The sequence below is a fragment of the Euprymna scolopes genome, chromosome 46, assembly GCF_053919585.1.
Source record: "Euprymna scolopes isolate OS-2025 chromosome 46, ASM5391958v1, whole genome shotgun sequence".
NCBI lineage: Eukaryota > Metazoa > Mollusca > Cephalopoda > Sepiida > Sepiolidae > Euprymna > Euprymna scolopes.
The window spans coordinates 9,302,116-9,374,204 of NC_136527.1; positions in this window are offsets into that span (position 1 = coordinate 9,302,116).

Below are 72,089 nucleotides of genomic sequence, written 5' to 3' on the forward strand. Positions count from 1 at the left end.
AAAAAGATAAAACCAAACTACAAATATTAGATAATAATATAAATAAACAACAAACTAAAACCCGCAAACGTAAGAATAGACACAAGGAGATCCTATGGTTCAACCCCCCGTATTCCAAAAACCTAGAAACAAACATAGCTAGAGAATTTTTTAAAATATTAGATAAGAACTTTAAAGCCCCCCATAGATATAATAAGATTTTCAATAAGAACACAATTAAAGTCTCTTACTCTACTATGCCTAACCTTCATCAGAAAATAATTAGCTCTAATAATAATAAAATTAATAAACTACAAAATGCAACTATACAAAATACATCGGACTGTAACTGTAGAAGAAAAAATAAATGTCCCCTACAAGGCTCATGTAAAATTAAAAATGTTATCTATAGCTGCACAGTATCAAAAACTCCAAATATACAAGAACCTATCAACAGCCATAACTCAACTACCGAATTAAATAATAACACCAACTTAAATCAATCTACCGATCAATTATTAACCAACCCACCACATTATAATCCAACAATAGACCTAACGGAAAATAATCATAATAATCAAGAGGTAATATATATTGGTTCCACATCTGGCCCAATAAAACATAGAATTTCAACGCACAAACATTCTTTTAAAAATAACTCTCTATCAAACCAAACTACTCTATCCAACTATATTTGGCAACTAAAAAATAGCAATATTTCTTTCAACTTAAAATGGCAAATAATTGAGACTTGCAAATCATATAAACCAGGAGATAAATTTTGTACATTATGTACAAAAGAAACCGTAAAAATTTTAAAATATGAAGATATAAAAAGCACAACCAAACTAGTAAATTCAAGACACGAGCTTCTATCGTGTAATCATAAACGTTGGTTTAAATTTAATAAATATAAACCACCTTAAATCATTAAAAATTACTCATTAGTAAAAATAGATTTTTTTTTTTTTTTTTTTTTTTTTTTTTAATAAATTAAGTTAAACCAATTACCGCCCTTAGACTCGTAAATCAAATAATAAATAAAGCCATGACAATTATCTCCCCTTAAAAACTTGCAAAAAAAAAAAAAAAAAAAAAAAAAAAAAAAAACTCTCTCTCTATAGATATTAACTGTGGCGTCTCTAAATCAAAATACGCTAACGGAAACAATTTACTGCACGAGCGTCGCCCTTTTAAAATTCATCATTCAATAAAATAAAAAGCTATAGCAAACATCTAAATGACTACTTTAAATACAGTTCCTGATTTCAAAAAAATGAAAACCAAAAGGTAATTATATATATATATATATTTTTAAATCAAATTTATTATGTAAATTCAAAAATATATATATTTTTTCTACTCATTTCTATCTCTAACCTATACCAATTTCCTTATTAATTTTCTTATAAATTTTATATCCAAACCTTTTACTTCAATTTTTCAGATTCATCTGCCTTACTTTTAATGCTAGGTTTATTTTTGGTGTCTTTTCAATTCAATAGAAATCCTCCTAAATTTGCTGATGAGGAGACCGTGCTTACCAAAAAAACTATGTATAATTATTCTACGTGACTTCATGTATACCACAAATAAAAAGCACGGATTTCCGAAACGATCGTACAGATAATTGACTTTGTTGTTGTTCCTTCTTGTGAAACTGATTTTTAATTTAATTAAGTTTTGATTTTTAAATTTTAAAAATTTTAAAACTTTTAAATTATAAATCACATTACTTAATATTGAATTAGCTCTAGGACATTTAACTATCGAGCTTATTATATATCTAAATTACAACGAGCATTTCCTGTATTTTAATTAAACTAGTAATTTCACTATTACATTGAAATACACTTAGCTCTTTAGACTATTATTCTAATCTCCTTTAAATTATCAGCTCCCTATAACAGGTTGAGTTTATATACGTAATTGTAGATATGTTTCATAAGAAGGACATACAATTATCAACTAAATGCATCCCCATACCCCCTAAAGACACCTTTATAACCAGCTTAATTACAAGTATAAATACATTTATAAGGAACTTGAGATGGAAAGCCTACCATTTTGATAATTACCAAAGTGAAACCACAGAACCAATACACCACCAACCTGGAGAAATAAAAGAAACCATCCTCAGACAAGACAATGAAGAAAGAAAAGCAGCGAAATACTACAGACTAAAAACATACAAAAACCCTAAGAGAAACATAGACACTGAAAATTTTGAAAATGACTTAATCAACCTGATTAAAAATATTAAGTTTAAGAAAAATAAAAAATATATCACTCCAACACTTAAAAAAATAAATAAATTTTCAAAATCTATTTCTACAAGCCACCAAAATAAACTCATAGTACCGGCAGATAAAACTGGAAATTTCTACACAATGGACTATATACAATATAAAAATCTAATATATAAAGAACTTAATAAAAATTATAAAACTACTAATAAATCAGCACTAAATAAAATAAATAATGATGCAAAAAACATTTTAACTAAACTTAAAATAGATAAATACACAGAAATAACAGTACCAGGTACCCCGAGATTTACTTTAAAAGACCACAAACACAGCTTCAATATCAACCCTACTATTAGACTCATTTGCCCCTCGAAATCAGATATAGGACTGGTTAGTAAAAACATATTAGATAGAATTATCCCCAAAATTAAATCCATAATAAAATACCCACTATGGCAATCTTCAAACCAAGTAATCGACTGGTTTTCTAATATTCAAAATAAAAATAATATTAAATTTCTTTCTTTTGACATTGAATCATATTACCAATCTATATCACCTATCCTACTTAATAAATCTCTATTAATGGCACGAAAATTAACTAATATAACTCAAGACGAAACTAAACTAATACTTATAGCTAGACAGTCTTTAATAACATTTGATAATAAATATTGGACCAGGAAAAATACCCCTAACCACTTCAACATTTTAATGGGATCGACGGACTCGACTCAGGTCACTGATCTAGTTGGCCTTTTCCTTTTAAATGAAATACATTGTATACTCCATAAACAATTCAAACTTGAAGGAGGGCTATATAGAGATGATGCACTTTTCATAACGAATTCTACTAATAAAAATTATGAAAATGCAATTAAAGCTCTACATAAATTATTTAAAAATTATGGACTTAGTATAAAAATCGACCCTAATAAAAAAATTGTTAATTTCTTAGACATAACCTTAAATCTTGAAAATTCTACCTTTGAACCATACCATAAACCTAACCAATCACTTCTATATGTCCACAATCAATCAAACCACCCTAAATCAATATTAAAATCAATAGTTCCCAATATCGCTCTAAGAATTTCTAGACTGTCTTCTACTAAATCAATATTTACCAAAAATGAAAAATACTATAATGAAGCCCTTAAAAACTCTGGATATAATTCACAAATTAAATTCATAAATGAAAATGATAGAAACATAAACTGCATTAAAAATAAACCTATTAAGAGCGTAATAACATATAATATGGCAATGTCTTCCCGTATACGAGTTAAGAAAAATAACCAGGAGACAAAAAAAGATAAAACCAAACTACAAATATTAGATAATAATATAAATAAACAACAAACTAAAACCCGCAAACGTAAGAATAGACACAAGGAGATCCTATGGTTCAACCCCCCGTATTCCAAAAACCTAGAAACAAACATAGCTAGAGAATTTTTTAAAATATTAGATAAGAACTTTAAAGCCCCCCATAGATATAATAAGATTTTCAATAAGAACACAATTAAAGTCTCTTACTCTACTATGCCTAACCTTCATCAGAAAATAATTAGCTCTAATAATAATAAAATTAATAAACTACAAAATGCAACTATACAAAATACATCGGACTGTAACTGTAGAAGAAAAAATAAATGTCCCCTACAAGGCTCATGTAAAATTAAAAATGTTATCTATAGCTGCACAGTATCAAAAACTCCAAATATACAAGAACCTATCAACAGCCATAACTCAACTACCGAATTAAATAATAACACCAACTTAAATCAATCTACCGATCAATTATTAACCAACCCACCACATTATAATCCAACAATAGACCTAACGGAAAATAATCATAATAATCAAGAGGTAATATATATTGGTTCCACATCTGGCCCAATAAAACATAGAATTTCAACGCACAAACATTCTTTTAAAAATAACTCTCTATCAAACCAAACTACTCTATCCAACTATATTTGGCAACTAAAAAATAGCAATATTTCTTTCAACTTAAAATGGCAAATAATTGAGACTTGCAAATCATATAAACCAGGAGATAAATTTTGTACATTATGTACAAAAGAAACCGTAAAAATTTTAAAATATGAAGATATAAAAAGCACAACCAAACTAGTAAATTCAAGACACGAGCTTCTATCGTGTAATCATAAACGTTGGTTTAAATTTAATAAATATAAACCACCTTAAATCATTAAAAATTACTCATTAGTAAAAATAGATTTTTTTTTTTTTTTTTTTTTTTTTTTTTTTTAATAAATTAAGTTAAACCAATTACCGCCCTTAGACTCGTAAATCAAATAATAAATAAAGCCATGACAATTATCTCCCCTTAAAAACTTGCAAAAAAAAAAAAAAAAAAAAAAAAAAAAAAAAAAAAAACTCTCTCTCTATAGATATTAACTGTGGCGTCTCTAAATCAAAATACGCTAACGGAAACAATTTACTGCACGAGCGTCGCCCTTTTAAAATTCATCATTCAATAAAATAAAAAGCTATAGCAAACATCTAAATGACTACTTTAAATACAGTTCCTGATTTCAAAAAAATGAAAACCAAAAGGTAATTATATATATATATATATTTTTAAATCAAATTTATTATGTAAATTCAAAAATATATATATTTTTTCTACTCATTTCTATCTCTAACCTATACCAATTTCCTTATTAATTTTCTTATAAATTTTATATCCAAACCTTTTACTTCAATTTTTCAGATTCATCTGCCTTACTTTTAATGCTAGGTTTATTTTTGGTGTCTTTTCAATTCAATAGAAATCCTCCTAAATTTGCTGATGAGGAGACCGTGCTTACCAAAAAAACTATGTATAATTATTCTACGTGACTTCATGTATACCACAAATAAAAAGCACGGATTTCCGAAACGATCGTACAGATAATTGACTTTGTTGTTGTTCCTTCTTGTGAAACTGATTTTTAATTTAATTAAGTTTTGATTTTTAAATTTAAAAAATTTTAAAACTTTTAAATTATAAATCACATTACTTAATATTGAATTAGCTCTAGGACATTTAACTATCGAGCTTATTATATATCTAAATTACAATGAGCATTTCCTGTATTTTAATTAAACTAGTAATTTCACTATTACATTGAAATACACTTAGCTCTTTAGACTATTATTCTAATCTCCTTTAAATTATATATATATATATATATATACTAGCATGGGTGCCGGGCGTTGCCCGGGTGTTTAGAGGTGTATGCTGAGCAAAAAAAAAGGGGGGGTAATTTTTTAAACTTTGACCCCTATTATGACCCCTGAAAATTTATTGTTTTGGCCTCAAATCAAGTTATTACGTTAGATCCATGTCCACGGAACCTATATCTAAAATTTCAAGGGTGTAGACCCAAAATTGTCGGAGGAGTTTGGTAGAGTTCTTAAAGGTCAAATCGTTGAAATTTGACCACTTAACAGCCAAATTTCTGGCTGACACCCGTCACATCTATTTTCCCAAATCTCAGTACCCGGTATTTCAAATTTCGAGTCTATAGACTAAAAATTGACAGAGTTATTGCGTAGGGAAATGTACACAGACAGACAGACACACAGACACACAGACAGACAGACAGACAGACACGTTCACTTTTATAGATATATAAATTGTCCAATTTCTACTATACACTCTTTAGTTCTTATCCTCAAGTGGACTCTTGACCTTGATAAGTTGTGATGCCTATGTAAAAATATGTATATATATATATGTGTGTGTGTGTGTGTGTGTGTGTGTGTGTGTGTTTGTTTGTATAGTAAGATTTGAAAATACATATGGCAAATAAACTACGCAGAACTCTCCGAGTTTCATCCTCGTGAGAATTGGTCAGGCAATTGCGGAAATTTTTGCACAGTTAAATTTACATGTATATTTTCAAAATTTACTATATAGCTCTGCTTAAGTATCAAGCACTGTCGAAGCAAATATTGAAAAAAAAATCACATAAACGTTTATGTATATATATATATATATATATATATATATATATAAACGTTTATGTGATATTTTTTTCAATATTTGCTTGTTGACAACGTAAAATTATATAACATGAGAATAATATTAAAAAATTAAAAATTCTTGAAGCGTCATATATCAGAACCCTTCAACCCACTATAAATGATATCGCATTCGAGAAAAACAGTAACGTTCTAAAATGTCTTGCGTAGTTCGTAATGGGCGGACGTTTTTAACAGTAGCTAATTTGCATATTCTTTTAAACATTCATTTTAATTCCCTATTAGATTTATTTCGTTTCCTAGAAGTACATCCACTGAAACAACCAAAAAAGTGCTCAATGATTTAACAAAGCATATTATATTAAATTCATTTATGCAAAAAACGGCTACATATGTGCATACAAGTTTTGTATCCTGAGCATATTTTTCAAGCGATACCATTGGCCTAATGACGTGATTTCTCTGTAACGGAATATAATAGTGATATGTATGCACATATGTAGCCGTTTGTTTGTGCCTTCGGACCGCGATCAAAGTGTAGTATCTGTTCCGGCAGATACTGAAAGCTATGACTAGCTATGACTAGCTATGACTAGCAAAGACCAGATGTGGGGGCAACTCCACATGCCTGACCATTAACCAGCTCCCATTTCCCACCTCTCGGGAGCTGGTCCCCTTTTTCCCTTCCCCCTCCCTTCACTCCTCACATTAAAAATCGGCCTTGTGCCTAATTTGCTCGGTGGGGGAGCAAATAAACACCATCTGTTCCGGCAGATACTGCACTTAAGATAATTTGTACCAGTCAATGGAGGGGAAACCCTCTATACTGGGACAATTATTATTTTTGGTAACCAGAGTGACCCCTTTTAGGGGAGCTGGTTTTTACCTCACATTAAAAACGGCCCTGTGCCTAATTTGCTCAGTGGGGGAGCAAATAAATACCATCTGTTCCGGCAGATACTGCAAGCTATGACTAGCTATGACTAGCAAAGACCAGATGTGGGGGCAACCCCACATGCCTGACCTTTAACCAGCTCCCATTTCCCACCTCTCGGGAGCTGTTCCCCTTTTCCCTTCCCCCTCCCTTCACCCCTCACATTAAAAATTGGCCTTGTGCCTAATTTGCTCGGTGGGGGAGCAAATAAATACCATCTGTTCCGGCAGATACTGCAAGCAAAGACCCTATGTGGGGGCAACCCTTCATACCAATTGTCACTATCCAGCTCCCCTACTCCCCGGGGAGTTGGTCCACATTTCCCCTTCACTCCTCACTTTAAAAATCGGCCTTGTGCCTAATTTGCTCAGTGGGGGAGCAAATAAATACCTCAAAGTGTAGTATCTGTTCCGGCAGATACTGCAAGCAAAGACCCTATGTTGGGTCAACCCCACATATAAGACCTTGGTCAATGTAGGGGCAACCCTTCATACCAATTGTCACTATCCAGCTCCCCTACTCCCCGGGGAGTTGGTCCACATTTCCCCTTCACTCCTCACTTTAAAAATCGGCCTTGTGCCTAATTTGCTCAGTGGGGGAGCAAATAAATACCTCAAAGTGTAGTATCTGTTCCGGCAGATGCTGCACTTAAGATAATTTGTATCAGTCAATGGAGGCGAAACCCTCTATACTGGGACAAATATTATTTTTGGTAACCAGAGTGCCCCCCTTTTTCCTACTTTTAGGGCAGCTGTTTTTTACCCCACATTAAAAACGGCCTTGTGCCTAATTTGATTTGGTGGGGAAGCAGATAAATACAATAAATTCAACGGAGACACTTTGCTTCATGAGTCTTTTCTTTTTTTAGCCGTTCTTTATTCGTGCGTTTGTGTGTCTTTAACTTTTTAATCTTACTTTTCTCATTATCGAGTATTATCTACTTTATTTATATACATTCTAATTTCTTGGTTATCACTTAAGACATTCATAGCAAGCACTTATCTTCGTATAACAAGAGAAATAGCTTATTGTACTTCTGCATTGTGCCTGGCCTCCAAAGGACCTTTTATAAACAAACAGGCCGTCCAATGGCCCCTGGCACAGTAAAATCTCGGGATACGACTTTCATCCGTTCGGTGCTGGTGAAATCGCCGTATGGCAGAGCCCAGCAAATTTTATGCACTACATATTAAACATTAATAGTAAAACACAGGACAGTATATAATGCACACCTATATAATAAAATCACATTATACATAACACCGTAAGGCGGGGCAAATGGTCGGAAAAACATCGTAATCTAAAAAACGTATACAGCGGATCAACGTATCCTGGGGACACGTATCCCGGTGTCGACGTATCACGGGGTTTCCCCGTATATAGAACGCACAATCGTTTTTATAGACAGATATCATTGCGATAAAATTTGTTACTGTGCCCATATTCTTTTCCATTGCTGTTGAAGCTTTGGCATTTTGTTTTAACCTATATTCGTGTATATATATATATTTTTACATCTTATCATAACGTTTACAAAAGATTTTTATAAAAAAGTGTGTGCATATGCACATATTTATTGCTGTTTGTGCAAAGGTTTTGTATGGATTTAATGAGCGTAAATTATGATGACACGTGACCGAATTACTTAATAATTGTCCGTACATCATTTATCATTTTTCATTAGATTGTAAATATACACAAATTAACATCTTAAATTCGATAGTATATATTGACCGAATCCCAATCAGCAAGTTCGTGGGCACCGTTAACAAAGACCGTCCAATAGGAACTACGCAAGAAATTTTAGAACGTTACTGCTTTTCTTGAATTATTCATAGTGGATGGAAGGGTTCTAATATATGACGCTTCAAGAATTTGTAATTTTTTAATATTATTTTCATGTTGTATAATTTTTATGTTTTCTAAGATTTATACACTACATTAGTTTGTTCCAACGTTTTTATAGCAGGTGAGGAGTTGTTTCTAACCACAAGGTTTGGTGTTCTAAACTTATTGTAGTAGATAATAAATTTAATTTTAGAATTATTGTGAAAAGGCGTCAAGTATCTACGTATGATATTTTTAGTTGCGTTTTCTTCGATTCTGAAGTTCAGTGTCATTTGGTTTTGATAAAATGTATTAATAGGGTGCAGTGTTGGCTAATATTATTAGCGTTTTCAAGGGATTGTAGTATTCGTTTTATTGTACATCGACAATGCAATTAGGAAAATGATTGTTGATGAGTATCTGTTATATACACACACACACACACACATATATATATATATATATATAAACAGATACTCATCATCTATATATAATGTTTTTTTTATTTCAATTAGAAATGCTTATTGTGGACGATATCATTTTTGCGCGATTTAATAAATTTTTTATTATACCTATTTTGTATAAATAAATTATATATATATATATATTTAGATTTGTTGTTTTTTTTTTCAAGCGATACATACGGTTAATATTGGCTCCGCCTCGAAGCTCATTTTTTAATTTACTTAGAAAGTCGCCCTTTTTAATTTGTTTGAACGTATATAACATTTTTATTTATTTATTATTTTTAAAACAGTAATCTACGTACACGCGTGTTTCGAGGTCGTTACCTCTCGCCAGCGTAGTTCAACTGTTTCTAGGGATCGAACCTCAGACCATGTTTACCACAGTCTGGTGCCTTAACCGTTTGGCCACAAACCCTAGATGTTTACTGTTACTACTGTTTATTTTTATCGCTTATAAATTTAGATTTGTTATTGTTTGGACGTATATAACATTTTTATTTGTTTATTATTTATATATATATAAATATAAATAAATATATATATATATATATATATATATATATATATATAGTTTGCTTGAATTTCCGCTCCATCATGTAGCATGCTTTTAATCGATCTGTCACGTCTACCATTTGAAAAGGGATTTTTTTTCCGAAATTAATAATGGATATTATCGCAGACATAACAAGTAAGATATTTGTATTTAATACAACACCGACTATATCTCATTCCTTGCATTGTGATAGCCTTCTAATTCTCTACTATATATATATATAAATATATATATATATATATATATATATATAATTCATTTATTTATTTGTTGATTTTCATAAACAATTATTTATTTATTTTAACCATTTGGGAAATTTTAAATTGAGACGGCCCCTGGAGTGAATGTGGTATTATAGTGATTGCTAATTCTAGTTAAGAGAAATATATACGTTTTTTTTGTGACATTTCCCCACATTTTTAAATAGCCTTATACCTCATTTGTTTAAAATCTAAATTTTAAATATTTTCTGCAAATAAATATTTCAAGATGTAGTATCTGTTCCCTGGAGCATCAGCACTAGGAAGGTGACGATGGTCAAGTGGTTAATGACACCGGCTGGTAACCTGGGTGTGCCAAGTTCGAATCCAGTTCATTCCACATGCACGTAAGTATCCGGTATTCTTCTATAAAGAATTCTCAATAGAAAGATATCAGGGATACGAATGCCAACAAATGATGCTAAAAACAAACAAACAAACAAACAAACATGATCACCATTTGACGCCGGACGTTTCAAAATTCAAAATACCGTAATGGTTGGTTGTTTATGTTTTACGGCATATCAACCCTTTTCGAGTTATTTAATGCTGAATCCAGTGATTTTGAAGAAAATATTTTTAATAGAAATTTTTTTTGTTTTTTTTTTCAAGTCAGTTTCTATTTAACCCATAGTTGGAACCCTAACAGGTACTACCACTCCGGGTCAGAGTGGACCTTGGAGCAATGGCAATTAAAGGGTGGCTCTACTCTCTCCAAAGCCAGCAAGCTGAGGCCTCACCATCGGATATAGTTTAAGGGCATATCCAGGACCCCCCCCCAAAAAAAATGCAGTAAGACAAACAAACAAACAAACAAACAAACAAATAAACAAACAACCACTCTCCCACAGAAGAGACGTTGCGAGCCTATCCTTGTTTTATCATTATTTCCATGGCAGGTGCTCGTCTGAACTCTATTCTCTGGTCCCCCTCGCCAATCTTTCACGAAAAACACCCGTCTAGCTGAATCTACTGTGAAAAATTTCCCCCACTCTTTATCTGTGCCTAAATCAAAACGTGGATTCCATGAACAAAGCTTCTTTCTTAGAATTGCACGCCTGTGGAACTCTGTTCTGTCTGCCTGCTTCCCACCTGACTACAACTTGGATGTCTTCAAGTCCAACGTGAACAACTTCCTAATGAACCGCCCCCTTAAGTAAACACTTCATCAAATCTCCACACTAACGTAATGTACTTGCAATAACCCTTATCCCTGAGTGGTTTCCGTCCCTTGATAAGTGGTGACCACCGTGTAAAAAAAAAAAAAAAGAAGTTGCCGCTTACATTACAAGTGGATTAACACATCTTACTTTTTAATATCTCTGAAAGCACGGCCAAATTGTTTTTTTGGCAACCTACACGTGTCCCTTACACCTCAATAAAAGCGGATGATTTATAATTATGGCATATGCTCTTTTTTTCCCTGGCAAAATGTCTATACTTTTTTTTTTTTTTTGCTTAATCACTTTATCTATATCTATCTCCACTGTGTGTTCATATGTGTGTTTAAAAGTTTCTTTCCTCATAGGTTCCGAAACAGCTGAGCCTATCTTTTGCAAATTTCAAACAAAGCTACGGCAACATATCAAAGGCTGTAAATGACAAAGTTCTCTCTGATTCTCTCTCCTCTGATCTCGAGCGCGTGGTTCAGTGGGGGAAGATGTGGCTGATTACCTTTAATGCATCCAAAACCAAACTCCTATCCTTACATCATCAACGCTCTGATACCCATCTGGCATCAATTGTGACGGATGGCTCTCGTCTGGGTGAGGCCCCGTGTTTTGACAAGCTTCTGGGTTTGACCTTTACTCCTGATCTGAAATGGAACACGTACATCAAGTCTGTTGCCAAGGTCGCTGGAAAGATGATGGGATCCTTCTACCGCTCCAGAAGATATCTCACTACTGATGCAATTCTCTATCTATATAAAAGCCAAGTACGTCCAAAGATGGAATACTGCTGCCATATCTGGGCAGGAGTTGCTAAAAACAGCCTATCCTGCCTTGACAGAGTACAAAACAGACTTCGTGGCTTAGTGGAGGGATGCCCTTTTCTCTACCCTGCAATCTCTCTCCCACAGAAGAGACGTTGCGAGCCTATCCTTGTTTTATCGTTATTTCCATGGCAGGTGCTCGTCTGAACTCCAATCTCTGGTCCCCCCTCGCCAATCTTTCACGAAAAATACCCGTCTAGCTGAATCCACTGTGAAAAATTTCCCCAACTCTATATCTGTGCCTAAATCAAAACATGGATTCCATGAACAAAGCTTCTTTCTTAGAACTGCACGCCTGTGGAACTCTGTTCCGTCTGCCTGCTTCCCACCGGACTACAACTTGGATGTCTTCAAGTCCAATGTTAACAAATTCCTAATGAACTGCCCCCTTAAGTAAACACTTCATTTAATCTCCACACTAACGTAATGTACTTGCAATAACCCTTATCCCTGAGTGGCTTCCGGGCCTTGATAAGTGGTGATCACTGTGTAAAAAAAAAGAAAAAAAAATGTATTCATATTTGATTTTCACAACGTCTCCATCGATGTAACCTCCAACCTTCTTCAGGTGTATCTTGTCAAATTCGGGAATGTTTCTGTCGAACTTGGGAATTCGGACACAATTTTGAGCGGAACCTTTTATTTACTTCCACGGGGGTAGCGCCCCTATCGATGGGGCATTAGAATACGCCGACTGCCCCCCTGAGGAGGGTAAAAGTCCTTCAATGGGGGTCCTGGATATGACCTTAAACTATATCCAGTGGTGAGGCCCCAGCTTGTGGGCTTTGGGGAGTGTGGAGCCATCCTTTAATTGCCATTGCTCCCAGGTCCATTCTGACCCGGAGTGGGAGTACCTGTTAGGGTCCCAACTATGGGTTAAATAGAAACCGACGTGAAAATAACAAATATATTCTATTAAAAAAAATTTTTCTTCAAAATCTTTGGATTCGCATTAAATAACCTGGAAAGGGTTGATATGCCGTAAAACAAAAACAACCAACCAACCAACCAACCAATCCACGGGGATAGTGTGTTCTTGTTTCGTCAGCCATGACTGGATAGAGGTTCTAAGTAGTTCGCTATTGTATTGTAATCTAAAAATCAATTGTAAAAGGTGATATTGTCCTGGAGGTTGAAGGTTCAATCCTCATTGTGGGCGTCCGAAATATATAATGGCGAATTACCTTTTCCAGTTTTAACTAGTCCTTTACTTTTCCATGTTTAAGCTTAACCATATTACTTTTCATGCTCTCATTTTCTATTGTAATAACATTATATAATCAATTCTTAATGCTGCAATATTTGAAGTTATAAATTTAATATAATTGTTACTAGAATATCTTGTCCTTTTCTTTTTCAGTTTTAACAACTAGTCCTTTACTTTTCCATGTTTAAGCTTAACCATATTACTTTTCATACTCTCATTTTCTATTGTAATAACATTATATAATCAATTCTTAATGCTGCAATATTTTAAGTTATAAATTTAATATAATTGTTACTAGAATATCTTGTCCTTTTCTTTTTCAGTTTTAACAACTAGTCCTTTACTTTTTCATGTTTAAGCTTAACCATATTACTTTTCATGCTCGCATTTTTCTATTGTAATCCATGATTATTCCAGGCTTCCAATAAATTCACTTGTTCTTTGTTTAATTTCAGTCTTATTTTTTTGCCCCTATAACCATACACATATGTAATAACAATGTACGGCACTCGTCTGCTTTCAATAAAATCACCCCAATTATCTCCCTTTCATGCTTTCATTCTGTCTGTTTAACTTGTTACTTCTGGAAACCAGTCATAAAAAACGTCGCTCACCCCCTTACGTTTTCTTGACGCTTTTGAAAACCAGTGAAGAAAGTGATCTATAAATTGTAATAATTGTTTGAAATTTGGTCGAAAAATGACTACAACTTAATTATGGCAATTTTGAAATTACATAATTGCTTTAGACTTATCATGCAACACAACATTGGCTACTTTTACTTTCTCTACCGCTCTCCCTCGACCCAAGACTGCACCATAATAAACAAAGTATCTGACAGCATAGACACAGCACTCTCCTTCGACACTAGCGCCCAAGTACATGTATTTGGTGACTTTAATGTCCATCACAAAAACTGGCTTGGATTCTCTACTTAGACAGATGCAGCAGGCAGCGCAACTCATAGCTTCTCTGTATCTCACTCCCTATCGCAAATTGTTACTTTCCCAACCCGCTTCCCTGATCAGGAAGAGCAACACGCATCACTATTAGATCTGTTTTTGACCACAGTTCCTGATGATTGTGTAACGAATATATATATATATATATATATATATATATATACTAGCTGTACCCTGCCACGCGTTGCTGTGGCTAAATTTGGTGTAATGGAGAATTCTAATAAAAAGAGAAAATGCATGTTTCTTATATTCTTAGTACAGCAATCCACTCCAAAAAGTGAAAAAGAAGGCGAAAATGAAAAAAAAAAATGGTACTCTTGCAGAATTGGATCCGGATCCTCGGGAGTTACCGTCAATCATGGCTTGGGCTCGACCATCATTCAATGGATTAAGCCGAAAGTTTCTAAAATGTTGAAACGCTAAATAGAGTTTTTTTTTATTGTATTAAAAAATGTGAGTTTTTAATTAATATTTGGGTTACTATACTATTCGGCAAAGTTGGCCAAAAACGAGTAAATAAAAGCAAAGGTAAGGTAAATTACGTTTCTACCTAACTGGATAATTTTTTAGTGTTTTTATTTTATGGAAAATGTTTAATCGGCTCAAAAACTCAGTGTTTATCGATGTATTTGAAAAAGACAAATGGTCGCGGACTCTGTTGAATACGATAAGTTTGGGAAAATCAGTTAAAAACTATACAAAACAGTGTCAGATACCCACTGATTATATGTTATTGTGACATAGGCTGACATATTCGGTGGGTTTCTGAGAATATTTTGTATAATTTTTTAGTTTTAAATCATTTTCCCAAACTTAACATCATCAACAGTGTCCGCCGCCATTTGTATTTTTCAAATGCACTGATAAACACTGTTTTTCCGACTAAACTTTACAGTAAATAAAACGGGTTTGTATTACTAAACACAGAAACGAAAAAGTTGTTGAAAAATGAATATAACAAATAAATATTATCAAAGGCAAGGTAAGTTACTTTTCTACCTATCTGGATAAGATTTTAGTGTTTTTATTTAGTGTAAAATGTTTAATCGGTTTGAAAAAATGTAGTGTTTATCTGTATATTTGAAAAATACAAATGGCGGCAGACTGTTGAACACATTAACTTTGGGAAAATGAGTTAAAACTAAAAAAAACTATACAAAATACTCAATATATGTTACCGTGACATAAGCAGACATGTATTTGGTGGTTTTTAACAGTATTTTGTATAGTTTTTTTAGTTTTAACTCATTTTCCCAAACTTAACGTGTTTAACATAGTCTGCCGTCATTTGTAATTTTAAAATATAGCAGTAAACGCTGTGTTTTTCGAGCCGAATAAACACTTTACATTAAAAAAAACTAAAAAATTATCCATTTTGGTAATAAAGTAACATATCTTGCCTTTGATAATATTTGTTATACATTTATTTTTTGACAAATTTTTCGAGTCTATATGTACTGTAGTACAAACCCAATAAAAACACTAAAAATTATCCAATTAGGTAGAAAAGTAACTTATCTTGCCTTTGAAAATATTTACTTGTTATATATTTGTTTTTGTTGACAACTTTTTCAAGTCTTTGTGCAAGTACAAATCCAAAGGGGGTATTTTTCTGTCTAATTTTATTTTTGGTACCGCGCTTAAATTTAAATTTCACGATATCTTTTTTTGGGGAGGGTATTTTTTTACATTAGGTCCACCTCCACAAGTTTCGACAATGCTGAATAAGAAAATCTCATTTAAAATTGCAGAGGCAAGTAGTTTTCGAGATATAAAGACCTGTACTATGCACTATAATTCACTGGCGGCCATGAATAAACACTCTCAACCTCCCCATATTAAGAAAGGCTTTCAGAATAAACAACACCCATGCCTAACCACGTGTTTTAACCTTTTACCTGTATTTCGTCTGTTAAAAACGGCTTTTGGAATAAATACCACCATTCTCCCCATGTTAAGAACGGCTTTCGGAATAAACACCCCCAACCTACCCATGTTAAAAATTGTGGAGGTGGACCTAATGTGAAAATTTACCTTTTGTTTTTTTAATAAATTGTTAGTTGAAAGCACAGAATAGTGACAAAACACCATCCCCTCCCCTTGGTCAGAATGGCTAAAAAAAGAACGGTTTTCTTGGTAGAAACTTTTCTGTATTTTCACCTAACACTAATGAACTTACTGATCCGCACTATTTTTTAAATCGTATTTCCAAGTTTAATTAAAGTTTTATGATATGCTTTTTTATTCAATTGTAAGGTTAAAGTACAGAATAGGTACAAAACCCCTCCCCTCCCCATGTTAAGAATGGCTTTTTAAATAATAACGTTATTATTTCAGCACTGATCACTCTCTGCATTAGTACCTAATATTTTTTTTCAGCCATTCTTACCATAGAGAGGGAATGGTGTTTTGTAACTATTCTGTGCTTTCAACTAACAATTTATTATTAAAAAAAGATATCGTGAAATTATAAAAAAAATAAAAAGTTATTGTGAAAGTTGAATTTAACTTGAAAAAAAAAAAAACGTGAACGGCGCGTTCAACATTGTAGCCGGAGCTTATTTGACAATAAGGTCACATTAGTCGATTAATGGGTGCTAATGCATTTACTGATCCGCGCTATTTTTTAAAAATCGTATTTTCAAGTTTAATTAAAGTCTTATATGTTTTTTTTGGTATTTTTTTTTAGATTAGGTCCACCTCCATAATTTTCTTTTAAATGGCGACTTCTAAAGGTTTCCGACTATGCTGAATACGGAAATCGCATTGAAATTTTGCAGAAATGAGTAGTTATCGAGATATAAATAGTTGTTTTATGCTTTGTATTCTTTGACGGCCATCTTTGTTACGCGCGTAGATCTGTTAATGAAAGGATGGCCGTCAGAGATTACAATGCATTATACAACTGTTTATATCTCGATAACTACTTATTTCTGCAAAATTTCAATGCGATTTTCCTATTCAGCATAATCGAAAACTTATACAAGCCGTCATTTAAAAGAAAATTGTGGAGGTGGATCTAATCTAAAAATTTACTGTTTTTTTTATTCAATTGTAAGGTTAAAGTACAGAATAGGTACAAAAACACCCTCTTCTCCCATGTTAAGAATGGCTTTTTAAATAATAACGTTATTATTTCAGCACGGATCAATAAGTGCATGAGTACCCAATTTCTTTAATAAAGAAAATGCATTCATATTTTCTTATATAAAAACAACTTCTGTAAAAAAAAAGGAAAAAACTTGTACTTTCAATTTTTGTTAAAAAAGGTTTTCTTAAAAAACAACAAAAAACTACGATAAAAAAAGTAAAAAAACAAAACATTAATCGGTACTCATGCAGAGAGTGATCTGTGCTGAAATAATCACGTTATTATTTAAAAAAACATTCTTAACATGGGGAGGCGAGGGGTTTTTGTACCTATTCTGTACTTTAATCTTACAATTGAATAAAAAAAAACATATAAAATTTTAATTAAACTTGGAAATACGATTTAAAAAAATACGCGAATCTGCATTAGCACCGAAAGTACAGAATAGTTAGAAAACATCCTCCCTCCCCATGTTAAAAATGGCTTTCTAAATAATAATGTTAATGCTTCAGTACTGTTCCTTGTCTGCTTAAGTTTAACTTTTGTTTATTAAATTGTTAGGTGAAAGTACAGAATAGTTACAAAACACCTATTCCCATGTTAAGAATGGCTTTCTAAATAATAACGTTATTATTTCAGGAGTGTAGCTTCTCTTCATAAGTACCATGTTTTGTTTATCAAATTGTTTGGTGAAATTACAGAATAGTTACAAAATACCGTCCCCATGTTAAGAATGTCTTTCTAAATAACATTATTTCAGCATGATATTTTCTATGCATAAGTACTATCTATTTTTGCTTATTAAATTGTTAGGTGAAAGTATAGAATAGATGCAAAACTCCCTCCCCATGTAAAGAATAGCTTTCTAAATAACGGTATTATTTCAGCACGGTACCTTCTCTGCATAAGTACCATCTTTTGTTTATTAAATTGTTAGGTGAAAGTATAAAATAGTTACAGAACACCCTCCCCTTCCCATGTTAAGAATGGCTTTCTTAATAACATTATTTCAGCATGGTACCTTCTTTGCATAAGTACCATGTTTTGTTTATTAAATTGTTAGGTGAAAGTATATAATTGTTACAAAACATCCTCCCCATGTTAAGAATGCCTTTCTAAATAATGTTATTTTTTAGCACAGTACTTTCTCTGCATAAGTACCATGTTTTGTTTATGTTAGGTTTGTTAGATGAAAGTACGGTACTCATGCAGAGAGTGATCCGTGCTTAAATAATAACGTTATTATTTAAAAAGCCATTCTTAACATGGGGAGGGGAGGGTGTTTTGTACCTAATCTGTATTTTAACCTTACAATTGAATAAAAAAATACTATAATAAAACTTTAATTAAACGTGGAAATACGATTTAAAAAATAGCGCGGATCACTCTCTGCATTAGCACCAAATATTATTTAAGCACGTTACCAATCCGTAAATTTTCTTTGAAAAAAAACCCCTGTACTTTCACCTAACAATTTATAGTGTTAATAATAAAAAAAAGTTCATATTTTCTTATATCGGAAAATAAAAAAAAAACAATAATATTTATGATATACTTTGATTTTACCATCTTGGATCATTTTGGTAAATTTAATTGTAATTTTTATTTTTATGTGTATATATATATATATATATATATATATATATATATATATATATATATATATATATATATATAGCCTTGGTTTCCACATGAAACGAATAGTTACTTATCCTTGCTGCAAACAACAATAGGTTACTAGTTCGTATCTTGCGGCACAACGATGCGATAAAAACGTTGACAATGCGAATTCACCAAACCAGCTAAGCGAAGTTTCTTACCGACTCAGGAATAAAATCCTTGTTTATGGAATAACTACAAGTTGTAAAGGTGTTCTTCGCATAGAAGTATCTCTATTACAGAGTTCAAGTCAGTGCCAACCGCCGATAAACAAAAGAACCAATGTGCAACACAAGGTATGAGTTTATTGCTGTCGGGTTACGATAGCAGATTATTAATAGTCTCATTTATTTGTCGGGTTGCGACTGTAATACATTTTGGTGCCAAAATGATACGCTGTGGGTGGCCGTCCCAGGAATTAAAATTCAAGACTGCGTAACTATTGTACTCGTACTATCTATTTGTTTCCTCAGTTGAGTCTAACGTTTGCTTGTATATATACAGAATTACCTCCCTTGGTTTACGCATTAAACAAATAGTTATTTATTTTTATAGATATTGAAACGATGATATATATATATCTATATATGTATCTCTCTCTCTATATATATCTATATCTATATATGTATCTATATATATATATATGTTAAATATATATATGTATATATATATAGATACATATATAGATATATATAGATATATATATGTTAAATATATATATATATATATATAACTACTTAATTTACTCACATAAAATTAATATAGGAAAGTATAGATTTATGCGTAAACTGTAAGTATTTACTTCAAAAGTGCTCAATACGTAGGTAGAGGTAGTTAGTAAGTTATAAAATGTATATAGCAATTAAGCTACACTGAATATCCCGCGTTTCATCCACTAGAATTCTTCATGCTTATGCGCATAAGCCTGAAGAATCCTAGAGTGGATGAAACGCAGAATATTCAGTGTAGCTTAATCGCCATATAGATTTTATAATTTATTACTACTACTACTACTACTACTACTATATATATATCTATATACATATATAAATGTAAATGTTGGTTCGTTCTAAAATAATAAAACCCTATTTCTACGTTACCAATTTATTTGAAATTTTCAGACAACCCATCTTTAGAGTCGAGGTATGTTTTTATGTTATTGAAAGAAATTTACCTCGCGAATTATTAAAATATTAAATAAAATAAATATATTTTTTAACCGTTACTGCGAATCTGTTCTGTTGTAAAACTGAACTTCCGGTTCGATTCATTTTACAGCCACGAATTGACAAAAGATTTCATTTTCTGTTAACTCGATAAGTAAAAAAACAAAAACAAAAAAAATAACTTACCCATGCAGAGAGCGATCCGTGCTGAAATAATTATGTTATTATTTAAAAAGCCATTCTTAACATGGGGAAGGGAGGGTGTTTTGTACCTATTATGTACTTTAACCTTACAATTGAATAAAAACATATCATAAAACTTTAATTAAACGTGGAAAACGATTTTTGAAAAATAGCGTGGATCACTCTCTGCATTAGCACACACACACACACACAAAAAATAAAAATAATCCCATATTTTAAAAATTTAAATTCATTTATGTACTTACTAATTTTTAAAATTGTATTTATGTTAAGGCTTTTCACTCATGAAACATTACGTTTTAATTGTTTAGTTTATTTTCACGGCATTGTTTACATAAAAAAGTTTCTTTAACTTTTTCTAAACTGTTTCATTTTTACGACATGCCTCAACGTATTATAAACACCCTAACCCCCCATGTTAAAACCCCCTCCAAAAAACGCCATTCCATAAACCTCGAAAGCCGTTCTTAACATGGGGAAGTTACGGTGTTTATAATATGCTGGGGCGAGTCGTAAAATTAACGAAGTTGCTATCTATTATTTATTGCAAAAATTGCTTATTTGACCAAAAAATATACATTTTGGTACTCCTTGGGCGTTGAGTTCCATGGCGACCAGTAGAAAAAATAATAGTCGCTCCCTTAGTCTCCCACCTCACCCCGCACGTAACATATTTTATTTACTGACGTTGCCGTAAATAAACGATTATTTGTCACATTTAAAAACATTTATTTATTTTGAAAAGGTTTTACTTTTTATGAATATCAAAAGAAAAATGGGTACTCATGCAGAGAGTGATTCATGCTGAAATAATAACGTTATTATTTAAAAAGCCATTCTTAACATGGGGAGGGGAGGGTGTTTTGTACCTATTCTGTACTTTAACCTTGCAATTGATAAAAAAACACGATTTAAAAAATAGCGCGGGTCACTCTCTGCATTAGCACCGAAAAATGTTACTAAACATTTATTAATAATTTCTCACTTTTACACACATTTGATTTTAAATTGATTTTTAAATGACGACTTTTATCGACGTTTTTTTAAATATCCTCCCCCCCCAATGGTGTTTATTCCGAAATCCGTTGTTAACATGGAGAGGTTGGGGGTGTTTATTCTGAAAGCCGTTCTTAACATTTGGGGAGGTGGACCTAATGTAAAAAAAAATAAATAAATTAAAAAAAAAACTAAATCATTTACTGATAACTTCTCACTTTTACGAATATTTTTTAATTTACATGTGCGGATGAACAAATTGCTGAATAGTGCGAAAACAAAACATTTAGGTCCACCGCCACAATTTTCTTTTTTAAATGACGACTTTTATTGATAAATAAATTTACTTCTCCGCAACTTTTATTGATAAATAAATCTACTTCTCTGCCACGGGCACTGAACCCCTCCTTTTTTTTAAAATAGTATTTTCGGGTGGGTATGCTGACAAAAAATATCAGTTAAACTTTACAAATAGCCCCCCCCTCCAAAAGTGGTGTTTATTCCGGAAGCTGTTCTTAAGATGAGGAGGTTGGGGGGTGATTATAAGGTGGACCTAATCTAAAAAAAAAAACAAGTTGTTTATGCGCACATAAGCAACTATTTTTTTATTAACTTTTTTTTTACTTTTTTATTAAAAAATTAGTAAATTTCAATGAATAGAATAATAAATCATTTATCATTAATATGTGTTTTTGGTTTTGTGTTGAATGAAACTTTTTTTTTTTCATTACAACAATAATGAACCAATTTAAATCTTCCGGCATGCGTTTAAGGGTTACGAAATTATCAATAAATCGTTTAGTTACTAAGCCAACGTCAGTAAATAAAAAAATGTTACGTGCGCATGCATTAGCCTTGACTGGGAGGGGGCTAAGGGAGCGACCATTAAATAATTATGCTGGTCGCCATGGAACTCAACGCCCAAGGAGTACCTAAAGTGGCACTTATGCATTTATGTTACCGTTCTATTTTTTAAAATAGTATTTTCCTGTTAAATTCAAATTTTACAATATGTTTTTCTTTTATTAATTTGTTAAGTGAAAGTACAGATAACCCGGTCGGTTTCTAATGCGAGGAAAATCACCCCCCCCCAAAAGGGGGTACATTGGATAATAACAAAACATTAAAATTGCCTCAGTCTCGAAAGATTTCTTCTCTACTGAACGAGGAAAAAAACGGTGAACTGTAGTTCATCTTCTGTTTCTCTCCCCCTCTCTCAATATCTCTCTCTATCCATCTCTCCCTTTCCCTCTCTCAATCTATCTTTCTCTCTATATCACCCTCTCCATCTCTCTTTGAGCCCCTTTCTCTCTCTAACTTCCTCTATCTTTCTCCTTTCCTCTGTTTCATCCCTCTCTGTTTCTAACTCTCCCCCTCTCTCTGTTTATCTATCAATCCCTTTATCTCTCTATCTCCTTCTCTTTCTCTATTTTCCTCTCACTGTCTCTTTTCTATCTATATATCTTCCTCTCTATCTGTCCATCTCTAATGCCTCATCCTATTTTAGTCTCCTAAATTAATTACAGTGAATAAGGCATTGTCAAAACATGGATAAATCCTATTTTAGTCACCTAATTTACTGACTGTGAGAATAGAAGTTATTTGGAAATTACTGCTACCTTGAACAGCACCAGAAGTAACTGGTAAAACCTTTCTAATTAAATTGATTTTGGCAGCCATTTGGTAACAAAATGACATAGCCTTAGCCCTTGCTGCATGAAGAATACCTGTTACCTTGCTGCCAAGTAGAAGAATTATTTATTCTACTTTAAAACATTCAATTTTTCAAAAATCTCATGTTCGACATCTCCAAAACATCCAATATGGGGAAAATATTGCAAAAATGCAAACTTATTGTTTAGGATGAATGCACAATGGTACGCAAAAAATCACTTGAGGCTCTTGGTCGATCCTTGCAAGATTTGCGTGGCAATTTCAGACCATTTGGGAATGCAGTAATATTGCTTGCAGGAGATTTCAGACAAATGTTACCTGTTATTCTTCAATCAACTCCAGCAGATGAAATAAATGCTTGCCTCAAATACTCTACTTTTTTGTTCCATGTGAAGACATTAAACTTAACTCAAAATATGCATGTACAGTTGCAGACTGTTCGATCTGCACAAAAACTTTTGCATCACTTGTGGGAAATTGGGTACGAAAAAGTGCCAGCTGGTCAGAGTTAAGGGCAAAATTCTTTGACTTTTAACTTCTGTAATTTCTGTAATTTTATTTCCTCAAAAGAATAGGTAGTTTAAAAGGTTTTTGCAGATATTCAAATTATAAGAATTCCATTTGACTGAGTGAATGAGCTATTCTTGCAGGTCAATACAAAGATGCCCATGAACTTAACGCTATAATTAAATGTAAAATTCCAAGTGAGGTAGTCAAATACAAATCCAACGACACTGTTGTGAAAGCAGATAAAGTGGTTAATTATCCAACAGCTATATTTGCCAGGGATGCCACCGCATGTATTGCAACTGAAATTTGGTGTACTAATTATCATGTTGTGAAATATAAACCAATCCAAGCTTGCAATGGCACATAGCTTGCAGTAAAAAAATTAACAAACAATATCATAGAAACAACAATCTTAACAGGACCTTTCACAGATGAATATATCTTCATTCCATGCATTCCTATGATTCCACCGGATACATCATTTCACTTTAGCAAATTGCACTTTCCAATTTTATTGTCATTTGCAATAACCATCAACAAAGCACAGGGAACAATCTTTACAATTGTGGGCCTTACAGTTACACACTGACTGTTTTTTCACATGGACAATATATGTTACATATTCAAGAGTCACCAAACCGGAAAATCTCTATATCAGCTAAGAAAATGGAACAACAAAAACTGTGTACCCATGCAAAATGGAAATTTAAACCTATAAGAAACATACTTTTTCTCATTTTGGAACTTTTTCCATTGCGCCAATTTGAGCCACAGCAACGCGTGGCAGGGTACAGCAAGTATATATATATATATATATATATATATATATATATATGCATAGATCATCGTATAACGATTTGATCACTCTCTGACTGACGTAAATGAACATATATATATTTTATTCATATTTATATTATATATATTTTATATATATAATATATATATAAAATATATTATATATATATATATATATATATATATATATATGTATATATAATTACGTTTCTTGCTTTACACATGAAACGAATAGTTAATTACTCTTATAGATATTGAATCGATGTAATGTAATTGATTTGGACGGATGCCAGGGACATTCTCTGAAAATCTTTTTTTTTTACGCGTAGATAAGATCATTTTCTTGAAGGTCTTTCATTCGTTGGACGTTTACCGTTACAGTACAAGACGTTGAGGAAAAGGAAGGAAGAGGGAAGAGAAAAAGGGAGAGAAAAAAAAACAATTTGCCGACTGTCGAGATTGTTGGCCAATTGAGTCGATTTAAATCAGCGTCTTCCGTAGAAGACGATATGAACGATAAAGATTATTAAGAAAAACCGTGGGATCTTCAAGTAGGGAAACTAGGATTTTATTGGCGTTCTCTGTTGCTTCCGTTATCTTATTTTTCCATTATACATTGAAAGAATATATATATATATATATATATATATATATATATATATATATATATATATTATAATATAAAGCTGAATGTCTGTGTGTGTGTTTGTGTGTGTCTGTGTGTGGTCACGAATAGGCTCCTATAGTATTGACTATTATAGAAAACTGATCACATATAATGATAGAAGATGTATCGAGACACAGGAATGGGTATGTTTGATCTGGCATAATGATGATTCGTTAAAATTGTAGGGTCTGCGTTCGCGCCTGCTCCACAAAGTATGGAAATAAAAAATGTAAAAATGAAAAAAAAAAAGAAAAACGTTTACAAGTGTTTTTGATATAGATGTACATAATAATACTTTGATAAGTATGATTTAACTTAAACAGGAATGGTATAATAAAATTGTGAGGTCTGAGTTCGCGCCTGGCCTCCATAAAATAGAAATAGGCACAAACTTTAATAAAGACTTTTCATATCTATCTGCGTAAGTATACTTTTATAATTATGTTTCAGTTTGAAGAAATATGGTATAATAAAATTATGGGGTGTTCGTTCGCACCTAACCTCCATAGAATGGAAATATGTCACAAAGTTTAACAAGGTTTTTTAATATAGATCCACAGAATATTGTGATAAGTGTTTCAGTGTGAACAGGTATGGTATAATAAATTATGGGGTTTATCTATTTTATTTTTACTTTCATCATATTTTGCTTTGGTTTTGATAGCCCCAAATTCGAAGCTATCTCTTTACAACCCTTCCTTTTCATAACCTATCATACTTTCATAAATCAGAGTCCATTTTCTGTAGGCTGTTTTTTAAACCCAGTGAACGACGGGTACTTTTGCTAGTATATATATATATATATATATATATATATATATATATATATATATATATATATTAATATATGGAAATCGCATCTGACGAATTTATACACCTTATTCCAGCAGTATTTCTCTCTATCTCTATCTCTCTGTCTGTCTCTGTCTCTATCTCTGTCTCTTTCTCTCTCTCTCTCTCTCTGTATATATATATATATATATATATATATATATATATATATATATATATATATATATATATATATCTCTTGTGGGTGCCCTTGGTTGAGCGAAGCCTAGAGGAACCAAACCCCACAAACACCACTACCTTGTGGGCCTTATCACAGCAAAACGCTAAGAGATGGGAACTCTGACTTCAAATCCTACTGCTGGTCATGTCCAATGGAACGAACTCGCGACGAATGGCAGCAGAGGAGGCCGCAGCTTCTGGCCGAAAGTAATCTGAGAGAGGTAAACAGTCGCCCTACCGTGTCAGCTTTTCTTTCTGGATGAGATTCCACAGCCTTTTAAGGAAAACTGCAACGCAGCAGTAGGACTTGAAGTCAGTTTCCATCTCTTAGCCTCTAAGACAGTGGGGTAGGGGTTGGTAGTGTGCCAGGGTGTGTCCACTCATCAGTGGGCCATAACGCACTACCTTTGGGGTATCCTACTACTCCGAGATCTCCTAAAAGTTTAGCCTGGGTCCGCAAAGCAGCCAGTTACCGTGTGTGGCCAACTGTGGGAGTCTTGATGATGGAGAGGCTGGCAGGGAAGACTTATGCATAGCTGCTTTCTTTTCATCACGAGATTAGCCACTTTCTTTTCACCAATATTTATATACAATTAAAGCACATACATCAAATAATACAGGCCAAACATTAGTAAAGTCAAGTAATTTATTGTATCACTATTTCCCCCATGTGTGTAGTAAGTAAAATTCATGGATTTTCTTATTTGAATTTTCTAAATTAAAACATTTATATTTAGTTATTTATTTTATTTTTTTAAACAAAAAGTGTTCCTTTTAAGTCAAATTGGTTTCCTTCAGTTTATATTGTGGAGACATGCATTTGGCTATAGCATTTTACAGTAAAATAATAAATGGGTTCGATAAAAAAAATGTTTGTAAATATATATATATAGATACATAATATATATATATATATATATATATATATATATATGTGTGTGTGTGTGTGTGTGTGCGTGTGTGTGTGATGTGTGTATAATGTAGCGGTGTTAACTGGAAGCGAGAAGGCATGCAAGCATTAACTTAACACTAACTTATACCTAACACACTATGTACAAAAAAAAAAAGGAATTATATCTCATTTATATTTATCTAATATATAAAAGGTTACATGTCTGTCTGTCTGTCTGCATATGCCGGTTAGAATAGTTTTTAAGGGCGTCAAAAAATGGGTCAAGAAAAACATCGTTATACATTTTGTACATTCATCTTAGTTTATTTTTAATTAGTTCTTATGTATGTCCGGTTGGTACAGTGGTAACGTCACCAGCTTTGAATGCTACAGTCTTGCTTTCGGTTTCGATTCTAGCTGATGGCACCCAAATAATTAAAAAAAAAAGCAACTTTTTAAATCACGACTCTATAATAATAATATACGGAATCTGTACAAATTAAAATTTTTGTACATTGATTATAGTTCATGTTTATTCAGTTCATATGCGTGTAACGTTGGCAGAGTGGTAACGTCACCAGCTTTGAAAACTGCAGTTCTGCTTTCAGTTTCGATTCTAGCTGTGGGAAGCCAAGTACTTTTTTACTTTTGAAATCACGACTATAATAATGTATACGAAATCTGGATAAATTAAAATATCATATTTAAGCGTATTTTATAACTAGGCAAAGTCCCCCAATCCTGCTAGTATATACATATATATATATGTATATATATATATATGTATATACATATATATATATATGTATATATATATATATATAAATATATATATATATATATATATATATATATAAATATATATATATATTTATATATATATATATGTATATATATATATTTATATATATATATGTATAATGTAGAGGTGTTAGCTGGAAGAGAGAAGGCATGCAAGCATAAACTGAACACTAACTTATGCCTAACACACTAGAAGCATCATATCCTCCTGCCGTAAAATAATAAAATAATAAAACAATAATAACGGTGTAAAAAGTAAAAAAAAAAAAATTTTAAATATAAGAGTAAATATAAAAAATGAGCGTGAAAAAAAAAATGAAACAAAGGAGCTGCTAGAAAGGGCTTATCCTGCCTTGACAGAGTTCAAAATGTTGCGAGTTTGTCTCTGCTTTATCGTTATTTTCATGGCAAGTGCTCGGCTGAGCTCCAATCTATGGTATCTCCTCGCTAAACTTTCACAAGAAACACTCGTCTAGCTGTAAACACTATCAATAATTCCCCCCCACTCTTTATCTGTGCTTAAACCTAAACGTAGATTCCATGAACAAAGCTTCTTTCTTATGTACTGTACATCTGTGGAAGTCTCTTCCGTTTACCTGCTTTCCAGCTGACTAAAATATGGTTGTCTTCAAGTCCAAGATAAACAAGTTTTTGATGAGCCGTTCCATATAAGTTAACAAATTTACCGAATTTCCATTACTAACGATTACTTTATTGTCCAATTGACTACTATACACTCTTTAACCCTTATCCTCAAGTGGCCTCTTGGCCTTGATAAGTGGTGATGCCTTTGTAAGAAAAAAAATACAAAAAGTATAAAATGACAATTTTCTGGGATTGACCTTTACTCCTGATCTGAAATGGAACACATACATCAAGTCTGTGGCCAAGGTCGCTGGGAAAATGGTGGGATCTTTCTACTGCTCCAGAAGATATCTCACTAATGATGCAATTCTCTATTTGTATAAAAGCCAAGTACGTCCAAGGATGGAATACTGTTGCCATATCTGGGCAGGAGCTGCCAAAAACAGCCTATCCTGCCTTGACAGAGTACAAAATAGACTTCGTGGCTTGGTGGGGGATGCCCTTTTCTCTTCCCTGCAACCTCTCTCCCACGGAAGAGACGTTGCTAGCCTGTCTCTATTTTATCGTTATTTCCATGACAAGTGCTCGTCTGAGCTCCATTCTCTGGTCCCCCCTCGCTAGTCTTTCACGAAAAACACCCGACTAGCTGACACCACTGTCAATAATTTTCCCCACTCTTTATCCGTGCCTAAATCAAAACATAGATTCCATGAACAAAGCTTCTTTCTCAACCAAAGTGGATGACTGTGAAGAGGAGATGATATTCCATTCGCTTTGCACAGCTTCCCACAGTTTGTTATTGTTCGAAAATGTTCTTCCGGCCAATGCACGAAATATTATGGACCAAATATTCTCGATTGGGTTCAAATCGGGGCTTTCGCCGGAATAGATCGCCCTTATTTTTTATGGGACGTATTTAATTATTTATTTTTGTAATTAAATATTATTTGACGTGCATGAAACTATACCTATGGATTTGTTCGAAGGGTCTGGAAAAAATAAATAAAAAAATGAATAAAAATAATAGTTGTTAAAATCGTTAAAAATGCCAATACAAAATCGACCAGCTTCGTCAGAATTCATAGATGGACCCTCTCTCTCTCCGTCCCACTCTCTCTGTCCCTCTCTCTCTGTCTCTGTCTGTCTCTGTCTGTCTGTCTGTCTGTCTCTCTCTCTCTCTCTCTCTCTCTCTCTCTCTCTCTCTCTCTCTCTCTATATATATATATATATATATATATATATATATATATATATATATATATATATATATATATATATATATATATATATATATATATATATCAAAACATCGTTAAACTCACTACTCGTTCAAGCAGCCGCCAATAGCGTAATGGTTAGGAGCCTTGACTGCCGTACAAACGGTCGGGTTTCAATCCTGGCTTGAGGTAGTTGCCTGTCTAGCCGCACTGATGAGCTGTGAAACAGCGAAACAGTACTGTATGTGGATGACTTTATATATATATATATAAAGTAAAAATTACAATTAAATTTACCAAAATGATCCAAGATGGTAGAATTAAAGTATATTATAAATATTAAAGAATTAATATTTATAAAGTAATCGCAACCAGATGTAAAAGCTCGATAAAACCAAATAGGAGATAGAGCTTATAATACGAGCAAACAGTTAATAAAACATGTTAAAAAAACTCTTTGAAATGAGTTAAAAACATATTTCATGTGAAAAGGAAACACTAGATAAGTGGATAGTCCTTAATCCGCGGAGTTTCGAAGAAATACTTTCCTTTTGCTAATTCCTACCCTCTCATGAGAAGGAAAGTATTTCTTCGAAACTCCGCGGATTAAGGACTATCCACTTATCTAGTGTTTCCTTTTTCAGATTAAATATGGTTTTAACTCATTTCAAAGTGTTTTTTAACATGTTTTATTAACTGTTTGTTCGTATATATATATATATATATATATATATATATGTATATATATATTAAATTTATTTATACAAACATTAATGGCTACATATGTGCATACATGTTTCTGTAATCACCCGTTTCTGGTGAGATTAATATATATATATATATATATGTATATATATATATACATATATATATATATATATTTTATTATTTAAATATTCACAACTTTTTAAAACTTTTTATATCACATATAAATGGTAATATCTCACAGTTTACAACGAAGCTCGCCAGTCTATTTAATTTGCTCGATTTCGGGAAGATAAATATTCAACATTTGTCGCTCGCCGCATGTGGGTTAGTCTTTGTCCTATAACACCTTTGGGAGGGGGGAGCGTTCAGCAGTAAATCAAATACTATTCCTCAGCCAAACTTGACCTCATTAACTCATTAAAACGAGCACCTGCCAAATCCAAGTAATTAAATAAAGTCAAACGTGTTTCCGTTAGCATCTCGCGGTGGGGCAATAGTTAACGTCGCACCTTTTTTTTGTTCACACTTTAATTTTACAACTTATCCTCAACGGTTCGGGTTCGATCCTCATACTTACTCTTTTTTACCCCCCCCCACCTAGTAAATATAAAATGTAAAAAAAGCACAAAATTCTACATGCATAAATATACACACATACATACATAAATATACACACATACATACATAAATATACACACATACATACATAAATATACACACATACATACATAAATATACACACATGCATACATACATAAATATACACACATGCATGCATAAATATACACACATACATACATAAATATACACACATGCATACATAAATATACACACATACATACATAAATATACACACATGCATACATACATAAATATACACACATACACACATTAATATACACACATACATACATAAATATATACACATACATACATAAATATACATACATACATACATAAATATACACACATACATACATAAATATACACACATACACACATTAATATACACACATACATACATAAATATACACACATACATACATAAATATATACACATACATACATAAATATACATACATACATACATAAATATACACACATACATACATAAATATACACACATACACACATTAATATACACACATACATGAATAAATATACACACATACATACATAAATATACACACATGCATACATACATAAATATACACACATACACACATTAATATACACACATACATACATAAATATATACACATACATACATAAATATACATACATACATACATAAATATACACACATACATACATAAATATACACACATACACACATTAATATACACACATACATACATAAATATACACACATACATACATAAATATATACACATACATACATAAATATACATACATACATACATAAATATACACACATACATACATAAATATACACACATACACACATTAATATACACACATACATACATAAATATACACGCATACATACATAAATATATACACATACATACATAAATATACATACATACATACATAAATATACACACATACATACATAAATATACACACATGCATGCATAAAACATCTTTACTCTCATACACCCGCGAGCATACATACATAGACATATATACACATACACACATGCAATACACATATACAGTTCTTTATATTCACACTACCCTTAAACGCACATCCACATAATGCACATTAATATCTAAATGTAAGTATGAAATATATAAGATGTTGGTTGATTGTTTTTGTTTTACGGCATATCAACCCTTTTCGGGTTATTTAATGCCGAACCCAAAGATTTTGAAGAAAAAATGTTTTTAATAGAATATATTTGTTTTCACGTCGGTTTCTATTTAACCCATAATTAGGAACCTAAGAGGTACTACCACTCCGGGTCAGAGTGGACCTGGGAGCAATGGTAATTAAAGGGTGGCTCCACACTCCCCAAACCCACAAGCTGGGGCCGCACCACTGGATATAGTTTAAGGTCATATCCAGGACCCCCATTGAGGGATTTTTACCCTCTGCAGGGGGGCAGTCGGCGTATTCTAATGCCCCACCGACAGGGCCGAAATATATAAGAAAATTAAAATAAGAAATTGAAAACTGTAACGTTGATGTTTGAGCAGAACCCTAGTGCCTCCTGCATATGGTGGGCCCTGAAAGATTCACTCCCCAAGCCAAGCTAATTGCCATAATAGCTACGAATCCTGATTACAAAGGCAATATGTCAACTAGTATATATAATGACTGGTATATGTGTGTTTGACTGGATAATAAATGACAATATCCATGCGAAAATGACAAATAACTGTTTCGTTAAAGATATTTCCGGGCAGAAGGGTGTGCGTGTTGATTCACTTTGGGATTTCGATTGATGTGTGCGTTTGGAGGCTATTGAACGCGGTGACTGAATAAGAATGGTTTTATTAGGAAATTATTTCTGCACAAAAAGGTAAAAAGTCACTTCACCTATAATTTTGAATAGAATTGAACACACCGACTGGGGTGAGCGTGGCTTAGTAATTGGTTATTTTGATTGGATATTTATTCATCTTTATTCACTGATTTATTTTGTAAGTCCGATATTTCACTACTACATAGCCTCGTCAGAAGAGTTTGCAATTAAAGGATACTCTAACTTAACTTCTAAATCTGACCCCCAAGATCGCCATGGGCATGGAATATGTGCCTATATTAAAGATAGCTTTCCATGTGGTAGGTACATCTCCAGGGAAGATCCTAACTTACCCTATATGTGCTTCCGGGTTGCTTTAGCTCACACTATGGCATTTTTATTTACTCTCTATCGCCCCCACAACAGCGGAGTTACTATCTTTCAAAGCATATCTGAGAAAATTGACCAAGTCCTATCTGCTTATCCTTCAGCTAACATTCACGTAGGTGGAGACTTCAATGTTCACAACGTCGAATGGTTGACCCACTCAAACAAGACCGATGATGAGGGGAGGTTCTGTCATGATTTCGCCATTGCCTATGGCCTCACTCAGATTGTTCAGGAACCCACCCGTGTGCCCGACAATGACGGCCAGTATGCGAGCCTACTAGACCTTTTTCTCACAACTTGCCCTGAACTATGTTCAGTTTCTGTTCTGTCGCCTCTTGGATCTTCCGACCACTCTATTGTATCAATTAAGATAAAAATGAAATATAATAAGCCCCCAGACGTACCTCTCCATCGTACAGTATATCGATACACTAAGGCTGACTGGGATAGCTTCCGTACATTTATAACTGATCTACCTCTGCATTCCATATTTAAAAAGGATGTGTCCTCTATAGTATTAGACCTGACGAAATGGTTAATTGTAGGTATTGATCGTTTCATACCCTCTAAATAGTTTCAGCAAAAACCTAACAGCCAGCCATGGTTCTCTCCAGAATGTGCTGCTGCCATTGCGCACAGAAATCACTTTTTCCACTGTTTCCAACGTAATAGATGTATGGAAACTAAAGCCGCTTTCAGGACTGCCAGCAACCATTGTAAGAAAGTAATAAAGAGCGCAAGATTGTTGTATGCTCAATCTGTTAAGTCGAAAGTAGCTGAGCAGCGGCTTGGTTCCCACCAGTTTTGGCAAATAGCAAACAGAATTCTGAACAGAAGCGTGTGCTCCATCCCAACTATCATCAATGGACCTGAGGTAATCTCGTCAGCATCAGACAAAGCCAAACTCTTTGTCAAGAACTTTGCAGCTAATTCTACCTTTTGCGATCAAGGCCGCCAACCCCCAATATTTCCTCCTGTATCTGAAAACACACTATGTGATATACGTATATCTGTACGTGATGTTGCCAAGCTAATCAAAAACCTTGATTCCAGTAAAGCAACTGGCCCGGATGGTATTCCAATTATAGTACTCAAAAAACTTACTAACGCCCATACTTACAAAACTATTTAAACGTTGTCTTAAGGAGAATAGTTTCCCATCTCCCTGGAAAATTTCATTAGTATGCCCTATATTTAAGAATTCAGGTGATCGCTCATCCCCCTCTCAGTACAGGCCAATAAGTCTCCTGTGCGTCATGAGTAAGTTGCTGGAATCTGTGTTAAATACAGAAGTAATCAACCATCTCAACAAAAATAACCTTCTTAGTGACACTCAATATGGTTTCCGTTCTGCTAGATCTACAGCAGATGTGCTTACAGTTATATCTCATAGGATTAGTAAATCTCTCGACGGAGGCAACCTTTCTAGGGCAATTGCTCTTGACATATCTAAGGCCTTTGATAGGGTATGGCATAAAGGTTTACTTCATAAGATCTCTAGCTATGGTATAGCTGGAAATGTCTTCTCAATTATTAAATCATTTCTTTCTGACAGGTTCATAAGAGTAGTAGTTGAGGGGCAAAAATCAGAAGCCCACAGTATTAATGCCGGTGTCCCTCAGGGGTCCATCCTGGGCCCACCTCTTTTCCTGATCTACATTAATGATCTTCCAAATCACATCCTTACATAATTTGTAGACATTTATGCTGACGACACTACCATTTATGGTAGCACATCTAAGACAGTAAACGACCAAGTTCTCTCCAATTCTCTCTCCTCTGATCTTGAGCATGTAGTACAATGGGGAAAGGAATGGCTGGTTACTTTTAATGCATCTAAAACCAAGCTTCTCTCTTTACATCATCAACATTCTGATCCCCATCTGGCATCAATTGAAATGAATGGCTCTCGTCTTCAGGAGGCCTCAAGTTTTGACAAGCTTCTGGGCTTGACCATTACTCCTGATCTTAAATGGAACACGTACATCAAATCTGTTGCCAAGGCCGCTGGAAAAATGGTGGGATCTTTCTATCGATCCAGTAGATATCTCACTGCTGATGCAATTCTCTATTTATATAAGAGCCAGGTACGTCCAAGGATGGAGTACTGTTGCCACATCTGGGCAGGAGCTGCTAGAAAGGACTTGTCCTGCCTTGATAGAGTTCAAAATAGACTTCGTAGCCTCGTAGGAGATGTCCTTTTCTCTTCCTTGCAACCTCTATCTCACAGAAGAGATGTTGCGAGTTTGTCTCTGATGTATCGTTATTTTCATGGAAAGTGTTCGACTGAGCTTCAATCTATGGTCCCCCCCTCGCAAAACTTTCACAAGAAACACTCGTCTAGCTGTAAACACTATCAATAATTCCCCCCACTCTTTATCTGTGCCTAAACCTAAACGTAGATTCCATGAAAAAAGCTTTTTTATTAGAACTGCACGCCTGTGGAATTGTCTTCCGTTTTCCTGCTTTCCGGCTGACTACAATATGGTTGTCTTCAAGTCTAACGTAAATAAGTTCTTGATGAGCCGTTCCATATAAGTTATCAAATTTAACAAATTTTCATTACTAATGATTATTATATTGTCCAATTTCTACTGTACACTCTTTAACCCTTATCCTTGAGTGGCCTCTTGGCCTTGATAATGTGTTGATTCCTATGAAAAAAAAAAGAAAAAGTCCAATGTGAACAAGTTCTAATTGAATCGTCCCCCTAAGTAATCCAAGTTACAAAATTCCCACTGTTTACTATGCTAAAATCACAATGACTAATGTATACCTATTAACCCTTATGCTTGAGTGGCCTCTGGGCCTTGATAAGTGGTGACACCCATGTAAAAAAAAAAAAAAAGTCCGGTTCGTGAATTTTTATATTAAGCTAACATATGATTATATGATTATTGTATTTTTCAATTCTGATTTTTTTTTACATTTTCACCCCAAACAAGGCAAATTGCCACTTTAGTGTAGGGGGCTACTATCAGGGGCAACAACTACTGGGGTACTATGTAGGGATTTGGACAGCAAGATGTCGGTTCGCATTACACTTGAACTTCTGCATGTCAGTACGGTTGGGGAAGCGGGGACCTGGAATGGAATGCTTTTTTTTAATATATAAGTCCGATATTTCGCTAATACATAGCCTCATCAGGGTCGAAAGTCCAGTTCGTGAATTTTTGTTTCTTTTTCTTCATTTTGGTGTTATGGCGAAGAGAAGAAAATTTACGTGTTGCTCCAGTTTCAAGCGGGATTTAAAGTGTATGACCATTTTTTACTTTATATAAGAAAATGTTTTTATATCTTGAAATTTCAGTTTTCGAAGGTAATTCTTAGCCTGAGGACGTAATTTCCCCAATAACGGGTTGTTACAGAAACATGTATGCACATATGTAGCCATCAATGTTTGTATAAATAAATTTTATATACCTGCTCTGTTTACTTATTGAGCACTTTTTAGTAGACACATGTTGTTTCATTGGATGTACTTCTAGGAAAATAAACTTTACTGCCATAATATATATATATAATCTGTAGACATATACTTTATTTCCTTACCAATCCTTATTGTTTTCTACAGGGGGGTCGCTTTTTTCGCCGATATTTTTGAAAGTCATCCTCTCCTTTCGATTGTCTAGCCTTAATTTAAACATAAGTCACTTCTCGTTTGGCGATGGTCGCAACAGCAAAGACGTCACGTTTTTTTCGGTTCTTTTCCTCCTTCACGAGCCTTCCTTCCTACTACCACTTTTTTTTTGCTCAACATACACATCCAAACACCCGGGCAACGCCGGGCTGAAATGCTAATAATAATAATAATAATAATAATAATAATAATAATAATAATAATAATAATTCTTTTTATATTTTTCTTTCTCCTTTTCTTTTACATTGCAGAGCAATATAATGAATTAATGACAAAAGTCTATATTTCAAAGTTCATGATGCTGACCATCTTACAGATTATTCCTTTACTTTATTTACAATTCTTGACAGTATCTGTTTCGTAGCACAAAAACAATCAGTGAATCTATTTTGCCTTTACCTCATCAGAAGAAATAGCAACAATCAATCCACCAAAAGAAAATTATGTGCGTTCTTACATGATTAAAAATCCGAAAATTGCGCCATTTTGAATTACGCGGATTTTTAATCATGTCAGAACGCACTTTATTTTCCTTTTGGTGGATTGACTTTTTATTTAAACTTTGAAATATTTAAAAATAAATATTAATAAATAATACTCATCTCAATAATAAATTCCAATTAAATCAGAACAGAGTAAAGGGATCAAAGTTAAAAAAAAATGACCATTGCTGTCTCTAGCAAACTATTCAGCCAATTTTGGGTCTAAACATTTTACATTTTACATAAAGGGTATTCAGACATGAAGCAAGCTTTTTAATCAGATTTTGGGCCAAAATTTAGCTGCCAAGAGGTCAAAGTTGAAAAGAGTTGACCTTTGCAGACTCTACCAAACTCCTCCGCCAATTTTGGGTCTGAAGACTTAAAATTTTAGATGTAGGTTACCTGGAAATGAGTCAAACTTTTTAATATATATATATACATAGGCATATAAAGTTATGAACAGTACATAGGAGCCAAGCAAAGCCGGGCTGAACTGCTAGTATATATATATATATATATATATATATATATATATACATACATACACATATATACATATATATACATATATATACACACACACACACACATATATATATATATGTATATATATGTATATATATGTATATATATATATATATATATATATATATATATATATATATATATATATATATATATACTAGCAAAAGTACCCATCGTTGACTGGGTTCAAAAACACCCTACAGAAAATGGACTCTGATTTATGAAAGTATGATAGGTTATGAAAAGGAAGGGTTGTAAAGAGATAGCTTCGAATTTGGGGGTATCAAAACAAAAGAAAAATATGATGGAAGTAAAAATAAAATAGATAAACCCCATAATTTATTATACCATACCTGTTCACACTGAAACACTTATCACAATATTCTGTGGATCTATATTAAAAAACCTTGTTAAACTTTGTGACATATTTCCATTCTATGGAGGTCAGGCGCGAACGAACACCCCATAATTTTTATTATACCATATTTCTTCAAACTGAAACATAATTATCAAAGTATACTTACGCAGATAGATATGAAAAGTCTTTATTAAAGTTTGTGTCTATTTTCATTCTATCGAGGCCAGACGCGAGCGCAGACCCCACAATTTTATTATACCATCCATATTTAAGTTAAAACATACTTATCAAAGTATTATTATGTACATCTATATCAAAAACACTTGTAAACGTTTTTTTTTTAATTTAATTTTTTTTTATTTCCATGGAGCAGGCGCGAACGCAGACCCCACAATTTTAATGAACCACTGTTCTGCCAGATCAAACATACCCATTCCTATGTTTCGATACATCTTCTATCATTATATGTAATCAGTTTTTTTAAAATAGTCAACCATATAGGAGCCTATTCGTGACCACACACAGGCACACACAAATACACACACAGATCTTCAGCTTTATATATATATATATATATATATATATATATATATATATATATATATATATATATATATATATATATATTTCTTTCAATGCGAACGCAGACCTCACAATTTTATTATACCATTCCTATTTAAGTTAAAACATACTTATCAAAGTATTATTATGTACATCTATATCAAAAACACTTGTAAACGTTTTTCTTTTTTTTTCATTTTTAAATTTTTTATTTCCATACTTTGTGGAGCAGGCGCGAACGCAGACTCTACAATTTTAACGAATCATCATTATGCCAGATCAAACATACCCATTCCTGTGTCTCGATACATCTTCTATCATTATATGTGATCAGTTTTCTATAATAGTCAATACTATAGGAGCCTATTCGTGACCATACACAGACACACACAAACACACACACAGACATTCAGCTTTATATTATAATATATATATATATATATATATATATATATATATATATATATATATATATATATTCTTTCAATGTATAATGGAAAAATAAGATAACGGAAGCAACAGAGAACGTCAATAAAATCCTAGTTTCCCTACTTGAAGATCCCACGGTTTTTCTTAATAATCTTTATCGTTCATATCGTCTTCTACGGAAGACGCTGATTTAAATCGACTCAATTGGCCAACAATCTCGACAGTCGGCAAATTGTTTTTTTTTTCTCTCCCTTTTTCTCTTCCCTCTCCCTTCCTTTTCGTCTTGTGCTCCAACGGAGAGACATCCAACAAATAAAATGCCTTCAAGAAAATGGTCTTATCTGTGCGTTAAATAAAACAAAACAAAAAAAATAAAAATAAAGAAAAAACAAAACAAAAATACCCCCGAAAAACTCTTAGAGAATGTTCCTGGCATCCGTTCAAATCAATTACATTTCATCGTTTCAATATCTATAAAAATAAATAACTATTTGTTTAATGCGTAAACCAAGGGAGGTAATTCTGTATATATACAAGCAAACGTTAGACTCAACTGAGGAAACAAATAGATAGTACGAGTACAATAGTTACGTAGTCTTGAATTTAAATTCCTGGGACGGCCACCCACAGCGGATCATTTTGGCACCAAAATGTATTACAGTCGCAAACCGACAAATAAGTGAAACTATTAATAATCTGCTATCGTAACCCGACAGGAATAAACTCATACCTTGTGTTGCACATTGGTTCTTTTGTTTATTCGGCGGTTGGCACTGACTTGAACTCTGTAATAGAGATTCTTCTATGCGAGAACACCTTTACAACTTGTAGTTATTCCATAAACACAGATTTTATTCCTGAGTCGGTAAGAAACTTCGCTTAACTGGTTTGGTGAATTCGCATTGTCAACGTTTTTATCGCATCGTTGTGCCGCAAGATACGAACTAGTAACCTATTGTTGTTTGCAGCAAGGATAAGTAACTATTCGTTTCATGTGGAAACCAAGGCTATATATATATATATATATATATATATATATATATATATATATATATATATATATATATATATATAGTTTTGTTGTTGATTTTTTACTGTCTCCACCTTGGGGATCCGATGTTTTCTTAGAAAGTCGCCCTATTTTTATTTGGACGTATTTATTTATTTATTAAACAGTAATCTACGTACACGTGATTTTCAGAGTCCTACCCCTCTTCAGCGTAGCTTGACTGTTGTTAGATCTTATGAGCGTGTCGTCTTTTAACTAGTAACCTATTGTTGTTTGTAGCAAGGATAAGTAACTAATCGTTTCATGTGTAAAGGTTCTGTACCCAGTCCATTCAAGGTCAAAGTTAATACTACGCCTCTTGTTACACTTCCCCCCTCAGAGTAAAGGTTTTGAGTTACAAATGAAAAACTTTTACAACAACAATAAAAGCAAAAATATATTAGTAGTTACGTACACATGATTTTAAGGCAATCAGTTCCAACAATATTCTGTAAAAAAAGGAGAACGCATTTGTAACATTATACTCCAGATAATGCATATGCAATAATATTGTTTTTTCCTTTAATGTGTTTGATGGTAATGTTGTATTCTTGTAGGAGAAGGCTCCATCTTGTCAGTCTCTGATTTTTGTTTTGCATCTATGCAAGGAAAGTTAATGGATTATGGTCGGTAAAGACCAGAACAGGGTACATGGTGACGCTGAGATAGAAGTTGAAGTGTTGTAGTGTCGTCAATAATGATAAACATTCCTTTTCAATGGTTTAATAGTTCTTTTGGTGAGTGTTCAACTTTTTGGAGAAGTACCCAATTGCTCGGTCGATACCTTCATCATCCTCTTGGGTTAAGATACCACCCATTCCGACATCACTGGCATCAATTTGTAGTTTGAATTGTTTTGTAAAAACTGGTGTTGCGAGAGCTGGGCCCTCCATGAGTGTTGATTTTATTTTGTTGAAAGCCGCATCATAGGTCTCACTCCATTTGTATTTTACATCCTTTTTAAGGAGGTCCGTGAGAGGACCTGCTATAGATGAGAAATTTTTACAAAATTTCCGATAGAATCCTGCCATACCGAGAAATCTCATTAATTGTTTCTAGTTGGTTGGAATAGGATACTCGAGAATGGCATCCACATTTGCGGTGATGGGTTTAACTTGTCCTTGGCCCACAGTATGGCCTAAATAATTTAATTTTGCATGACAAAATTCACTTTTGTTTAAGTTCACAGACAGGTTTGCCTCTTCTACCTTACGGAAGAGTTGCCTTATGATGTGTAAATGTTCGTTCCAAGTCATACTGTACACGATTACATCATCAATGTATACATCACATCCTTGAATATCTTGTAGAAGGGAATGCATCATCCTTTGAAATGTTGGTGGTGCGTTCTTCATTCCGAATGCCATAACCTTGTATTGGTATAGTCCATCGGGAGTCACGAATGCTGAAATTTCCTTAGCGTTATCGGTTAAAGGTACTTGCCAATAACCTTTCATCAAGTCGAATTTACTGACATATTTTGATTTGCCAACTTTGTCGATACAATCATCAATTCTGGGAATCGGGTATGAATCACTTTTGGTTACTGCATTCACTTTCCGAAAGTCGGTAACAAATCTGTAGGTGCCATCGCCTTTTGGTACAAGTATACAGGGAGAACTCCACTGACTGTTGCTTGGTTCAATAATATCATTTTCCAGCATATACTTCATCTCTACCCTCAACTGTTGAAGCTTGATGGGGTTGACTCTGTAAAAGTATTGTTTGATGGGTTTTTCGTCTCCCACTATGACGTCGTGTACTGCAAAGGTAGTTTTACTAGGGACATCAGGAAAAAGATCTTTGAAATCACTGACCAAACCACACATTTCCTTTTTATTCTCATTTGGCAAATGTTCAAATTTTTTATTTAAATTAGCTAGTATTTCCGAGTTTTTTAGATGACTACTCTGTCCCATTTCCTCCTCTCTAACAATTGTATTTTCATCGTTATTTAAAACATTTTCAGATGAGGTTATTTTTGTAATATTAGTTACTGTTGTAACTGGTTTACTCATATCTAATACATTTCTGTCAACGTATCCTTTTAGCATATTAATGTGACAAACTCTTCTCTTTTTTCTTCGATCTGGGGTGTGGATGATATAATTTACATCATTTATTTTTTCTCTATTTCATATGGGCCAAAATATCTTGCTTGTAGGGGATTATGTGGGATGGGTAAAAATATTAAAACTTTGTCCCCACTTTCGAAGGTACGATTTTTACTATTTTTATCATATATAGCCTTCATTCGTTTTTGGGAGTTTTTCAAATTTTCTTTTGCTATTTTTACGGCCCCGTGTAATTTCTCTTTAAAATTTGATACATAATCTAAGAGGTGTAATTTATTTTTCTCCGTTAGCCATTTCTCTTTTAATAGCTTTAAAGGTCCCCTCACAGTATGTCCGAACAAAAGTTCGAAGGGTCTAAATCCTAAAGAGTCTTGTACAGCTTCTCTAGCAGCAAATAAAACAAAATGGACGCTTTCGTCCCAATCTCTATTATATTGATAACAAAATGTTTTCATCATGGACTTCAAGGTTTGATGAAAACGTTCGAGAGCTCCCTGTGATTCGGGGTGATAAACACTGGATTTGTGTTGTTTAATATCCATCTCATTCAGTATTTGTTGAAATAGACCAGACATAAAGTTTGTGCCTTGGTCTGATTGAATGGCTGAAGGAATTCCAACTAAACAGAAAAATTTAGTTAAAGCCTTTACTATAGTCTTAGCTTTAATATTTCTTAACGGAACAGCTTCTGGGAAACGAGTCGACGTACACATAATCGTCAGTAAATATTGGTTTCCCATTTTTGTTTTAGGGAGTGGTCCAACGCAATCCACTAGTACTCTACTAAAGGGTTCTTCGAATGCTGGTATAGGTCTGAGTGGTGCGGGCGGAATCTTTTGATTAGGTTTTCCGACCATCTGGCATGTGTGACACGAGTTACAAAAATTTACCACATCACGCTTAAGTTTTGGTCAGTAAAAATGGTTTAGAATTTTTTCATAGGTTTTATTTATTCCTAAATGACCTGACATGGCGGTATCATGAGCTATTTTTAGTATTTCTTGTCTATAAACCTTTGGAACTACTATTTGACTTATTACCTTCCACTCCTCATCCACATTAGCATCTATTGGGCGCCATTTTCTCATTAAAATTCCATCGTTCATAAAAACACTCCCTAACTTCTTTTGTTTCCGTTTTTGGTAAGGCGTTATTTTTGAGGAGGCAAATTTCTGGGTCGTTTCCTTGTTCACTTATAAATTGGTCCCTAGTTAATTCGTCCGTTTTATTTTCTTCTGGGAGATTTAATTTTATTTTTTTACTCGTATTATTCTGTTGTTCTAACAGGTGGGATATGAAAGTTTCGTCAAGTCGTAATTCATCGTTTGGTATCTCTAGGTGTTCCTTTTCTAGTAGTTGTTTTCTTGTGGTCGCTCTGGTAATAGCGCATTCCGGGTAAATGTCGATGCGTTCCTCCCCCACTGTTTTATGGTTTACTACTAGCTGGTCACTGACAATGGGATCAGCTATTACTCTCCCTCCAGCTAAATCATTTCCTAGCAGCAGCGACACTCTCTGAATCGGTAATTTGGGTCGTACGCCCACGATAACTGGGCCAGTTATTAATTCCGATTTTAGGTTAATTTTGTGTAGGGGCGCTTTATTTATAGTCATTCCTACCCCTTGTAATAATACAATATCTCCGGTGAAGGTAGATTTCGATAATGGAAGCACGCTTTCTAATATTAAAGTTTGCTACGCGCCAGTATCCCGCAATATTTTAATCGGCTTGGCTTCTTCAGGGTCGTTAATATACACATAACCCTGGGATAAAAATGGCTCATACCTTTTCATGTATGAGTTTTTTTCTTTCTCGTTTTTCCCTAGCTTTGGGGAAGAAGACTGGTAAATACTATCGTTTCTCGCTTTGTGTGTAATAAAGGCATGTGGTTGAAACTTATTGTTTTCTTCCCTTTTCCTTTTTAAGATCCGACACTCGGATATAAAGTGGTTATCTTTCTTGCAATAAGAGCAGAATATTTTATTTTCTCTCGGAACGGGTGCGGGCGGGACCCTTTGATTATAATTTTTATTAAATACGTTAGGAACACGCGGTTCGGTTAACATTTTCTCTTCAGTACGAAGGTTTGACTGGTTTTTTATTTTATTTCTTTCCCAACACCTGTGGGTTAAATTATATGTATCCGCCATTATAGCTGCCTCCTTAACGGTTTTAATTTCTCTTTCGTCAACTCGCATTTGAATTTCTTGTGGGGCGCATTGTTTAAATTCTTCGATGAGAATAAGTTGGCGTAAGCTATCATAGTCATTATTTACGTTTTTCGCTCTAACCCATCTATTGAAGAGGTCTTCTTTTTCTCTGGCAAATTCTACATAAGTCTGCCGCTCAAATTTCCTATACTTCCGGAATTTCTGCCTATATGTGTCGGGTACTAACTCGTAAGCATTTAATATGGCGTTTTTATTGTTTTATAATCCGCGGCATCTTCTAGACTAAGCGCAGAGTAAACCTCGGCGGCTCTTCCCACTAGCACGGTTTGTAATAAGGTTGGCCAGTACGCATACACCCAATTTAAGTTTGCTGCGATTTTTTCAAAATGAGGGAAATATTTTTCTACTGTTTTTTCACAAAACCTAGGCACTAGTCTAACATTTTGTGCTGCGTGAAACGATGAAGCATTAGACTGTTGACTTCCATTTCCCTGTAATTTAAGTCTTTCCAGCTCTATTCTCTCTTGCATTTTTAGTTTTTCCTTCTCTAGTTCTAACTGTATTTGTCTCTCCTGCTGTCTCTCCTGTATTTCTAATTTCTTTAGTTCCAAGGTGAGTTGCGTATTATTTTGTCCGTCTCCCTCGCTTACGGTAGCGGTTTCTAGAAGGTTGTTTTCTATTAATATTTTTTCTACGATACTTTTTATTTCGACCTTTTTCATATTCGGGTCTGTATCTATTTCGAAGAAATTCGCGATTTCTACTAATTCTGCTTTTCGTAGTTTCCTGACTTTTTCGCCCAGGTCGGCTAAACTTAAAAAATTCTCTACAGAAAAAGACATGATAATAGAAGAGCCCACTTAGTACGTCAAATGGTTATTATAATTCAATTTCTCTTTTTTCTAGTACTTTTGCGAGCGAGAGCCCTCCCAAATTATCTGCACAAATCCCTGACACGAGCCCCCAACTGTTACGGGTGCGGTGGCTAATCACAACGCCGTAACACAGTATTTGCTATCGTAAGGAAGAGTAGGGAAAAAGGTTTTGAGGGAGAGAGAGAGAGATAAAAATACAAGAAGCAGGTATTTTATATAAAAATAGGGAATTTATTACAGCCACAAAACATACCAAAACAAGATAGACTGACAGAAATATTTAAACAGGACAAAAGGGAAGAACCCAAAAGTAAAATGAAAGGGAAAAATGGTAACAAGAGGAAGGTAATTATAGTGGGGAAAACTAGACAAAGCAATAATCTTTTCTCGGAATTGAATATAAAATATAATATTCTAGACGTATGGTCAAATGATAATCAAAAGTACTTTACCATCCGTCGTAGTAGTAGTGATGACCAAGTTGATTCTGGTGATAACTGGTGTGAGGTTAAAGTTCTTACGACGCCCTTTGAACAAATCCGCCGGGGAGAAAGGCTGCCTGTGGAAGCTACTAGCTCACTCTCTCTCACTCCCGTTAGGCTGTTCTTCTTCTTCCTAACCTTTCCTAATTCTATTTTTAGGGATGGGGACAACCTGAATGACCCTAGGTTCTTTACCCAGTCCATTCAAGGTCAAAGTTAATACTACGCCTCTTGTTACAATATATATATAGTAAGTTATAAAATGTATATGGCGATTAAGCTACACTGAATATTCCGCGTTTCATCCATTTTAGGATTCTTCAGGCTTATGCCTTATAATTTTATGACTTACTAACTAGATCTACCTACGTATTGAGCACTTTTGAAGTAAATACTTAAAGTTTACGCATAAAGCTATACTTTCGTATATTAATTTTATGTGAGTAAATGAAGTATATATATATATATATATATATATATATATATATATTAAGTAATGTGATTGATAATTTAAAAATCCGTTTCATAAGAAGGAACAACAACAAAATCAATTATCTGTACGATCGTTTCGGAAAACAATGTTTTTTATTTTGGTAGACATCAAGTTACGGACAATAATTATTACATATAGTTTTTTAATAAGCAAGGTCTCCTCGTCAGCAAATTTTGAAGGGTTTTTATTAAACTTAAAAGACACCATAAATAAACCTAGCATTAAAAGTAAGGCAGATGAATCTGAAAAAATTGAAATAAAAGGTCTGGATTTAAAATTTATAAGAAAATTAATATGGGTTAGAAATATAAATAAGTAGAGAAAAATATAGATTTGAATTTACATTATAAGTTTGCTTTAAAAATATATAGAGATATTTACCTTTTAATTTTTCGCTTTTTGAAATCAGGAACTATGGTTAAAATACTCATTTAGATGTTTGCTATAGCTTTTTATCTTATTAAATGATGAATTTTAAAAGGGGGAGGGGACGCCCGTGCAATAAATTATTTCCGTTAGCGTATTTTTGATTTAAAGACGCTACATATATATATATATATATATATATATATATATATATATATATATATATATATATATAAACTTACGACCTAGCTCTACCTATGCATTGACCACTGTTGAAGTAAATACTGAAAAATTTATACATAAAATTATATCTTCATATATTGATTTATGCGATTAAATGAAGTAATCATATATATATATATATATATATATATATATATATATATATATATATATCGATGTACCAAACCTTAGGCTTAAATGAGTGAAAATTGTTCACTGAACAACCGGCACTTTGATGGTAGACATCAAGTTACGGACAATAATTATTACATATAGTTTTTTAATAAGCAAGGTCTCCTCGTCAGCAAATTTTGAAGGGTTTTTATTAAACTTAAAAGACACCATAAATAAACTGTAAGAGTATCTTGTGTAGGAGACGGGGAGTCTCGTCGTGGGCGACGAAGCGTTTCACTGAAGAACCACGGCAACACACAGCAAACCAACAAACAATGACAGCCACGGCACGAAGGTAACTAACAAAGCTCAGCTGACTGCACGAATAGAAACGGAACCCAACGGTCACTGTACTGATCGCCACGATCGTCAGAACCCGACTGCCTCGCACCTCCAATGGACCGATTTTTATTACTCAAGATGGCCTAGCTAATTTGCATCCCCGCGAGATCTTGCGCGATCCTGCAAGATTCCGTCTCTAATAAAAGCAGGCAGGCGCCATCTTGAAACTCTTTCTTCCGCTGCCCCGACCACAGGATCAGCCACCACCCCACACGCCAGGCACACACGGACCCTCTTGCGCCGAGGGCTACGGTTAGTCTCACACTCCCCCCTGGTCTCCAGATCACATACGTGACACGGCGGACGTGGCCGTTTGATTCGAGCACTCCTGCGGAGGGGTATTACCGGGACTTCCTCATCGGAGCTCTCAGAAGTGGCATCGGAAGCATCAGCATCAGCATTAGAGCTCGCAGTTGAGTCATTAGGTCCATGGGGCACAGGTTGGATCCATCGCTCATCGTCGGATGACTCGCTCCTTCCACTGCTCGCAGTTGAGTCACCAGGTTCGTGGGGCACGGGTTGGATCCATCGCTCATCGTCGGATGACTCGCTACTTCCACTGCTTGCCGATTGGTCAGCGCTTAGAGCGGGCCGGACATCCCTTACGTGGCGCGGAGTATCATCGACTAGTATGGCCTGTTCACTGATGACGCCGGTGACCCGCCCCCTCCAAAAGCTGCTGGTGCACCGGCCGCCGGGTGGCTTCACCCAGACGGTGTCTCCCACTTGGTACGCCCCTGGGGTTCTCGTTGGTCGGGTAGACACACTTCAACGTCCTTGACGCGCACGTGATAGTGATGAATCGCATCAGCGGGCGCACTGCCGCCAGTCACGGTGTCCTTAGGCGTTGTGTTGTATCTGTAAACCGACTCCGTGATCGTACACTTCTTCCTGGCCGCGATCCTCTTCACGGTTCGGTGGCATCGCTCCGCTATGCCGTTTCCGCTCGGCACATACGCGCATCGGTGTCGAAGGCGGATCCCCCAGTCGTCCATAAAATGCCTAAATTCCCTGCTGCAGAACGCCGTGTCGTTATCCGTGAGGATCTCCTCAGGCGGCCCCCTTTCGTAGAATATAGATTCCAATTCATGGATGACACTGGTGGAATCCTGCCTTGCCAATTGGCGCCAAATCGCGAACCTCGTTGGCCCGCAGTCTATCAGCGTGAGGAAGTGTTGGCTGCCGTAGTGGGTTATATCCATACCCAACCGACTCCAAGTCGCGTCCACTCCCAGCTGTCCTTTCTGGCTGGGGCGGGGTCGATGGACTGGCACGTTTGGCACTCCCTGACCACTGCTCTTACTGCGCTTTTTGGTATTGATGGTCTAGCCAACTTCACAAAGTAGTAGGTCCGTTGTACTCCGGGGTGCCCACTGTCGTGATGTATCTTCCTGATTTCGTCCTCCTCGACGGAGGCAGCACACAGAGGCAATGGCTTAGCTTCTTTCTTCATAGCCTCATACCATCTCCGTGGTACCCGAGTGAGCTTGTCGGCGAGGTTGTAGTTCGAGGTGACGAGCACTACGTCTACGGACAGGTTGTACTCCGTCACCAGTTTTTTCACAGTCTCGAGCCTCCGTCTTATCAGCATTTCGCTGGCTGCCTTGGTGCGTGCCCTGGCCTTGCTCGTGAGTGTGTCCGACACCCAGTGGTGCACGCAAAGTGAGTCAGTGTGCACACGCAGTTTCTTCACTTCCCATTGAAGTGCCAGGTTAATGCCCTTTATTACAGCGTCGAGTTCTGCCAGGTTGATATGGGCAGCATCATTCGCCGGTCGCAGCCAGCAGGCATCCTCAACTACGTCCCCATCTTTCTCCAAAACTACACCGATCGCTAGAGAACTTGCGTCCACCCACACGCTCAGTTCGTCTCCCTGCACGCACCAGTCCCCTGTGGCGGGGTCATTCTTTTTCACACTAGCGACGGTCTCCTTTAACATTCGAACCAATAGTTCGTCGGTTATCTCATCGTCCCAGCCTTTGGTGACCGCATTTGCCCTCCTTTTTATGACGCCTGTCGCTGCACGAACCCATCCGCATACTGGAAGGTGCCCCACAAGTTTCCCGCACAGGGAGAACACGGCACGTCTTGTATAAACGTCGGGTACGTCGGGAACTGCGGTTCCACGTCTCCACTTCAGGATCCCTCGCTCCTCTTGAACGCTCAAGCCCAATACGCGGGCACCATCCTCAAGCCGCTCAGAGTCCTTGCAGTTTAGACCAAACTCGGCAAGTTTGGCTCTTACGCGCGAAGAGGACACGATATCTTCGTTCACGTATATATCGTCAATATACGCCGATGTTCCCTTTCTGATCCATTCTTCTTGTGACAACACGGCATTGACGATAGCCTTCATTATCTGGGGTGCTACGTTTAGCCCAAATCCGAGTCGCGTAAAACAGTATCTCTTCCCGGAAAACATCACTGTCTGGAAAGGCCACATCGCCTCGCCGATCTGGACCTGCAAGTATGCTTTTCTCAAGTCCAGTAGGGACACATTGGACCCCTGCCGGCGCCACTCTCGCAGCTTGCTGGCACAGACGTCGGCGTCCGCTGTGAACGCATCAACGTGCGCATTCAACTCACGGTAGTCCATTACCGGCCTCACCTTTGACTTGTTAGGTTGGGCAACTGCCATCAGCGGTATCAGGCCCTTGGGGGGTCCAAGTTTGTCGTAGGGGTATGGAATCAGCCAACCGTTCTTAATCCATTCACGGAGCTCGCTTTCGTATGCAGGCCTTATCTGGTCGGGCATACGGTACTCTGCCACTTTGTTTTGTAGTTTGGCCGGTTCCTTGTCCTCTGACCACCTCCAAGTGGCGGTCCACGCCTTCTGTTGGTCGTCGAATTCCGCACTGAAGTCCGGCTGGTCGACTCTTAGTGCTGCGCACACCGGGGGCCTATCCTGAAACTCTACAACGCCAGCGCGCGTTATGCGCACGCCGCCCAGGGCTTTGATGGCATCGTAGCCTAGCAACAGGTCGAAACTCAGCGGCTTTTCGCGTGTCACCAGCGCTTCGACGTTGGCCGAGTTCCCAGTTCTTGTGCGAATGTGTACCACACCCACGCCGCAACACATTCGTATTTTTCCAGTGATGGTAGTTATCCTGACGTTCTTCTTTTTCCACGCCCGACAGAAGTCCGCACACACTATGGTGCGGGAGCAACCGGAATCAAGGAGGGCTGAACATAACGTGTCATTAACTCGGACCTGAATGACAGGGAGCGCCTTGCTTATTTTCTGTTCGGGGAAGAGGTCGGCACTGGCACCTTGTCCCCGTCCCCGTTTCCCGCACAGTCTCGGGCCATGTGCCCAGTCTTGTTACAGCGGTAGCAGCGAACAGCCGTCGACCGCCTTCTACAATTTCTTGCCATGTGGCCCCGCCCGTTGCATCTGTAGCAGATGACATCACCTTGCGGGCTGGGTCCCTGAGACAGTCCTTCGCCACTTGGTGGGGCCTGTGTGACGGCGACTACCGGTTCCTGCACCGTCGAGTCATCCTTCATTATTGTCCTGGCTCTGTCCACTAGGTCACTCAGCGGTAGTGAGGACATGGTAGAGGTTGCTCGCAGGAGCTGCTTTGCTCCAGCGGGGAGTCCTGACAGGAATTTGTAGGCTAGGGCCCTCTCGGGAAGACCGCCGAACAACACCGTCAGCTTCTTAAGTTCGGCGAGATACACGTCCACAGTTTCGCCCAAGCGTATAGACCTCGTCTCAAACTGCTCCCATGCAGTGGCGGGGTCAGTGGCGAACGCCCTGTACAACGCCGCCTTGATACTCGAGTAGTCACACTTCTCCTCAGCGCTGAGTTGCTGATATACAGCGAAGGCCCCGCCGGTCAGCCGCAGAGGAATTACGCGCTCGACATTTTTCACGCCGGATAACTGACAATGTAACTCGACCTTCTCAACCCAGCTGAGTACCGGGTCGGATCCGTCGAATTCCGGTATCAACTTTAGATCGAACCTATCCGCCATTGAAGAAAAGAAAACCAAGTTCGGAGTGGGGGGGCCGAAATAGCTTGTAAGAGTATCTTGTGTAGGAGACGGGGAGTCTCGTCGTGGGCGACGAAGCGTTTCACTGAAGAACCACGGCAACACACAGCAAACCAACAAACAATGACAGCCACGGCACGAAGGTAACTAACAAAGCTCAGCTGACTGCACGAATAGAAACGGAACCCAACGGTCACTGTACTGATCGCCACGATCGTCAGAACCCGACTGCCTCGCACCTCCAATGGACCGATTTTTATTACTCAAGATGGCCTAGCTAATTTGCATCCCCGCGAGATCTCGCGCGATCCTGCAAGATTCCGTCTCTAATAAAAGTTTATATATATATATATATATATATATATAAACTTACTACCTAGCTCTACCTATGCATTGACCACTGTTGAAGTAAATACTGAAAAATTTATACATTAAAAGTAAGGCAGAAGATTTATCTGAAAAAAAGATTGAATTGGATTTAAATTTCCTCCTTTCGTTTTTAAAATTTAAACAATTATCGAAAAATCTATCGTTTTGGAGTAATATTTTATTTCCTATTTGAAAATAACCTTCTTTAATAAGGTGATTTATACGTTTTTTTTTTCAATATATATATATATATATATATATATTTAGATATATCATTTTTATTTGTGATGACATATATATATATAGGTATCCTAATGGGAATGGATCCTGTACCATTTTGGGCAAATCTGTATTTACCTAGACTCGAGTATATATATATATATATATATATATATATATATATATATATATATATATATATATATATATATATATATATATATATCTGTGTGTGTGTGTGTGTGTGTCATCACAAATAAAAATTGTACATCTAAAACATATAATTTTCATGGTTGTAGAAGATTTATAGATGACCTTATATGTATAGACGATAATGATGCATTCGAAAAAAACTAAACATCTTATATATCCAAAGGAATCAAACTTGAATTGTAAACATAGAGGACAACAGGCTACATTTCTGGATTTAGATATAAAAATTAAGGATGGGATTTTTTTAAATAAAATATTTGATAAAAGAAACTCTTTGCCCTTTCAAATAGTGCGTATGCCGCACAAAGATAGTACCTGTCCTGTTTTTATGTTTTATGGAACCATTATGTCACAGTTTTTGAGAATAGCTCGCGTTACTTTAAAATTAACAGATTTTATACCACCAGTTTCTAACTTAGTAATAAGGATGATAAAACAAGGTGGGAATAAAACTAAAATATTTAAACAGTTTAATAAAGCATTTGTTCGTTATTCTTATGCTTTAGAATCGTTTAAAATTAACCAGAATATATTAATAAAGGAAATCCTAAATTATATTGGTAATGTATAAAATGTATTATATACAAAAGAAGTGAATATATATATATATATATATATATATATATATATATATATATATATATATAAATATATATTTAACGTTTATATATTTTTTTAATTTTCTATAATTTAAGCTTAAAATCCTATCTAAAATAATAGAACGGTCTATATATATATACTAGCAGGGCTACCCGGCGTTGCTCAGGACCGTATAAACAATGAAAAAACAAAAGCAGATATTGAACATATGTTTTATTCTTAGGGGAGAGGAATCTTTCATCTCAAGTTTTAGCGTTACAAACAAACATTTGTCTTTTATATATATAGATAATGACAGGTTTTTTGGGGGCCCCCCTCGAAGATAACTGATCAGTTGACCAACTTCTAGTGGTCCGTTTGACGTGAAATTTCGATATTTGTCATCCGGGTGATGGGGCTTCGATATGATACCAAATTTGTCAAGTTTAGTTCCGTCTTTCAAAAGTTTTAGCGTTACAAACAAACATACATACACACAGACGTTTGGCTTTTATATATATAGAAGATATATATATATATATATATATATATATATATATATATAGTCTAAACTGTTGATTTTCAATCCCGTTTTCGTTGCAATCTTCCTATTCTTTATCTTCCTCTTAAGTATCCACATTCTATGAACGATATTTCTGACAAAGGTTAAACAATTGCTGTTTTTTTTATCGGGATCTATCCATTTGACACATCGTTGATTAGTTTTTGATCTTTAAGTTGTATTTCCTTTTGTTTTGCTTCTTACATCGAGTGGCTTCGTGCCATGGCAGGAGCGATTTCGCTAAAAATAATTTACTCACTAGGATTACTTACGCGTGTCATTAGCACTGATTACTTGCTGCCAATAACAATTGTTGTTTCCTGGAGTTTGAGTGAAAATAAGTCTCCTAAGGTTTCCAGTAATACCAAGGATGAACAGATGTTGCGAGAAGGTATGATGTAATTTTTCACATCAATGAATGCAAAAGTATATATGACACCACATCGTCAAACAAAAAAAAAGAAAGGAAGAGAAAGTACGCTGTATGGTCGTGTGTATGTGAGCGTGTGTCTGTGCGCTGTGAATTGTGAAGGAGTAATACGAACAATTCCATAACAGAAATACGTTGTCAGCGTCGGTCTTGCTCGTCGCTAAGCAACAACCTGGAAAAATTCAGTCCCCAAGTCACCAACGGCTAGACCATTGTTGAGATGGCTTCTTCCCTGCTGGCGGAAGTGTGTTCTTGATCCTAGAATGGGGCTACGCTCTCGAGCTTTGCATTCCTACTCTTTGGCAAAAAATTGACTTATTGTTAATCGCCTCTATTGGGGAATACAGATGGCGCTACCCAGGTATTTTTGCAAGCCATTGTGCTCTTCTTCTGGAGCAGGAGTTTCCAATACAATCAACGCAGAAAAAATTAGGAACGTCTATAGATATAGAAACTAAACGCGATTGATGGCCCATAAAAAAAACGGTCGATTGTCGTAAATAAAATAATTGTTGATTGATTCAAAACCTCTATTCAAGGTTATGCGATCCAAAAGTTGAGCTTGTTTTACAACGAATTCACTATTTATCAAGGCCTAGAGGCCACTCGATGATAAGGGTAAATGAGTGTACATTAGTCAATGTGACAATATCGTAGTAATCGTTATTAATGGAAATTTGGAAATTGGATTACTTAAGGGGAACGGCTCATCAAGAACTTGTTCACGTTGGATCTGAAGACGACCATAGTGTAGTTAGTTAGGAAGCAGGGAAACAAACGAATCACGCAGTTAAGGATGACATTTTGTTATAACATGAATAGGTAAGCCAAATTAATTAAGAATAGGAAACTAGATCTAATATCTGGAACATTTTTTTGTTCTTGTAATTAAGGGAGGTGGCGTTTGATCTACACTGCTGGGGAGCCATAATTTAATATGCTGTTTTGTTTTTAAATCCCCGAAACAGTGTTTCATGGTAAAAAAACTGTGATCTCTTAAATTAACGTTAGGAGTATAGTGAATTTGAGAGAATTTTGTGTCCCATACCAACAGCGCTTAATATAAACAGTGGTCTATCTATCTATCTATCTATCTATCTATCTATCTATCTATCTCTCTCTATATATATATATACATACATGTATATATATATATATATATATATATATATATATATATAATTTGAGCCTCAGCAACGCGTGGAAGGGTACAGCAGTATATATATATATATATATATTTGTTTATTATTATATAAACATGGTCACATCCTGCTGCTACAAATAGCCACTTGTTTCAATCAAACAACAGATATCATCAGGCAGCGACTTGACTATTCAAAAGTTCAATGAAGAATTATTAAGGTTATTCATTGAACTTTTGAATAGTCAAGTCGCTGCCTGATGATATCTGTTGTTTGATTGAAACAATTGGCTATTTGTAGCAGCAGGATGTGACCATGTTTATATAACAATAAACAAATATTATCAGCTCTTTTTTCTTGAGCAATATCTAACAACCTCGTTGAATTCATTAGTCCATTACTTTTGAATAAAAAAACCCGAGTATATATATATATATATATATATATATATATATATATATAAATTTAAAGGACATTAGAATAATAGTCTAAAGAGCTAAGTGTATTTTAATGTAATAGTGAAATTACTAGTTTAATTAAAATACAGGAAATGCTCGTTGTAATTTAGATATATAATAAGCTTGATAGTTAAATGTCCTAGAGCTAATTCAATATTAAGTAATGTGATTTATAATTTAAAAATTAAAAAAAAATTTTTTAATTTAAAAATCAAATTTTAATTAAATTAAAAATCAGTTTCATAAGAAGGAACAACAACAAAGTCAATTATCTGTACGATCGTTTCGGAAATCCGTGCTGTTTATTCGTGGTATACATGAAGTCACGTAGAACAATTATACATAGTTTTTTTGGTAAGCACGGTCTCCTCATCAGCAAATTTAGGAGGATTTTTATTGAATTGAAAAGACACAAAAATTAAACCTAGCATTAAAAGTAAGGCAGATGAATCCTTTAGTTTTTCTCTCCCTGAAATCACGTTGCTGTGGCTCAAATTGGCGCAATGGAAAAAGTTCCAAAATGAGGAAATGCATGTTTCTTATAGGTTTAATTTTCCATTTCTTATGGGTGCACAGTTTTTGGTTTGGTGACTCTTGAACGCGTAACATAAATTCTCCATGTGAAAAAACAGTCAGTGTATAGCTGTAAGCCACACAATTGAAAAGATTGTTCCCTAAGCTTTGTAAATGGTTATTGCAAATGACACTAAAATTGGAAAGTGCAATTTCCTAAAGTGTAATGGTGTATCCGGTGGAATCATAGGAATGTGTGGAATGAAGATATAATCATCTGTAAAAGGTCCTGTTAAGATTGTTGTTTCTATGATATTGTTTGTTATTTTTTTTACTGCAAGCCATGTGCCATTGCAAAGCTTGGATTGGTTTATATTTCACAACATGATAATTAGTACACCAATTTTCAGTTACAGTATATGCGGAGGCATCCCTGGCAAATCTAGCTGTTGGATACTTAATATATATATATATACTAGCTGTACCCTGCCACGCGTTGCTGTGGCTCAAATTGGCGCAATGGAAAAAGTTCCAAAATGAGGAAATGCATGGTTCTTATAGGTTTAATTTTCCATTTCTTATGGGTGCGCAGTTTTTGTTATTCCATTTTCTTAGCTGATATAGAGATTTTTTTTGGTTTGGTGACTCTTGAACGCGTAACATAAATTCTTGTAATTGTAAGGATTGTTTCCTGAGCTTTGTAAATGGTTATTGCAAACGACACTAAACTTGGAAAATGCACGGTAACATAAGTTCATAAGTGCCACTTCATTTTAAATACTTATTTTCCAAAGGACTGTTTTAATAAATCTACAATGAATTAAATGTTTAGTGTTGTGTAATTATTTTCTCAGCATTCAGTTCGGCAACGCTAGGAAAATTAAAGTAAAATTTCAAATGTAGAAACGGATCCCCCCCCCCAAAAAAAATCAACCCTCCCCCAAAAAAACCTACTGTTCATTTGTATTTCTTTTTAAATGTTTATAGAAAATGTCATTTTTTTGTCACATAAATAAATTTTAAGCAATTTTTGCAATAAATAATAGCAACTTCGTCAATTTTACGACTTGCCCCAGCGTATTATAAACACACACCCCAACCTTCACATATTAAAAACGGCTTTCGGAATAAACTTCCCCCCACCCGCACATGTTAAGAACAGCTTTTGAGGTTTGTGGGGAGGTGTTTAATTCGTTGTTAACATGGGGATTATTGTCCAAGACTCAATACCATAATAAAAACATCGTTTCCGAAACGATCGTACAATTTATTGATTTCGTTTTTTCTTCCTTATGAAACCGATTTTTAATTTTTAATTTTAAGTACCGTGACCATTAGGGACTTTCAGTAGCTGTATGTGCTCTCCGCTTATCTCGTCATTGTTTCCAGTCAGCCTGGACTTCGCGTTGCCACTAGACCCAAACAGAAGTGTGGTTGGAGAAAGCGGACATTCGCCGGTAGTCGAATGGAAAATAATGAGACAAGCTACCACATGCAGACATTTAGACGACCCATGTAAATTATGACTTCATGAAAAAATTTTCTATCATGTACTTTAAAGAACCTCAAAATCTATTAAACTGTAGGAGAGAAATAGCAAACAACTGTGTGCACAAAATAAAACTTACTCTAGGATAGCGATACAAAATAGCTTTAAAACTAACAATAACAATAGAAAACAAACAAATAAATAAACTAAATAAACATGAATATACATAAACGATTACACACACACACATATATATATATATGTGCATGTATGTGTGTACACATAGGTATATTTATATGTATAAAAAAAGGAGAACGTCTACCTAAAACCACTAACCTAGTTCTAAAACAGATCCTTTGTTTGATAAAATGCATGCCCATTGGCTGATAGGAAGGGGCGCGGTGGATACTAGAAAGCTGATTGGCCAACTAGAAATCCCCAACATATATAAAAACAAGAAGCAACCACAAAATTCGCGCATAAGCCTGACGAATCCTATAGTTGGATGAAACGCAGAATATTCAGTGTCGCTTAATCGCTATATATATTTTATAAATTACTATATATATATATATATAACATAAAATTACAATTACAATTTACTAAAATGATCCAAGATGGTAAAACTAAATTATATATATTAAAGAATTAATATTTATAAAGTAATCGAAACCAGATGTAAAAGCTCGATAAAACTAAATAGGAGATAGAGCTTATAATAAGAGCAAACAGTTAATAAAACATGTTAAAAACACTTTGAAAAAGAGTTAAAAGAGTTAATCATCTTTTCCTCCACCATATTCCCTCTGCTTCAATTTTTGTTATCAACTAGGATCTGTTGTAGTTTGGTGGATATATTATATTTATCCCCCAGTCGTACAAAATAGGAATAATGCACATAAAAAATGAATTGTTTTGAGGGAGAAAGGAACAATGCGTTTATTGAAGAAACAAATTTTAATGAAAGGGTGCAGCAAGTGTTTAGTTTGACGTGCGTCTCTCGCTGTTAACTGGTGAGAAAGAAAGTCTATTGTTGTAGAGAGAGAAAGAGTCAGAAAGTCAATCCAATTTGGCGTGCGTCTCTCGCTGTTAACTGGTAAGAAGGAAAGTCTATTGTTGTAAAGAGAGAAAGAGTGAGAAAGTCAATCCAGTTTTACGTGCGTCTCTCGCTGTTAACTGGTAAGAAGGAAAGTCTATTGTTGTAAAGAGAGAAAGAGAGAGAAAGTCAATCCAGTTGGACGTGCGTCTCTCGCTGTTAACTGGTGAGAGGGAAAGTCTATTGTTGTAAAAAGAGAAAGAGAGAGAAAGTCAATCCAGTTGGGCGTGCGTCTCTCGCTGTTAACTGGTGAGAAGGAAAGTCTATTGTTGTAGAGAGAGAAAGAGTGAGAAAGTCAATCCAGTTTGACGTGCGTCTCTCGCTGTTAACTGGTGAGAGGGAATGTCTATTGTTTTAGAGAGAGAAAGAGTCAGAAAGTCAATCCAGTTTGGCGTGCGTCTCTCGCGTTTAGCTTGTGAGAGGGAAAGTCTATGGTTGTAGAGAGAGAAAGAGAGAGAAAGTCAATTCAGTTGGGCGTGCGCCTCTCGCTGTTAGCTGGTGAGAGGGAAAGCCTATTGTTGTAGAGAGAGAAAGAGAGAGAGAAAGTCAATCCAGTTTGGCGTGCGTCTCTCGCTGTTAATCCAGGCCATGGAGATAGAAAACGTGTAAGGTATACATACTGTCTGTTGACTCTTGCCCCCACACATAGTAGCAGGAGATGTGACGCGCGCAGGCGTACGTGCCTCAAAAGGGAGCGAACAATCCGTCGCCGCACAGCTCGGGAGCTGAGTCGAAAAAGGGAAACAGTTCATGTCTCTTGCTTTTATAATTGTTTCCGGTGGTCTTTTGTGCATGTGTGGATTTCCTTCAAAGAGGATAAGACGTTGCCCATGTGTGCGTACGTGTGCGCGTATGTGTGAGTACCATTGTGTACGTTAGCGTGTGTGTGTATGCACGTGAATGTGAGTGTATGTCTGCGAACGTTAATATATCTATGTGTATGTACGTGTGCGCGTATATTTGCGTGCGCATATGTGTATGACAAGAAAAAATGGCTTGAGATGTGAACGCGTGTTTTTGTGCGAGACTAGAAAGGGCTCGTACAGATATTTGACTTACTTGTTGTTTCATCAAATACTTTTTTATGCAAAATCCGATCCCGCCTTTTGCTAATTACTACCCTCTGATGAGAAGGAAATTATTTCTTCGAAACTCTGCAGATTAAGGACTATCCACGTATCTAGTGTTTCCTTTATAAAACGAAACTACATAAAAATTTGCAGATGTTTTGAAGATTATAATACTATCTGATGGTTAAAATTTTATGACAATCGGTAAAAACATAACTTATATTTTCAAACTAATAAAATGTGCCCAGAGTTGCCTGCATTTGTATATATAATGTCCTAGCAAGCAGCTTCAGCTTTGCTGCTTCAGTTGTCTCCCCTGTGGCCTTATCAGGCTACTAATATATGGATGTATATATATCTTTCTCTAATTACCTCGTATTTCTCTCTTTTCGGTTGGTTTGCTGTGAATACGCTCGGATGGAGTACTGTTAATTCCGCTGTGAATCCTTTAAAAGAAAAATGGCCGTGCGTGCCCGGAGGAAAATTGGCGACTAAAAGGGCTGAAGGTTTTTGCTGCGATAAACACGGCTGGTGACACCCGGTCGTAATTTGATTCTTTCGAGTATAAACCGCTTGATAATCACGAAATTATAATTCGAAATGACTACCGCGAGGAAAAAATACACTGTCTCCACAAAAATAATATGCAATGCAAATAAAGTAAAATAAAAAATAAAATAAAAAAAACGGATATTTATTTTACACGCGTTGAAGTATATTTCAAATTTGTTCCGTCCGTCTGACACCGCTTGGAAGTATTTTTGAGATGAGGATTGATTATTCATATCATTTGGAGTCTTCGGACTACTATCCTGATTTCGAATTTAATTTTCCAAACGTTACGATCGATTTAACCTCCGGCATTGTTCAGGTGTATCTTGAAAAGGGGCAGACCACAGTAACTAAGAAAGCAAGGAAAACATATATTAAATCCGTTGCCAAGGCCGCTGGAAAAATGGTAGGATCCTTCTATCGATCCAGTAGATATTTCACTGCTGATGCAATTCTATATCTATATAAGAGCCAGGTACGTCGAAGGATGGAGTAATGTTGCCACATCTGGACAGGAGTTGCTAGAAATGACTTGTCCTGCCTTGATAGAGTTCAAAATAGACTTTGTAGCCTCGTAGGAGATGTCCTTTTCTCCTCCCTGCAACCTATTTCTCACAGAAGAGATGTTGCGAGTTTGTCTTTGCTTTATCGTTATTTTCAGGGCAAGTGCTCGACTGAGTTTCAATCTATGGTCCCCCCTCGCCAAACTTTCACAAGAAACACTCGTCTAGCTGAAAACAATATCAATAATTCCCCCCAAGGGTACTTTCCTTTGCTTAAATTTGATCATCATCATCATCATCATCATCAACAACAACAACAACAACAACAACAACAACAACAACAACAACAACAACAACAACAACAGCAGCAAAAAAAAAAAAAATCAAATTTGATGAAATTTTGTTGAATTGCATGTTAGAATGTCATAAATCAAATTTTTTTTTTTGCATAGGCATCACCACTTATCAAGGCCCAGAGGCCACTCAAGGATAAGGGTTAAAGAGTACCGTGGTCAAAAGGACAATATCATAGTAAATTTGGTAAATTGGATTACTTAAGAGGAACGGCTCGTCAAAAACTTGTTTATATTGGACTTGAACATGGCCATATTGTAGTTAGCTGGAAAGCAGGCAAACAGAAGAGAGTTCCACAGGCGTGCAGTTCTAAGAAAGAAACTTTGTTCATGGAATCTACGTTTGGGTTTAGGCACAGATAAAGGGTGGGAAAAATTATTGATATTTTTTACAGCCAAACGAGTGTTTCTCCTGAATGTTTGGCGAGGGGCGGAAGCATAGATTGGAGCTCAGACGAGCATTTGCCATGAAAAAAACGATAAAACAGAGACAGGCTCGCAAGGTCTTTTCTGTAAAGAAAGGTTGCAAGGAAGGGAAAAGGGCACCAGCCACTAGGCTATGAAATCTATTTTGAACTCTGTCAAGGCAGGATAAAGTTCTTCCTATTAGCTCCTGTTCAGATGTGATAGCAATACTCCATCCTTAGACATACCTGGCTCTTATATAGGTAGAGAATTGCATCAGCAGGTAGATATCTACCATTTTTCCAGCGACCTTGGCAACAGATTTGATGTATGTATTCCATTTTAGATCAGGAGTAAAGGTCAAGCCCACAAACTTGTCAAAACATGGAGCCTCCCAAAGAAGAGAGCCATTCATTTCAATTGATGGCAGATGAGAATCAGAACGTTGATGATGTAAAGACAGAAGCTTGGTTTTAGATGCATTAAAAGTAACAAGCCACCTCTTTCCCCATTGCACTACGTGCTCAAGATCAGAGGAGAGAGAATCAGAGAGAAATTGGTAGTTTACGGTCTTTGATTCTCTGCCATTGATGGTAGTGTCGTCAGCAAAAATGTCTACAGAAGGTATTAAACTTTGATGTTCTCAAATGGGATCATTGGCTTATTTATAAGGTAAAAACAAATAATCTTAAACCAAAAACATACGTATCTATTCAAAACCAACACCATCTAAAAAAAAATAGCTCGTCTGAGCTTCAATCTCTCCCACTGTCTAGCTATGTCTAAATCTAAACAAAGCTTCTTTCCTAGAACTGGCCGCTTGTAGAACTCTGTTCTGCTACCCTAGTGTAAACAAGTTCTTGTTGAGCCGTCCCCTTAAGTCATTAATACCAAGATTACTTTCCCTTCCTTAAATGTGCATGCTTAAATGTCATAAACCCAATTCAAAAAGATTTCTTAAAAAAAGCTATAAATGACAAAGTTCTCTCTGATTCTCTCTCCTCTGATCTCGAACGCGTGGTTCAGTGGGGGAAGATGTGGCTGGTTACCTTTAATGCATCCAAAACCAAACTCCTATCTTTACATCATCAACGCTCTGATCCCCATCTGGCATCAATTGAAATGGATGCCTCTTGTCTAGGGGAGACTCCATGTTTTGACAAACCTCTGGGCTTGACCTTTACTCCTGACCTGAAATGGAACACGTACATCAAGTCTGTTGCCAAGGTCACTGAAAAAATGGTGAGATCCTTCTATCGATTTAGAAGATATCTAACTGCTGATGCAATTCTCTATATCTATATAAAAGCCAAGTACATCCAAGGATGGAGTATTGCTGCCAAATCTGGGTAGGAGCTGCTAAAAACAGCCTATCCTGCCTTGACAGAGTACAAAATAGACTTCGTGGCTTAGTGGGGGATGCCCTTTTCTCTACCCTGCAACCTCTCTCCCACAGAAGAGACGTTGCAAGCCTATCTTTTATTATTATTTCCATGGCAGGTGCTCGTCTGAACTCCAATCTCTGCCCCCCCCTCGCCAATCTTTTACAAAAAACACCTGTCTAGCTGAATCCACTGTCAAAACTCATGGAATCTACGTTTGGATTTAGGCACAGATAAAGAGTGGGGAAAATTATTGACAGTAGTTTCAGTTAGATGGGTGTTTCTCGTGCAAGATTGGCTCTTCCCTGCAACCTCTTTCCCACAGAAGAGACGTAGCGAGCCTGTCTTTGTTCTATCGTTATTTCCATGGCAAGTGCTCGTCTGAGCTCCATTCTCTGGTCCCCCCTTGCCAATCTTTTTCAAAAAACACCCGACTAGCTGAAACCACTGTCAATAATTTTCCCCACTCCCTATCTGTGCCTAAATCAAAACGCAGATTCCATGAACAAAGCTTCTTTCTTAGAACTGCACACCTGTGGAACTCTGTTCCGCTTGCCCGTTTCCCTCCCGACTTCAACCTGGATGTCTTCAAGTCCAACACAAACAAATTCCTGATGAACCGCCCGCCCCCAAGTAATGACACCTTATCAATTCTCCAATACTATTGCTACACTATCCCTTTGATTACTGTACACACAATAACCCTTATCCCTGAGTGGCCATTGGGCCTTGATAAGTGGTGAACTCCATGTAAAAAAAAAAAAAATTAAGAAAAATGAGGATAATAGTCCACAATAAATACGAATTAATGTTCAATCTGTCTAAAAGCAACAACATTTAAAAAGAAAAATAGAGTTACCTTTCCTCAATACCTATCAAGCCGGACATCTTGTTTTATGATAGCCATTAATGTTTCACACTAGGTATATTTTCCAGTTATAGAATTTTTTCTTTCTCCATTTTTTATAAGCGATTTTGTGGTGCTTTTTTTTTTTTTAACTCCCTGAGTGCTTTAAAGGGAGAGGTTATCTGCCCCTTGTTTATATTCTAGTCGCCCTTACATTTTTTAGACTTATTATCTATATATTAATACGATAACGTGTGTATATATTATTCCTTAATTGGAATTCGTTTTTGAGATGAGCATTATATATTAATTTATTTTTATTTCGGACTACTAGTCTCATCTTTATTAGTTGTTGTTTTTCATCTTTTCTTGGTTTGTTTATTCACAACGTTTCGGCCAACTATTCCTCTGTGCCATTGTCTGAAGATACCGGTTTCAATCCCACCCGAAGCGTTAGGAGATTCGAAGTTCCTATCTGTCGCGGTTATCACCTGACGAAGGCCAGAGTGGAATATAGATTGTGGCTCGGAGCAGATCGAGATGACTTTATGTCTGTGGGTCTTATCACATAGAGGGTAATTTAATTTATTTTTATTTCGGACTACTAGTCTCATCTTTATTAGTTGTTGTTTTTCATCTTTTATTGGTTTTGTTTATTCACAACGTTTCGGCCAACTAATTCCTCTGGCCTTCGTCAGGTGGTAACCGCGACGGATAGGAACTTCGAATCTCCTAACTGCATTCTCAGCCATCACTGCCATCCGTAGTTGTTGTCGTCTCACCACATTTTGGCCCAGTAAATCTCCGCCATACTTTGGGTGGGATTGAAACCGCTATCTTCAGACAATGTTCATCTGGAACTGTAGAGATGCATCGTCTCTATCAACTGCGCCACGTTGTGAATAAAAAAACCAATAAAAGATGAAAAACAACAACTAATAAAGATGAGACTAATAGTCCGAAATAAAAAAAAATTGATAACGTGTGTGTCACCGCTTACATCCGGGTCGTTTATGTATTTCTATTACCAATTTTTTTATTAGTTTTGGTACTTAAATCATCTATTTTTTTATATAAATATTTTTATCAAGAATTCTTCATAAGTTTTGGTTTTGGTTTCAATTATGGCTGAAAGAACTCAAGTTGTATATATATATATATATATATATATATATATATATATATATATATATATATATATATATATAGTAATTTATAAAATATATATGGCGATTAAGCTAATTAAGTAAATGAAGTAGTTATATATATATATATATATATATATATATATATATAGTAATCATATATATATATATATGATTCATAAGTGTTTTATTTCGGTTTTGTTTACAACTAATGCACCGAAGGCAAAATTTGGGGGATAGAAGGGACTCTTTATGCCAGGGCATTTCGAAGCCTAACGCTTCTCATCAGAAGAGTAGAGAAGGTGCTAGGTAGCGGCGTCTAGCGTAAGGTTCGTTACGGATGAAAAAGATTAAGAGGAATTATAGAGTGTTGGGGGTTGTGGAATTGATCTTTCTCTTTTCTCTTTTACTTAAAGCTATATATATATATATGTATATATATATATATATATATGATTCATAAGTTTTTATTTCAGTTTCAATTCAAGCTTATACACCCAAGTCATATGGATATATTTGTTTTATTTTTGAAATCACAAGTTTATAAAATATAAAACCGATAGAACATTAACTCTATGAGAATATATATGAAATCTGCAAGAATTAAAATATCATATTTAAGCGTATTTTATGACCGGGCTTTACCAGGCGTTCGTGCTAGCTTAGATAAATACTTTTTCAGTTTTAACAAAAGAGCTACAATAATATCAGAGCGTATTCATTTGCACTGAACATCTACAGAATGCCAACATAAATATATTACATATGAATAAGTCCTCTGAGGAACTTCCACAAAGCTCGCTATTTTGTGATTAATTTATTACTTATTATTATTATTATTATTATTATTTATTTTTTTAAAGTATTTTCTACGTGCATAAAATTATGTTTAATCCAGTTATAGAATGTATTTAAAATATAGCTTACAATTTTGATATTAACAGTGTAAGCCAGAACTATACTAAAACGTTTATAAATTCTAACTTATTTATTTTTTTTTAGAGGCCGATGTCCATATTTGGCAAGCAACATTATGTTACATGATAAGGGCTGTCCCCTTTTCATGTAAGTATAAAAATAGAGAGATTACTTAAAATGAAAATAAAATGAGAGAAAGCAGAAATCGAACCTTGGATATAAGTTTTAAAGAACAATAGGTTTAAATGGAATGCCCAGTAAATTGTTATTCTGATGAAATAAATAATAAATAGACTATTCAATTGTTAGAAAGAATGTGGATAATAAAATATGGGTTAAATGAATTAGATATGTAGGTTTAATTCCTTTGTAAAAATCATCAAAGAAAAAATAGGTTATTGGGAAACGTGCAAAGTCGCGCATGTTGAAACACGTGAATTTTGCTCACGTGGCCGGGATGCATGGATTTCTCAATATAGGAAGTGAGAGTTAGTTAGTTAGAGAGACAGTCAGTGAGAAACTTAGAGGGAGTCTGGAGTTTGAAATTCGAACGTCTAGAAGCGAGACGGTCACTTTTAAACTAAAATGTGAAGCTTTGAATTATTGATGAGAAAACCACGGCCGGTCGTGAAGAAATAAACCCATCATGTGTTTTGATAAAGCTCGCCTTTGTGTTTGTGATTCTTACAAAAAGGTAAAGTGAATTGTTATTATATGTCTGTGTTATAAAATGTTGTGACATACACATCTCATATCCACAATGTGAATCTACATCTTATATCTACACTAAGACTGTCTGAACACTATCTCCTCACTCTAAGAGCTTCACATAGCAACACATCTATTAATCTAAGAGTTTGTTCTTCTACATGTCTAAGTAAAGAACATTAATATATATGAAACATCATAACATGAACAATATCTCACATCATCCCTCTTAATAAAAGACTCTCTCTCTCCAAGACACAACGACAAACTCTCTCTAAGACTCTCTCTTAATCAGACCCCTATATAACAATTATCCGAAACCATGCAGGTGGCATACATATTGTAAATAAGACATCAACATCTAAAAAAAAAAAAATTTTGTTTTTTCATTGTTTATAGGTCCCGAGCAACGTCGGGTAGCCCTGCTAGGCCCTAATTCCCATAAAAAATTTGAGAAAAATGATGAAGAGGCAAACTGTAAAATATGACATCTCTATCTCCACTCAAGTCATTGTGTGTGTGATTTGTTTATAGTGGTGATGACTTTGTGTAGAACCAACCACACTTTTTGGTATTACTGCTAACCTTTATCGGTGCAGATGACTGCCACAGGGCAGAGTATACAGTAGACATCAGGTTTATACATTCTTCTAGATGCATGTCCTAATGGTGACTGGGGTGCATCCCTCCCAATGAATTAATGCCCCCCCCCCCAGATACCAACCAAGGAAATTCTTACCACCTGGCACGGTACTAAAACATAGCTCCTATCTTTACATCATCAATGCTCTGATCCTTATCTGGCATCAATTGAAATCGATAGCTCTCGTCTTTAAGAGGCTCCATGTTTTGACAAGCTTCTGGGATTGACCTTTACTCCTGATCTGAAGTGGAACACTTACACAAAATCTGTTGCCAAGGTCGCTGAAAAAAATGATAGGATCCTTCTACCGCTCCAGAAGATATTTCACATCTGATGCAATTCTCTACCTATATAAAAGCCAAGTACATCCAAGGATGGAGTACTGCTGCCACATCTAGGCAGGAGCTGCTAAAAACAGCCTATCCTGCCTTGACAGAGTACAAAATAGACTTCGTGGCTTAGTGGGGGATGCCCTTTTCTCTTCCTTTCAACCTCTCTCCCACAGAAGAGACGTTGCGAGTCTGTCTTTGTTTTATCGTTATTTCCAACCAAGTGCTCGTCTGAGCTCCAATCTCTGGTCCCCCCCTCGCCAATCTTTCACGATAAACACCCGTCTAGCTGAAACCACTGTCAATAATTTTCCCCATTCTTTATCTGTGCCAAAGTCAAAACTTAGATTCCATGAACAAAGATTCTTTCTTAGAAGTGCACGCCTGTGAAACTGTCTTCCGTTTGCCTGCTTCCCACCTGACTACAACTTTGATGTCTTCAAGTCCAACATAAACAAATTCCTGATAAATCACCCCCTTAAGTAAGACACTTTATCAAATCTCCAATACTAACGGTTACTACGATACTATCCCATTGGTTACTGTACACGAAATAACCCTTATTCCTGAGGGGCTTCAGAGCCTTGATAAGTGGTGACTACCATGTAAAAAAAAAAAAAAAAACACACCAGCGCTGAGCCTTCCCAAATTGTCAACCATCTACTACTGGCTAGGCTTACCGTTACTTAACTTCTGTGGTGTTGCGAAAACCGGCGTGTCAACGTGGTTGTGCCGTATATATAGGTGGTAAATAACCATTGAAATAATTACTAACATGTTCAATCTATTCAAAAAAACAATATCTAAAAATAAAAAAATAAGGTATCTGTCCTCAATCCCTATTAACTTTGAAATCTAATATTTTAGGCAAATTAAGTATCCCGGCAAATAATAATAATTATTAAAAAAAAAAAAAAAATTGTATCATGCATAAATTACAAAAAATATATAATTTTTTTTTTGTTTTTAATTAAATACCGTATTTTTTGTACGCTTTCTAGCTTCCGCCCCCCGAACTCAGCAACATGTGATCCACCCACGGAAACCAAACACTTTCTGACCCGTGACCTCACGCAATAACATGTCAGGACAATGATCGAGTAACTTGCACTCTTTTGCGGTTAATTACTTTATATTAAAACTAGCAACGATACCTGGCGTTGCCTTGGATCATTTTTGACAGTCGTTGTAGGGGAGGGGGCGAATCATAGATTCGAGCACCTGCCATGAAACAATAGATTGGAGATTACTCTACTCTCTCTCTTTCTTTATATATATATATATATATATATATATATATATATATATATATATATACATATATCTATATCTATATATATATATATATATATATATATATATATATATATAGTGGAAATGGTAATTAATAAAAACTGAAGAAAGTGCTCAATACTGTTGTAGAGCAAATATGCGTGTTTATTTTTTTTATTAGTGTATCTTTCTGTTAAGTTACATTATTGTTTTATGGAGTGATCCGGTTTTTGTATTTGAAAGGACGCACACCACAGGAAACTTTTAATGAAATGAAAGAAACTTATGGTGATAATGCCCCATCATATGACCTTGTAAAACGCTGGCTCGTGAATTCAAGCATGGCCGGAAGTCTGTGGGAACAGCTCCCAGACTTGGTTGGCCCCTTCTGCCATTGATGAGGCAGCTGTCCGTCAAGTTGAGGCTGCCATTTTGGAAGATCAGCGCATTACTATTCGCCAAATAGCCTAAGATGTCAAGATTAGTACAGGGTCTGTAGAAACTATCATTCATGACCATTTGCATATGTATAAGGTGTCTGCCAGATGGATTCGCAGGTTGCTCACACCATTCCAGAAGCAAGAACGCGTCGAGTGCTCGAGGATGAATTTGGATATGTGCCAAGTAGATGAGTCAAAGTTTTTCAAAAGACTGATTACACAGGATGAAACATGGGTCCATCACTATGATTCAGAGACCAAAGCCCAGTGAATGCAGTGGAAGCACTTGTATTCACCACCTCCAAAGAAGGCAAGGGTGCAGCCCTCCGCTGGCAAGGTCATGCTCACAGTCTTCTGGGACCAGGACGGAGTAGTAATGACAGATTTCCTGGCAAAGGGTACCACAATTACAGAAGCCTATTATGCTTCACTTTTGAGGAAATTAAGAGAAGCTATCAAAATCAAGAGGCGGGGCAATATCAGCAAAGGTACCCTCCTCCTGCAGGACAACGTTCCAGTCCACAACTCACATGTCGCCAGATCAGAAGCACGGGCGTGTAGTTATGAAATCCTTCCCCATCCTCCTTACTCTACTGACCTTGCACCCTCTGACTTTCACCTCTTCCCAGCCATGAAGTTGTTTTTGAAAGGAAAGCGTTTCCCAGATGATGAAGCCTTGATTTCTGAAGTCAGGTCGTAGTTGGAGGACCAACCTGAGGTGTTCTACAAAAACGGTCTCCAGAGCTGCATCAAACGATGGGAGAAATGCATAACTCTGGGTGTTTCCTACGTAGAGAAAGACTAATAACTGTGCCAAGTTTCGTTGCTCTACTGCTATGGGAAGTGGGTCAGGGGCATTACTTATTGCATGCACCTCGTAGGTTATCCCATAAAGGTTTACATCACAAAATCCCCAGCTACAATATAGCTGGAAATGGCTCTCAATTACATTTCTCTCGGTTAATATGTAGTAGTAGTTGATGAGCAGAAATGCTGGAGTACCATATCCACTTGCCTATGTCCACCACCACCCTTGTTTTTCTCGCTCTCTAGGGTATACGTGTTGTACCCATCAAGATGACTGAATATGGTGTATTTTGATCAAACCGGCTTTTTCTTATTTTTCTTTTTTCTTTCTTTTTTTTCTTTTTTCTTTCTTTTTTTTCTTTTTTCTTTTCTTTTTTTTTTCTTTTTTACTTTTCTTTCTTTTTTTCTTCTTTCTTTCTTTCTTTTTTCCTTTTTCTTTTCTTTTTTCTTTTCTTTTTTTCTTTTTTCTTTTTTTTCTTTTTCTTTTCTTTTTTCTTTTTTTTCTTTTTTCTTTTCTTTCTTTTTTCTTTTTCTTTTTACTTTTCTTTCTTTTTTTCTTCTTTCTTTCTTTCTTTTTTCCTTTTTCTTTTCTTTTTTCTTTTCTTTTTTTCTTTTTTTTCTTTTTCTTTTCTTTTTTCTTTTTTTTCTTTTTTCTTCAAATTACTTGCTTAACAATTTCTTAATTCTCACCACTTACTACCTAATATAACATTTTTTTTTAGTTATCCTCCTGGTGTATCTAGCATTGCCTGGGTAATATTATGCTTAAATTAATGGTGCTATTAAAACCTGTTTAATTTTACGATTCATAATCGAAATAAAAACAGATCAATGCGCAGATTGTTGTTCATGCCCCCCTCTCAACATGCATCTAGTTATTTTCATGGCAGGTGCTCGACTTAGCTCAATTCTATGGTTCCCCCTCGCCAAACTTTCACAAGAAACACCCGCCTAGCAGAAAACACTATCACTAGTTTTACTTTTCTTTCTTTTTTCCTCTTTCTTTCTTTTTTCTTTTTTCTTTTCTTTTTTCTTTTTTTTCTGGATGGTTCCTAAAAAGACGAATAATGTGGCAAGTTTCGTTGCTCTACTGCTATGAGAAGTGGGCCAGGGGCATTATTTTTTGCACACTCCTCATACTCATTTTCATAAGAATTCCAAATTAATTCAATGATATAAAGATCTTTGTTAAAAAAAAGAAAAAAGTGTTTTGAGGTTTTCCTTTTTCCTGTTTCCTTGCGACGGAGTCTACAGCGTGTTCAGTCAGTTAAAATTTAAGGAGACAAATTAATCATATATCCCAAACAAATAGTAAATATAAATTCATCTGTTGTCCCATTTCATTAGCCTGATTGGAGACTACATCTATGAACACCTCTACTCTACTCTCTCTTTCTTTACATATATATATATGTATATATATATACTAGCAAAAGTACCCGTCGTTGACTGGGTTCAAAAACAGCCTACAGAAAATGGACTCTGATTTATGAAAGTATGATAGATTATGAAAAGGAAGGGCTGTAAAGAGATAGCTTCGAATTTGGGGGTATCAAAACCAAAGCAAAATATGATGAAATAAAAATAAAATAGATAAACCCCATAATTTATTATACCATACCTGTTCACACTGAAACACTTATCACAATATTCTGTGGATCTATATTAAAAAAACCTTGTTAAACTTTGTGACATATTTCCATTCTATGGAGGTCATGTGCGAACGAACACCCCATAATTTTATTATACCATATTTCTTCAAACTGAAACATAATTATCAAAGTATACTTACGCAGATAGATATGAAAAGTCTTTATTAAAGTTTGTACCTATTTCCATTCTATGGAGGCCAGGCGCGAACGCAGACCCCACAATTTTATTATACCATCCCTATTTAAGTTAAAACATACTTATCAAAGTATTCTTATGTACATCTATATCAAAAACGCTTGTAAACGTTTTTCTTTTTAATTTATTTTTTTTTTCCATGCTTTGTGGATTAGGTGCGAACGCAGACCCCACAATTTTAATGAACCACTGTTCTGCCAGATCAAACATACCCATTCCTGTGTCTCGATACATCTTCTATCATTATATGTAATCAGTTTTTTAAAATAGTCAACGATGTAGGAGCCTATTCGTGACCACACACACACACACACACACACACACACACA